We start from the raw sequence: 72089 nt of genomic DNA on the forward strand, positions 1-72089 counted from the left end.
AATCTCCCTTTACTGTCAGTGTGTCCATAAGCTGCTTGGCCTATTGTATATAGGATGAAAACTGAAATATAGTGAAATCCGATAAAGCTGAATTTCAAAAGTTTAAGGATGGCTTAATTTGCCAACCACAGGATTTACAGATTTACAAGCAAAATGACCACTGATTGTCCTTCCCCCTCTTTGGACTTTATTTAACCCACTTGTAATACGCTTTTGAAAAAAATGTAGATAAAACAAGACCAAGAAAAAGAAAAGGCCAAGTTTCAACTTCCATAGTTCAAAACTGAGTAAGTAGGGTTTCAGTCTGCCATAGAACTTTGCCTCTTACATTCAAGGCCTTGGGTTTGGTCCACTGCTCCTAAAACAAAAATGTATAAGGAAATAAATGTCTAGAATCAAGTGGGATTTCATTTTTACAGGATTTCCTCAGAATTAGCAGAGGGGCGAAGACAAGCAACCCATCCAACAAAAACAAGTAATCAGAAACAAAAAAATATCAACGGTCTTTAAGAATCTGGAAACCTGAAAGGTTGAAATTGTTTGAAAATATTTTATAAATGTAAACCAGGTACATGGCTTCAGAATTGTATTACAAACAATGAGTCGATTTGGGTTGAAACAACTAAGGTAGCCAATTCTGTGAAGCCCTTAAAGTCTGTGCTTTCTTAAGTTCCAATTCACTGCTCTGCTATGCGGCTGCCCAGCACTTGAGATATGAAAATAAATTCTATGGACAAAAGAGCAACCGTTCACCCATGAGCCAGCCTCTCAGCTTTCTCTGCACACCTGTCTGGAAAATATCCAACCGGAAGATCTCACTGACTCGAGATAAAGGCCTTGATCACCAAGGACTGTGATGCCATGCACTTAGCCTTTCTACCATGTATCTCAAGCCTCCAGTAAGGCTGAGGCATGCGAACCTTCCTGGGCTGTTTTATTTATTCCAATTCCCAGGGATGATGCTCCAAAGTCTGGGCAGAGGTACACCTTTTTTCTCAATCCAACACAACAAAAAGAAAAAAGAAAAAAAAAAAAGAAAAACAGCAAGCTCATGATAATTACTGTATGCAAATTTTTGTGCTCCCATTGCCTCTTGTGCTTTCCAGGTCATGCCTTATTTACAAGGAAGGATACACAGCTCAGAAGAGCTGGCACAATCAAAGAGGCCGGGTAGGAAAAGACAAAGGAAGCAGAATGGACATTCGGAACTTGTGGCTGGAAGCATGGTAAGGGAGAAAGGGCCACAGCGTCATTATCACAATCACTGCCATGTGACATCATTGCTCTCAGCTTTGGTTTGCTAATGTCATCTCTTTGGCATAAACATAATAGGGTGAAGAAGGCCTATTGAATGATTTCTATAGTCAGCCCTGAAAATATACATACACGTAACATTATACAGACTAAACAGTTATATTCATGAACAGGTTATATTTATGAATATATATTTACACATATGCAAATTTGCACACAGTAACAATTTTGAAATCAGCAGCAATGAATTTGGAGGAGAGGGGGAGGCATATATGGGAGGGTTTGGAGGAAATGAAAGAAAGGAGAAATGTTGTCATTATATTATAATCTCTAAAATAAAATGGAAATATTTGTTTTGGATTTATACATACTTTCACTCTACAATTTTATGAGGTACCTAGCACAATCACGAGAACAACCAGGATACTGAGTGGGAACAACAACAACAGCTACTATTTTTGTTCAGCTCCTCCCGTTCCCAGCCCTGAAGCCAGGGAATCACTCTCAGTGCATCCTCGCAGGTTTGCCTTTTCCAGAATAACAGCAAATGTAGGTCTCCTTTCATTCGCCACACAGAACACATTTTAGGTTCATTGGGATGGCACGTGTATCAGTCATCTGCTCTTTCTGATGAGACTTCTGCATTCTCCATGATGTAAACAAGCCGGGGCTTGTTTGTATGTTCTTCAGCTAAAGGGCATTTTAATGTTTCCAGGTTTGGGTGATTAGCAATGAAACAGCTCTGAATGTTTGGCTGCATGGGTTTCGTGACTTAGGTTTTCTCACCTAAATGAGATTGGTGAATCTCATGAAGTCAAGGTTTTGACATTATATGAAACTGCCTGAGTCTGTCTGAAACCTAAGGGATTGTTTTGCATTCTCCCCTGTATTGGAAAGGATTGGACGTTGGTCTACATCCTTGGTAATACTTAACACTGACTGATTTTACCCCATTAGCTGATTTTATTATCATTCTAATAAATGTTTCATCTCATCTAATTGTGGTTTTGATTTGCATTCTCCCACTAACATTTTGCATCATTTCATCTTTTAGCTGCTATCATTTATTATTGTTTTCAATTACTACTTCTCCAATTTTAAATGGGTTGCCCCCTTTGTGTTGAGTTCCATCAATGGCTTTATTTTATTTTATTTTTACTAACTAGGGAATGGCTGACAACCTCACACATATGGAAATTAGTAATAGAACAAATCTAGCATAAGAAATGAAAAGCCCTCCAGTTCTACAGCAGTGGTATACAATAAGTTACAGGAGGATCATTGTAAGATGTGGATTCTGACTGAACAGGACCAAGATGGGACCTGAGAGCCTTTATCGTCAACAAGTTCCCAGGGCCCTTTGGTTCCGTTCTCTGTGCATTACATTTTGAGTAGAAAGAGTCCAAGGACCTTTGCTCAAACTCTTCTTTTAGAACCCTAAAGCTAACGCACATTCATTATTTAATTAATTTCTCCTTTGCTGTTGGAAGAAAAAATGAACAAAATTAACAAACGCACTAAGGTATTTACACTTGTCACTCTCAAGACATATAATATATTGTCAGAAAATTCTTAGTATATGTCCAGTAAAACTATTCTGCCTTGTTCTATGTTGCTGATAAAGAGCACTGAGGAATATTTCATTACATGTATTCTATTAAGGCTTAGACGAGTCTTTCACTGAAACCCTAATTTTTCGTCTAAAATGTTTGGATGCGGTCTGTGGCTATAGTCAGATTTCTTTCAGCATTTGTCTCCATAAACAATAGCTTGGCGGTATAGCTTGTGAGCCAATACCTCAGGTTATTATTTACTGTGAATTTCAGAAGTTAGGGAGCCATGTGGGTACAATATACCCCATCACTCTTAGAGATATGGTCTAAGACTTCTAGAAAGTATTCAAAACTATGAGTGGTATTAAACTATAAATAGTATGCTTTTATCTCATACACAAACACACACACATATGTGTGTATGCATGTATATATATATATATATATGTGTGTGTGTGTGTGTGTGTGTGTGTGTGTGTGTGTGTGTGTGTATCTCCAGTAAAGCTTCTGCTTTATCCAGGTAGAAAAGTTCAAGCCACATTCAGAACTTAAGACTTCACCTTTCGAAAGATGGGAAACTAGTTTGTGAGTGAAAAGTCTTTAGCATAGGGTAAAAGAAGGGCATGGAGCATGAATGGGCTTAGTTGGGCAATCTGAGCAAAAATAATCCTGCTAAGAGTGGCTGTCACACTGTAGGGTCAGGCAGAGATTTAAGAAGTCAAGGAGCATAAGGAGGGACAGAAACGGTACTTGTCTAGTTTTAGAAGCAACGGCAAGAGGTACCAAGAAAGACGTGTTATGGAGCCCTGGAGTCCTGCAGAGCTCTGTCTACTGTACTTCATGGAGACAAAAAGAACATCTTTCAGATGATCATGATGACTACTTAGTGTTTACCTTCAACATGTTAGTTGGAATAAATCCACTCTAACATGAGGCCAACTCTTCCATTATCAAGTTCCTTAAACTTCATGATAAGACATTCTTAACTCTGTTGAGACTCATATTGTCCCAAGCCCCTGGAGATTCTAATTCAGAAGGTCAGCATAGGAGCCTGGGGAGTATTGAATTGAGCTACATTATGTGGTTCCTGTAATCATAAAAATTTGAATGCAGCTAAACCACACCTTACCTGAAGCATATATGTAAGAGATACTTAGTAGAGATTTCCTTAGACATTGCAGGGACCATTTTAGAAAAACAACTATGATGTAAACTCCAGACAATTTCTAATTTTGCTCATGTCAGCTGGTGCTGCATGGCTTTCAAAATGTAGATCAAAATGCAGATTGCTGGTTCCTGGTCCAGAATTTCTAATTATATATGTCTGACGGTCTGACAATTGCATTTCCAAGACGGTCACAGACGGAGGAGAGTATATAACATGTTGATGTGCGGACAGGTCATGCTTCAGGAACTACTGACAGAGGAGCAGAGTAGCCATGGAAGTTCAGCACATCACAAGTCAGGCCTTAGAAGTAATGGCCTCTCAGTTCTTTTTAAAGAAACAGCTACCCTCTGCCAATAGCCCACAAAGCTGGAAAAAGAATGTCCTACTAAAAACTGCATACCTTGCAACAGCAAGTCTGAGACTGAATGCTCATATGTTGGAATATGGAAAACATGGGGCCCTTGTTGGGAACTACCAAATTAAAGTAGCAGTTTCTTCTGAACCTTAACTTTTCTATACTGAATATTTGTATATTGAATAAAGAGAAAAAGAATGGAGGGGTCTCTACATAGAGGGGCTGTTTCTACAGTTTAGTCTTGATGGAGTCCTGAGAGAGTCACAGCAAGGAAACTAAGGCAAATCTGAGCTTGTGTGCTGGAAAGAGGGCAGATGAACTGTTTGGGAGACTGTACTGGAGGTGAACGGAATGAGTAAGGGTAGGAGAATATTGATTGGCAGAACAAGTTTGAGGAGTCATGTGCATGGGCGCTATCATTCAGTGGGTGCTCAGTACCCAAAATGGAATCCTTTTTCATAAATCATCTCCTGTAATACACCGAGCTAATAACTGCACATTAATAACATTATTCCTTAAAAAATTGGGGAAACGGGGGTACAAAAATGTCAAGGGTCATTTGTAGTAATCACTCAGTGAATCGCCCTGTGGGTCACATCTCAAAGTCAAGGTAGCATTGGTAACCTGTGGTGTCACTTGGATGTGTTGCCACTTCTCTCTTGTCAGGGTATCTAACTGGTAAACACTCAGTATTGCAAAAATGTGGACATGTGCTTGTTGGGAGTGATGCCCTTGAAACCCTCCATTATTGATGTTAATATTATGGTTAGAGTAAAGTATGACTGGGTTCATGGAAAATCCCCAGCCAGCTGCAGAAGACTAATACAAATCCGGTGGTCAAGATGAATAATGATATGATAAAGTTGTGACCTTGCTGAGAAATACATCTGACGTCAAGATGACCAATGTGATGACCTATAACCTTTCTGAAAAACCAACATCCTGCTGACTAACAGATATGACAAACCTATGACCTTTCTGACATCCGGTTGATATCAGCTGACCACAGGAATATGGTGTCCTTGGCCTGTGGAAATGTTTCACACTCCCCCCGCCCTGTTAACCCTGTTATGATATAAATTCAGCCTTGGGAAAAAATAAAATTGTCACCTTGATCAGATTCTTGTCTTGGCGTCCTTCTTCTTGTCTCTTGTCCCCCATTCTCTTCCAGGTAACCTCAGCGCCCTCGTTGACATGTGCTTAAAATAGAGACTTATAAAAAAGAATCACTTTTTTGCCTTTACTGTAATAGATCCCATTCTGAGGGGAGGGCAGCCTTTTCACAGATAACTCGAAGACCAGGAGAACTCCAAGAATTTTCGAGTCATGGGAAAAGGGTGCAGGAAGGAGCATTGATGGGATGCTGGCCATTCATTAAGTACGAAGGGTTCTCAGAGAAGCTGATGTGTTGAAGACTTGGTTCCCAATGTCATCTTTTGAGGTGGAATTTGGTAAAAAAAAATGAATTATGAGTGCTCTGATTTTATTAATAAATTGATATAGTGGTGGACTTATAATTTCATGACAAATATTACTTACTAGGAGAAAGTTGGGTCCTGAGAATGTGCCTTTGAAAGATCTAACTCCTCCTCACCCTACCTCCTTGCCATCATCTTTTCCTCTCTCCTTCCCATCTTCTCCCTTCTCCTCCTCCTCCTCTTCCTCCTCCTTCTCTGCTTTCTCAACTTCCTCCTTTTCTTTTTTTTTATGGTGTAGAAGAGACTTTATTCAGGGCATGGGAAAGGAGTTGAGAGGATAGTAGAGACAGAGAGAAAGAAAGAAAGAAGGAGAGAGAGAGAGAGAGAGAGAGAGAGAGAGAGAGAGAGAAGGTTGGCTGTGAGCACATGGAGGGGGGAGGGAATGGAGAGGGAGGAGGAAGGGAAGGGAATGGAGTGAAAACAGGAAGGCAGGAGAGCAAGAGAGCCCTCCTTTTCTTCTTTCTCTTTCTTCCTGGATTTTATGAGGTGAGGTTCCCTGACTCATCCTTCCACAGCCATTAGTCTTGGTCTTTAACAATAATAGATCCAGCTGGCGTGGAGTAAAACCCAGTAAAGTCCATCCTTCGTTTCAACAGTCTTGTTCTGTTTTGTTATTTGTTTGTTTGGTTGTTTGTTTTGTTAATTTCTCCCTTTCTTTCTGCTATTGTTAGTGAGATGAGCAGTGCACACAGTGGAAAGCCATAGAAACCTGACAAAAGGAGTTTTGCCTAGGGCCTTGAATGAAAAGTAAACAAAAATTAGTCAATGGGAAAAACACTAGATTCTGAACCCCTGGCCTACATTTTTAAATTCCAGTTTACTCTGTGTCCTTCCATTATAGCCGCCTGTCATCCTGCTGGTCTCAGAGCATAATAATACTCAACTTCTCCAGCCAGACAAAAAAGACTTTTCACTTAACTCCCCGCTGTACAGCTGAGGTGAGGCTGGGATTAAAATACTGAAAATCAATAAGCCTTTTACTAAATGCTGAAGAGCACAAACAGGGAAATAAACAGTCCTATAATATCAAAACTTCATCTAAGAGGTTTTTCCTTTCCCCAAGAGACGTTCATAAAAGGAGGCCATGCCTGACTTCTTGTCCTCTCGGCCCTTGTCTCCCTTAACTTAGCACTTGCTATTTTTATCCACGCCTATTATCTGGACGCCCCCAAGTCTAGACAAGCTGATGGGCAATGATTCTCTTTGGATCTTGGTGCCTGCCCTCCCAGGTACAGCCTCCTGTGTTAGAACTCACCCTTTCTCTGAGTAATTGGAAGTGACTGACATTCCCCTATGGGCTACAATTTCTTTATGATCTCTCAGAGAATGTCATGGCTACGTTCTCTGAAGTCAGATCTGGATGTTACCATTAATTAATGGTATAAATTTGGTTCAGGCACTAAACCTCTCTGAGTTTCCATTTTACTGTCAGCAAAATTAAGGGTTTGTATCAGCACTAACTCAGCCTGCTTCTGCCTTCCCAGGGGGTCTAGGCCATCTATTCACATGACTCAAGCTGTTCACAGCATATGCTTTGCCTCGGTGACATAATTCATTAAGGGAATTTCTGAACCTGAAAGTCTAGCATAGGACGACCAGTCACCTTCCTAAGCTCAAAAAGTCTCTGCTTTTAAAGAGGCCCAAGTGTGTGGGGTTTGTATTTTTTAGCCCGTGATGCATTGTGTCTTACTATATTAGGGATAAGGAGATGTATAAGCCCAGTTTGGGGCAATCTCAGCTGTATACTAAAGCATTGGTATAAAAACAAAGGCCAAGACCTAAAGTTCCCTCAGGCCCCAATATCCAGTCATTGAGGTATCAGAAATGATGAGCAGGACTCAAACTAGCTCACAACATCAAGCACTTTCCTAGAACCTTCAAACTATGACCTGAGTCATGTGCCTTAGGACTAACAGCTTAGGCATGGAAGTGACTCTCAGCCAATCCCTGTGTTTAGAGTCCCATCTTGTACCTACACAGAGGATTTGGAATTACAACATTGATAAGCCTAAGACTGAAAGGGGAAAGAATCACAGTGTATGTTACAAAATGCTTTAGGTAAATCGACCGATACCATTTGCAAGGGGGTCTTGTGATACACCCACCTAAGTATCCCCATGCCACATTTAGCCCTACCAGCTTTGTAGTTTTTCACTTTAAAGGATAATGTTTTTCTGCTACCTAAAGGCATTTTGCCCTAAAGGAAACACAGCTAAAAGTATATGTTAAACGAAAAGATATGATATTAATCAATTCAAAGGGCCCAATGTTCTGATATCAGGGTGAGCATATATTTACATTTGTCCCACACCAGTGTATCTGACCAGGACAACATCCTAGAGCCCACCAGACAGATGAAGTGTCTGCCAATAGATGGCACACAAATCAAGGGGAGACTTCAAGGCTTTAACTTGACAAGCCTAGGCTGGGGGGAGACAATGAGGACACAGTGCTACTAACCCCAAAATGATGATGTGTAACTTACTAACTATGTTACGTGTTAAGTCTCAGCTTGTGAATGCAGATGTCAAATGTCTTTTGTCATGGGGATAAAAGGCATAGCTGTGATAGGAGATGGTATATAGTGGTTACTTTGACATCCTAAGAATTGGCTTTTGGCTTTTACTGTTGCTTTGTTTTGTTTGCTTCTTTGCCTTTTGATTACCACTCCCAGGAATGATTACTGGGATACAAAGAAGGGTTTCAAAAACGTCCCATAAGATTAGTAAATCCACTAATATTATAGCAAAAATGTTAGGAGAAATTAGCTAGGAGATGGGCAAATTAGGAATAATTTTTTAAAAAAATAGAGATATCATAGGTTATTTGTTGTCCAAGTATAATCTTGGCTTATGTGTCAGATTTCTCTCATACTATCAATGGTCAAATTAGTGATCTTCATAAAGAGATCAACAAAATCTCTCAAGTGACCTTCGAATGGGCATCATGATGAAGATGCCTACCCTTTTCTTTGGTCCTCTGTTAGCTTTTATTTTAATTCTGTTATGCTTGCCTGTATTAGTTAGATTAGCCATTCAGCCAATAAATTCAAACTTGGCCTCCATTACAAGTACAACTTTATATTTAAGAAAGCAGAAAAATGGGAGACAGAGGAGGAATGGAGGTCTGTGTACTTACAGCCAAGCATTAGGGAACCTAGAATGCTAAATACGTGGGTTGTTCCTTTAAAATAAGGGAGGCATCATCTATTAGTCATCCAGAGGACTGGAGTCAGATGTGGTTAAAATAGCCTGGTGACCTCTGCACTATCCATATTGCCAGAGACCACACTGGAACTTCCCCCAGACCTGTATTATGAGCTTGTTTGATTCAGTCAATCTACATGATCTGTTTTTATGAAAGGTATCGCAAGTACTTTACAGAGAATTTCAAAATAAAACATATCCAATCCTTATTTAACTTACTTTGTAATTCATTTCACATGGGATTGCATTAGTTATCACTAGGAGAGTTTTTTTTTTTTTTACCAAATTTTGCTGTTCTTAATTATGCCTAAATAAACCCCTTGGGGTCTGGACTCCCAAAGTTTGAACCAACACCAGCTACTGAGTCATGTTGAGCTGAACTGCCTTCTTATCTGCTGTACGCCATTACTCTGTCAGCCACGGAGGCTGCAAAGATTCCCCCACTCCCACTGGCATCTGCTAAAGTTCACACTATTGACTGCAGGCTTTCACCATTTGAGGAGCTTAGAATGTGAAGTGTTTCTCCTTGGGCAGAAAGTCTGGTAGAATCAAACCGGAAATATATAGATTAGGAGCAAGATGGAAATATTTGCTTGTGAGTACCCAGGGGACATCCTACTGTGGAAACTTTCATCAACGGACAGTCAAAATTAAGAGGTCAGGAGGAAAGGGAAGCAGATACTTAGATCTGGGTGAGAATCGAAAAGATCCAAAAGATGGCTAAGGATGAGAGAGTTGGGAGCACTGAAGCAGATGGGTGCTCAGACAATCAGTCTGTGGAAGGTCCGTAGAGCCTCTAAATTGTTCCACTAGTTAATAATATCCAGTAGCATTTTAACAACGGAAGTGCAGGGTACAGAAATCATCACAGCTTCTCTGAGTCAATTCAACCCTCAGCAAAGATCCAATAATGTGTTCTCTTGGCCTCACAATGTCATGGGGTTTCCAATTAATTTGGTTTCTGCTATTTGGTTGCATGCACAGTAGCTACACATTGTGGAGAATAATAGTAGCTATTTAGAATATTGCAGTCTCTGTGGATCAGGAGCTGAGGACTGTCTGTGTTTCATCCTCTGCTTCCAAATCTTCTGAAAGTTTCAGTTCAGGGTGAGCCAGGACTGCAGCGTACCTTCAAGGTATGACTAGAGAACCATCCCCTTCAGTGGCCTATATTTGTTGTTGTTGTTTGTTTGTTTGTTTTGATTTATTTTTTTGCTGCATGCTGTTTCTTGCAAACTAGCAGGGTGAAGGCCTCAGTTTCTTGCTGTCTGCCAAACAGCTGCCCTCAGCTCTCAGTCACATGGTCTTATCCCAAAACATAGCAGCTCCTAACACCGGAAGTCACTTCTCCCTACCAAGAAAAGGGAGCTGCTTAACAATACAATGCTATCTAGTTGTGTGTGTGTGTGTGTGTGTGTGTGTGTGTGTGTGTGTAATCACATGCACACCAGAACCTTGTCTACCATATTCTTATTGTTTAGAACCAAATAACAGAACATGCATTTGCATGCCCAGACACTGAGGTAAGGGAACCATATTAGAGTCTGTCACAGAGAGAGTTCATGTTGATGCATGGTATCAGGAATCCTCTTCGAAAAATAAGTGAAAATTCTACAGCAGTGGCAAGGAACAACATCACAAAATTAACTACAGGCAGCAAGATGGGACCATGGGATGGTGCTCAAACCATATCGAGTTAATAGGACAGGTTTATTTCTCTTTTCTTTTACCCCTAGGTGAATTTCTTTCCCAGAAATCAAAGCCTTTCTTTTTCCAAATAGATAGAGACCACAAACAAGATGAAATGAGGTGAGTAATCTAGCAGGGAACAAGTGTAAGGATCAAGATTTTGGTCTCTAAATTGCCTTCACAAGTTGAGGCAAGGCTAGGTAATAACGGGTTGTGAATAAGGCTTAAGGGATTTGGCTGACTCAGTGAGTTAGCAGCATGAGGTCGTTGCCAAGAATAGCAAAGCAATTGTGGGCAGCGTTAGACAAGTATAACTCATTCATCCAGAGGGATGGAGATGTCCCTTCTTTGCTGTGCTACTGAGAGGGCATTATGGAGGATGGCTCACATAGTAGGTTCTCCATTCTAAGAGGAACAGGGGTCAATTAAATCACCTGCAAAGGACCAGGAAGCTGAACAGATTGGGATAACAGCATGGCTACAGACTGAGCATAGTCAATCTGCAAAGAAAAAAATCCCACAGTGGCTAGCCAAACTCTTATCCTACCCTGGATAAGGAAAGCAATTAGACGTCACGCTAGCAATTGATCTGCTTGCTGAGACCAGATACCTAAGAAGCAACTGAAGAAAGGAGAGGTTTATTTTGGCTCATGGTTTAAGGAGGAATAAAGGCTATCGTGGCACAAAAGACAGTAGCAGGAGTGGAGGTGTTTGCATTCATGCATTATGACCAGAGTCAGGAAGCAGAGAGAAATGAATGTTGGTACTCAGCTTGCTTTTTCCTTTTTATTCATTTAGGGTCACATCTCATAGGATGTGTGCCACATTTAGGGTAAGTCTTCCCTGCTGAGTTTTGTCTTTCTGTCAATAACCCCATAAGCAAACCAACGGGTATGTTTTTGTGGTGATTCCAGATCCTATGACGTTGGCAATGAGGACTAACCATCATAGATAATTTTATCTAGACAAAGAAACTCAAAGGCATAGGCCAAAATAAGTCCTACAGAATCAGCTTTTGCCCAGGTTGGAATCCCTTCCAGTAGACAGTGATGTCCTAACAAGAAATCTATGCTTCTCACTGGAGGCTTTCGGTGAACTATGGACACATGTTACTGATTGCCAAGCATAAAATGTGCCTGACAAAGAGGACACATTCCCTGTCACTGGGCATGTGTCTTGAACAAGACAAGCAAATAAATGCTTGGAATAAAAAAAATGAAAGTGTTAAGTGTTGAGAGTAACCAGCACACCTCAAACCTCATTTGCTTATTTCATGTCCATGTCAAATGCTGGGGGCTGAAGATAATCACCCGTGGCTTCCAGAACCTTCTTCTCATTCTTGGGACTGGGCTAAACAAACTGAAGACACAGGAAGAGCAAGGGAGCTGATGGGAGTTTATGCCTTTCGACATCTCCTTCGGGATGTTGTTTTTTTTTTTGTTTGTTTGTTTTTGTTTTTTTTTTTTATTATTAACTTGAGTATTTCTTATATACATTTCGAGTGTTATTCCCTTTCCCGCTTTCCGGGCAAACATCCCCCTCCCCCCTCCCCTTTCTTATCGGTGTTCCCCTCCCTACCCTCCCCCCATTGTCCCCCTCCCCCCAACAGTCTAGTTCACTGGGGGTTCAGTCGTAGCAGGACCCAGGGCTTCCCCTTCCACTGGTGCTCTTACTAGGATATTCATTGCTACCTATGAGGTCAGAGTCCAGGGTCAGTCCATGTATAGTCTTTAGGTAGTGGCTTAGTCCCTGGAAGCTCTGGTTGCTTGGCATTGTTGTACATATGGGGTCTCGAGCCCCTTCAAGCTCTTCCAGTTCTTTCTCTGATTCCTTCAACGGGGGTCCTATTCTCAGTTCAGTGGTTTGCTGCTGGTATTCGCCTCTGTATTTGCTGTATTCTGGCTGTGTCTCTCAGGAGCGATCTACATCCTGTTAATCAGATCATTCCACTGGCTGAAGAAAGGTCACGTGACCAAGGACAACACGAAGGACAGAGGAACATACTCTTGTCATAGGTGGAAAGGAGAGATCCCATAGATCACACAGCAGTGGGCAAATGATCCCCATTCTGTACAGAGAAGTGTCCTTGAGAGGACAAATTGCTTCTCTCCGTCGATAGTCAGATATTTTAATGGGAGCAATAGCTCTTTTAAATAATTATCTGAGAATATCATTTTTTCTAGTCTTGGGCTCACTGTCCAGTTTTGGAACCCTCCATTCATATACACAAAGAGTAACTGTGTGCTTCACTCTGAACATCTATAAATTGGTTAGCTCTGGTCTATGTGGAACAGTTTCCTTGCCTGGGAGAACGATGGAGGATATAAACTACTTGGGAAGGGAAATCTACAGAAATTCAAATCTTGTAAATGAAATCCAACAGCTGAGAAATCACTGCTCTGAAGAGCTAAATTAATCAGGGAGTGGGGGGGGGGAATGGATGAAAAGAAAAATAGAAAAAGCTGAATTTAATTTAGGGACCTTAAAAGAAAGTATTAGTAACTAGTCTCCATAAAGAATAATAAATGAAAACAGCCGAGTTGGGCAGCACAGGCATAAATTGTGGACCCTCTTATGTTTCTTTCCACCAAATTGAACTTATTTATCTGTGAAAAATTCCATAGATGAGAGAAGAAAAAAATCAGGCTGATTAAAGCTTATTTATCTGCTTTTAAGAAATTCTTATTGTCTGGCCACCAGAAGTAAAAGAATCCCCATTGGTATGGAAAAGAAAAACTGCTTTTTTTTTCCTTCCATGTGCCCACTGTGCCAGATAAAGCTGGGTGAGACAAAAGGAACACTTGGATCAAAATACTTCATGCTCTTCAGAACAGCCTCTAATTTTTAAAAGATATAATTTTGGTATTCAGAGTGTAATTTTTTAGATTGTTTTGTGGTTTAGTTTTGTTTACTTCTGTTGTCCATCTTCTTCCTCTCCTGTAAAAAAGGTCAAGGATATATAATTTGTTTGGTGGAGCATTTGCCTAATATACATTAAGCTCTGGGTTCAGTTTCCAGAACCATATATATAGCAAGGACTGTACTACGTGCTTGTAATCCCAACACACTTCAGGCCAGAAGGGTGAGGAGTTCAAAGCCATCCTCAGCTACACAGTGATTTCAAAAGCATTATAGACTACATGAGACCTTGTCTCAAGAGAAACAAACCAAAACTCTTGCAGTGAGCAAGTGAAAAGCTCCCCACTCTACACATTACAGACTACCAAGAAGCGGTGTTTCAAAATCAACTCGACGTCCTATGAAGAAAACATGTTTTAAAAATTGTATGTAGTGTGACAGCCAGCTCAGCAGCATTCTCCTCTAAAACTAGCATTAAGGCTCAGTTTAACAGGAAGGTGGTGAGTGAACCCCATTGCTAATGGTCAAGTCTTGATTAGGCCAATGGATATTGGAAGGCCTGGATGGGTGCCCTGGTTGAAGCCTTCTAATCACGGTCAATGCTTAGAAGCACAAAGTACTTATTTTATAGTAGTATGGCTCTCAGGTTTTGCCTATATTGCTTCATAACGGTATCACATGTATACACATATGATATGAAAACAGAGCCACAGTAGTAGCTCCCACATAAACATTTATAGAAATTAATTACTAAAAAAAGAACAATCAGCATGCTGGTAATGCATGGATGTTTAACCCTCGAAGCAGGGGACCTCTATGAAATCAAGGCCAATCTGGACAAGAAAACACAGTCAACAAAGTGTTCAAAGCTGAAGGGATTGCTCTTGCCAGTCGTGAATAAGGAACGGAGTAACACAATTTATTAGGCACTAGGTAGATCCTGCTTATTTGAAGACTGATCAGTCTCAACCACCAGGCTGCGGTTTATCCTGGGAGAGAGAAGCCTCACTTGAAGGTTTCACCATCGTAAATGTTTGCCTCTATGCAACAAAGATTACATAAAAGTGTTCCAAGAGGCAGAGTTTGTCAATGTGCTAACTAACCAGAAACCACAGAAATGCCATCCACAGAAGGGCAGCTAAGAATACCACTCACATTCAGCCCACAAGCATTCAGCATTCCAAAGGAACTATAGCCATGTGCGGGAACAGGTGAATTCTGTAAAAGTAGTGAACAGGACTGAGAGACAGAAAGTAAAAACATGGTGGCATTTAAAACAAGGAACTGTTTGCAAAACTCAGGCTAACTGGGGACTTTAGGAGAAAAGGGAAAGGATGTTGTGAGGATGAGGCCTTCAAGGCCTCTTGGCATGACATCAGTGATCCACACTTCACCTGAGTAAGAACAGAGATCTGTCTATACCTCTGGAATGTTTTTTCTTCGCTCTGCTTTATGAACAGGGGTGAGTTCTGGGGATTTAGCTCAATGGTAGAACATTAGCCAAGCATACATGAGGGCCTGGGTTCAATTGTGAAAACCAAAATAAGTGACAATAATATACGAGCAATAATGACTGGAAGTCGATCTACTGTTTGCACTTCATTAGATCTCCTTGTACTAGCATGTGGGGTTTTGAATTTATTGTCTTCTGTAGGAAGTGTTGAAGTAATTGCTTTTTAAATGAAAATTTCTACCCTAATTGTACCTGTGTCTTAGAAATCAGGAAATTAAATAAACCATCATCGTTATGTTTACTAAAGCTAAACATGAACACTTTAAGTATTAAAGACGTAACAATGCCAAGATATAACAGACCAAAGGTTGACTTTCCCTCTCAGCTGAATCTTGCTACTTCCCGAATCCTCCTCTGTGATTTGCCTTTGGGTAATGGAATTACTGCTGCTTTCTTCTTTATTGTATCTAATTTTGCCAATCATCTATAATGTCTTAACAGGAGTACACTATAATGAACCAAATACAGAAACAATCCAACCATTGTGCTTAATTAAGTCTTGAAAGCAAAGATTTTGGGTTAAAAGGTGCAGGGCTGGGTATTACTCAATGGCTCCTGCTTCTTTCCCCACGTTAGCTCGCAGTATCCTCAGTAGAGAATGGTGCCATTCATTCTCGATTTGAACATCCTCCCATAGTAAGGTCATACTGCACGGCTACTTTTCTCTTATCTCTGTTGTGAGGACTACATTCTCTGACCACACAGAGGGAAGCAGTACCCTCTAAACCTTACTGGTAAAGGTAAAAGGATCAGGAGTTCATGGGCATTGTTAGCTATATGGAGAAACTTCAGGCTGCCTAGCCTGCATACAACCCTGTTTCAAAAAATCATAATGTTAACACTAAAACCAGCATTTACAGTACTGATACACATTCTTAGGATACTCATATCTTGACTGATTAGCTGTTTTATTAGTACTCAATTTTAATACTTATTATTTTACATTACATTATAATATTATTATCTATCATGCGATGTGAAAGTCATGAGAAAAACGTCTAAAATATGACTGTAAAGATTTCAAGAAATAATATATTGTAATTTATTGACCTTGAGGGTTTTTCTTTTTAACATTGTAATACTGGAGAAATCCAAAATGCCTAATGAGTGATGGCAACTTACTCCTGATGCTGGCCAAGCGCTCACGTGGTGCTGGTACCAACATGGCTGCTATCTGTAACTACTCTCCTACAGAAGGATGCTCCCTCCAGTAGAAGAATGTTCCCATGTAGAATGATGCTCCCCTATAGAAATATGTTCCCCTGTGGAAGGGTACACCCTTGTGAGAGGATACTTTCTCCCCAGAAGGATTCACCCTCATAGATGGATGGTGCCCATGGAATGACACTCCCATGTGGATAGATGCTACCTTGTGAAAGGCAGCTTCTGCATTGCCTTTCAGTGATTCCCAGCTCTCAGTATTCGTGCTGCTAAGTAACAACCTCAGTGTGAGAACTGACTGGATCTGGTGAGTGGTTTCCAAAAACTAAAAATGGCAAATGCCACAGATGACACTAAACAGATTCAATTACAAGGACGCTATGGCATCTACCTTCCATGCCCTCTCTCGTGTTACCTGCTCAGTCATAAGACGCTGACTACCTCCTATCAACTGCCCTATAAAGAGAACACATAGCAAGAAACTGAAGGGAGACTCGCAACAGCCGTCAAAGAATTCAGCTCTCATACTAACAACCTGTCAGAGCTCAAGTCCTCTCAGCAGCCAAGTGAATGAACTTGGACATAAGTCTTCACCCACGGAGTCTCTGCAGCCACAGTCATATCTCATATTGAAAGACTTAGCTATGCCAGCCAAGACTGTGGACTCACAGAAGCTATGAGATAGTTTTAGGCTAAGAACATTGGAGGTAACTTGTCATGCAGGAATATCTAACCAGTATGGGTGTAATAACACCAACTCAGTTAAGATACTGGCATGATTTGAAGTATAATTGTGGAATATAATCACTAGGATATCTTTAAAAATACATTCTAAGATTTGACTTAAGAACAAAAAAGCCTATATGTAGAAATAAAAAGAAAAGCAGAGATTAAAAAAATGAAGTACTTTATGTCTCATGTCCTCAGATATGAGAGTGACCATGCATTCTGTGTTATTTTGCCCAGTCAAAACCAAATGCTTTGTGTGACTAGACTGCAAAGGTTGCCAGCCCTAACACAGGGCCATAGACAAGATGACCTACACCAGAGACATTTGTTTTCTTGCAATTCTAAACTATAGCAAGGGCTTCTAAGGTCAAGGTCTGAGCAGGTTGGCTGCTTCTGAGGACTGAGGAGAAGGCTCCATGCCTCTGCCTTTGGCTTGCAGACAGTTCAAATCTGCCTGTGTCATTAAAGTCTCTTCTATGTCTAACTCATATTTGCTCTTTGCAAGGTTACCATTTTATATGGCATAGGGGTCATGACAGCATGGTGCAGAAAAATGGAACCTGGCAGCTCTGGTGGGACTCATAACATCTTAAAATACATTTTGAGGAAGTTCATTCCCTACCCTTTTTCTAAATAAAAGCAGATACTGAAAGACATGGACTATGAACACACTGGAATTATAGTAACCTCAGCAAAGCCATGGGCAATGAAAACAATTAGAGAGCTGGGTAGTGGTTAAGGTGGTAGAGAATGACATCAGGACCCAGAGATGAATTGATTCAAGGAGTTGCATGACGGTTTTAGGAGAGCAGAGGAGGGTATAAAGAACCTCAGCCATGACACCACTGTCCTGTGTGGATGCAGTGAAGACTAAAACAGTTGAGAGCTAAGCACAATGCTTTCCATTGGTGGAGATTAAGTTGGAGAGGGTCACCACAGGAGAGCTAAGAAGCCTGCTATGTGATCCCACTGCCAGCCTTATTTATGCGGAAGAAAGGGTTAAGCTACACCAGGCAGACCTTCTTCCTACAGGAAAATGTCCCTGAGTAGCAGCCAGGAACCCTCGCCAGCTGGCCACTCCCTGAAGATAGTCTGCTCCCTAAAGGAGGAAGGATTGAAATGATGGGAGCTCTGCAAAGATTCATCCCACATCTGTCAATAAATGTATCCCTCCCTCCTCTCTGGCAGGCAGTATCCCTGCCAACTCCAAGTAGCTTCCAGGAAAAGGTGAACCCTGAGGCAGGCCTCATTCAGAGAATGAACAGGACCTGAAGAAGGGGATTAAATCCTGCAAAGAGTGAGCCAACACCTCTCTGCTCTGTATCTCCATGGGGACAGGGTACTGATGTTAGTTCACCTATGGTGTATACCTAGTGGTCTATCACTCTCCATTCCTAACTAAGAAAGAATGGCCTTGACACAGATGCTCATAGAGCATCCCATGAAATCAAGGGCCTCAAAGAGAGCTAGGGTATGACTGGGAACTTTAAGACTATAATAGCTTTTCTAGTTAAAGGCTGATTATATGTGGGAAGAGGAGCCCAATTACACAGAGAACTGAGCTCTTAAGCCTAGCATTTTCTTTTGTCAATTAGTTTATGCAATGCAATTACAACAATATCATGAATATTGCATTTAAATACTTTATGGATAGTTACATTCCTGGAATGTAAGTACATTTTGAAGGCATGAAGAACTCAAGGCTCTTCATTTGAGGAAATAAGGTAGAATATACTACGGTCTTCTCTGAGTCCATGATGGACTCCTACAAGGGAGATAGAAAGGTAGATTCAACTAGGACTGGCTTCTCTAGCCAGCATGTCTGTTTGCAGCTGGAACATTCAACATTCAACACTAACTTCTCAGTGTCTTTGTGTGAAATGGAGACATGTACAGAGTATATTCAAATCCTCAACATGAAGCTACATAAATAACTTTTATTTTGCTTACATGTTTTTCTTGCTTTGTTTTATATTGTCTAATTGTCTGTTTAAGTTTCATATGAGATATTTATTTTTAGTTACAAAGCTTACTTTATGATGTTATGACATATTGAAAGAAGTTCTTATTTTAAATGTAAATATATATACATAATATATTCATCTAGGAACTAACTGTCTAAACTTCAAAGGATGATGTGAAGTATTTATTACTATCATGAAAGGATAGAAGATAGACAGATAAACATACAGATAAATTATAGACAAGAAAATGGATTGATAGTGCAGAGAGATAAGTAAAGAGATATACAGATGTTAGATCAGTAGGTGGATGATAAAAAGATGGTAGATAGAAAATAGATAAGAGGTAGATAGATAGTAGGTAGATGGTTAGATAGATAGATGATAGAAAGGTGATAGGCAGATAAGTAGAGATACTGATGTTAGAGAGGTGGATATAAGATATGTAGATGATGGACAGGTAGATTGATGAAAGAAAGACGATAACTAGGTATAGATGAATGGGAAGTAGACAGGTATAGATAGATGATAGGTAAATGATAGACATTTATGGATTCTATCTATTCTATCTATTCTATGTATGGATTCTAGGGAGATGATAAACAGTGCTACTTTCAAGTATCACTACAAATTATTCCATAAGAAATTTATTTCCAAAGAAGGCAAAAAGAAGCTTTATCAGTTTGAGGCAACTGAGGACCACATAAAGAGAGAGAACTTTACAGGGAACCCCAGAGAAGAGAGAGTTGTTGAGCTTCCATATGCTACTTGGGGCTGGGAATTGAAGGTGAGATGGGAGGGCAGAGGGCTCAGTGTTCCTTCTACTCTCCTGGTACCCAAAGGAGCAGGAGCTTGGGATGCTCACCTGATTAAGCCATAGTTTTCTGGTCATACCATGTTCATACCATGCACATCTATGAGTTCCTTTAGGAATGGACTTGGACTTCATCTTCTCCCTGACTCTCTGCCCACACGCCCAGCATAGAGCTGCTGCCAAGGAGGGAGCCTGTAAACCTTGGTTGACCGAATGGATGGGTTTATAGGGAGAGAGAAAGCTTTGTATTTTATTCTTTTATTATTTTCTGAATACAGGGACGTTTCTGTTGCCTTTGAATAAAAGTTCAAAGGAGAAGCAGCATCAAGACCTCAGAAGGGCAGTTAACTTTGGTTTCAGAGAATTGAAAACCAAAAGAGGTGCCACGATTTTCCATTGTAATGAGAGGACTGCCGTCAAGGCAGAATCGAATAGTGTGAACAAGGAGACCACTCAGATCCTGCAGTGTGCCAATTTCTGTGGCACTAATATGTGTAATCTGAAGCAAAGTTTGACAGGCAATGACAAGTCAAAGCAGTACGTTGATTATAGCTGTTTATCCAACCCAGCAAAGGGACTCTCAGCCACTTGTGTGAAATCCCCTTCAGCAGTCTCTTTTCTCGTCAGGTAAGCACCCAGGCTCTGTGGTATCGCCTTCTTCAAGGAGCCAATCGGGTCCTTAGCTCTCATGTGCTCAGGATCTACAGTCCAGAGTGACATCAGAGTCTCTAAGAATTTTACAATTTAAAGTTGGAATAAAAACACATTTAAACTTAAAAGGATAATTAAATAAAAGTAATACAGTTATCCTAACACAATATCATCTTACAAGGAATTCTGCTACACCCTACCACCTGTGCTGGAGGGCAAAGCAAGAGTGGGTCGCTCTAGGTTAATTTAAGCTATAAAGGGATTGAAAGACTTTTTTGCTTTGGCTTTTCTTTCTTTGTCACTTTTCTTTGCTTTCCTTTGCTTCTCTGTGTGTGTGCAAGCGTGCATGCTCACGTGCATGCATGCATGTGTGTGTGTGTGTGTGTATGTGTGTGTGTGTGTGTGTGTGTGTGTGTGTGTGTGTACAGATCTGCTTGCCTGTACCTGTGTGTGCTCAACGGAAGTCAAGAAAAGACATAATTTCTATTCCACTGCTCTCCACGTTATGTTTTGAGACAAGGTTTCTCACTGAATCTGGAGCTTGCCATTTCTGCTAGCCTGGCTGATCACTGAATCTATCTCTGCCATTTTCCCTGAGTCCCTTGAGCTTGTGTGGGCTACTGCCTTTATAACCACTCTCAGGAGAATTACTAAGGTGTCTCTAGAGCACCACCTTAACCCTTGGGCTCATTCTCAGAGACTCAAAGACCTTCCCTAGGCCTCACTTATTAAAAGCAACTTCCCCTTCCTGCATGTGAAGCAACATTTGGGACCAAGCCTTTAACGATGGGCCATTTGCATGGGTCATGGTGGTGATGATGGTTGTTATTGTAGTGGTGGTGGTGGTGGTGGTAATTCCAACCATTTTTAAATCCTAGCAGATGAGCAGAAAGGAAATCATAAAAGCCCAAAGTCCAAATTAGCCCTGTGATCACACAGGTTATGTTTTCAGAGGAAAGAAAATCATCACATAATGTCCTAACCACAGAAGGGTGGGTTGTTTGCACATGAGTGTAGACGGTTTGGGACTTGGGATGGGCTGCAGGGTAGGGATGTGAAGGCCAGCTGAGTTGGAAGGACTCCCCAGGTCTCATGTTTGTGGACATGACCCTGGCTTCTTTTTACCCAAGCAGACAACTCTGGCTAATTAGCAAATCAAAAGAAACAGAAACAGCCTTAGACCCCAGCACAATCAAATTAGAGGAGAAATTTGAAAATGCGATTTCACACAGTGTAATCATGCTTCCTTTGTTTGTGGTCAAAAGGAAGGAAAATAATCTAACAACCTCAGAGTCTTCCTTGCAGCCAATGAGCTCAAAGGATGGCTGCAGTTCCTATCAGCTCTCTTTAATTTTAGATGATCGTTTTTGATGAAGACAGGAATGCACAATGCACAATTAAGTGATATCCATCAAGCCTCCCATACAAGGAGAGCCTTTTAAAAATACATTTGACTTTTAAGGTGATTCAGCACAGAGAGCCATTAGCACACCATCTAAATCAGGACCTGGAAAGTTTATTAAAATTGGATTTTTAACCTGATCCCAATTTCAACTGCTTGTAAAGAATCCCACTGGACTCCTTAAAATTCATGCTATTAACCTGAAAGACTCAAACATCCATTATGAGGAGAGAGGATATAGGGCAGCCCTTCAGGCAGGGATTGTAGGTCCGATTCCTCTGAGTCAGGTCAGGTACTGAGTGTGAATCCTCAGTCATTACAAGAAGTGGGCGCACTGGGCTCACTCTCTTCCTCTCTCCCTGCCTCCCCTCCTCCTGATCTACTCCTTACTGGTCACTCATCTGAAAGAAAGGACAAACAAACCAACAGCAAGAGCCATAAGCAAACCATTCGGTTATGGAGAGCACTGGACTAAGAGCTCAGGTTTAACTGGAAGGGGAGCTTTCTAGATGAACCACTTTACCTGGTGCACTAATGAAGTCTCTTCATTTCAAAATAGAGAAGGGTTAACAATCTCTGGAAATGGTTAAGAGAAACTTCTTATTAGTATGTCACCTTAAACAAGTCACTCTCTGTGAAGATTAAGTTGTCCTAGATGTACACTGGGGTGTTTGTGTGTTTGTTTGTTTGTTTGTTTGTTTCTAATAAGGTTGCTATGACGGCAGAAGATGTATGCTGGGAAAATGACTTAGGATGTAAAGTGCTTGCCTTCAAAGTATGGGGATCTAAGCTTGAATCCCCAGTGCATCTGTGACTCCAGTGCTAGGGTAGGTAAAGAAAAGCAGATCTTTTGTGTGTTGTGGGGTGGTAGACTCTGGCCAGTCAGTCTAGGGAAACAGTAATTTTCAGCTTTAGTGTAAGATCTTGTCTCAAAAAACAAGGTTGGCAAGATATAGAAGAAGACATCAGATCCAATTAACCTTTGACCTCCATATAAACTACAAGTACATATGCATAACACACACACACACAAATCATATGTACTTGTATATGAGACAGGTATCTTCCAGGACAGAAGAGGGTATTAGACGTAAAGGAGCTGAACTGACAGCTGATGCAAGCCTTCTCGTCTAGGACCGGAACTTTGGTCCTCTGTTGGAACAATACTGGCACTTCACTGGTAAACCTTCTCTGTAGCCCCTACAGATCGTTTTTATGCTTTTGTTTGTGTGTTTGTTGTGAGTTTGGTTGATGTTATCTGGGTTATGTGTTTGTTAATTTTGGGGGTTTTCTTTTTCTTTCTTAAGTTACAAAAGGTCAGTAAGTGATAATTATGCCATGGTTGTTCAGATCCAAGGATCTTCTCAGGTACTGGGGAAGACAGATGCAAAAACAGCTCTGTTTAATACAGTATTAAGGCTGATACAACAGAACAGATATCCAGTAGTGAGTAGAAGGCAGGCCCAGATGACATCTAGGAGAGAGGTCAATGTCTAAGCAGACACATACTGTCAAAAACCAGCCCAGAAGCCCATGGGTATTTTTATTTACCCAAATCTAAGAACATTGATTATTGATCAATAAATATTTTATGATATCGGGGTGGGTGAGCAACTGTAAAGTCAGTGCTCCAATTCCTTACCCTTACTGGACAGACCTGGAGTAGCTTCTGCCAAAGGTGACTAATATAGACTCTGAGCCAGGGCTGGGATTTTAGTTTCTTTTGAGGTTTTGTGGCAGGTAATTAAGAAAGCTGGTTAATTGGCCTCTGACTTCCAGGGTGTGAATAGGATTCTTGCTAATCTCCCTTTGTGTCTCAGGGATGGCATGTGGAATTCATGCCATGTGTTGGGTACTGAAACACATCGGACCCTTTATGAAGAAAAAGTAATCTCAACCAATGTAAGGAATAAACATCCTCCCTGTCTTGAAGGATTTCTTATGTGCACGTGCTTCTGGTAGAAGCTTAACTGATAGTGGGCAGCCCTTCAATCTTCACTCTCCATTGGACCACAACAGTTATTTGCAGAATTGTACCCAATTTTATAGACTGGGAGAAAATGTGTATATTTAAATCTAAGGTAAATTTTAAATTTACTTTTCAAGATGCACTTTTTTTTTCTTTTTTACTTGAAATGGGCATGCCAACTTTACATTTATTCAAAGATTAAGTAGCCAGGTTCATTAAATTTTCTAAGAACGCATCCTTGAAAAAGAAGATTTGTTCTGAGCTCTGTAAGATGTTGCCTGCTTTATAAGTCACAGTATACTGTACTGGGCATCTGTTTGCCTTCTTAGAGGACTGAGGCTAATCTTTGCACCAGCTAAGAGGTCAATTTCCCAAAGGAATTTCCTCCCTTAGAGGGAGAATATTGATTCAAAAAATGCAAATGATAAATATTTATATTCTGATTTTAAGATATAGAAGTTATTAAAATAGCTAAAGGAAGTTCTTTTTATTTGAATTTGGGTACTTCTTTCTACCCCACCCCCCGCCGCCCGCTCCTCTTTTCTTTTTGTAACCTGCTTTGGAAGGCGAATTGCTCTGGCTGAAGCAGTCCAGCTGTCTCCAAGGAGATTCCAGCTCCTCCGCCCTCCAAATCTTAAACTGAGTCACAATATGCACGTTGGCTCTCACACAAAACCTCTCAGCTTTGGAACGCAGGAAAAAACTTGATTAGTCTCAGGGCTGAAATTTGCCAACCTAGTTACTTTTGCTAAAGGAAAGCTGAATTCTTCAGGCTCGCCTTAAGTCGATCTTTTTGAGGTGAAACCGAAGGAGAGAGGGTATTTCAGGGCGACACTGCACACTCTGAAGCCAGCTCTCCAAGTGGCTCCTGTCCCTGCCGAAGCGCAAGATGGAGCTACCGGCTCCAGAGACCTCCAGGGCTGCGCACCCACCACAGGCACCTAAAGCGAGTCACCTGGTGGTAAGGAACGCTGGGTGCGAGCACACGTAAGTACTACGAAGGTCTTGGGGACCACCCGGAATTTACCAGAGGGATATCAGGAACAAATGGGTCCAAGGTTCGGACCCAGAGGGGTCAGGGAGCGGACTAGGAGTCCAGGATTTGCAAGGTGGATAAAGTCACCCAAGCCACACGCCCCACCCTCTAGACCTCGCCGGTCTCTCCCCTTAGACTAAAATCCGAGGAGCCAAGGTACTGCGTGAGCCGAGGCGGCTCCTTCGGGACCCAGAAGCGCAGAAATCCGGTGCTTAGCTTGCTTGCTGGAAGTCGGCGCTCGGGGACTCGCTGGGAGGCGGGACTCGGGCCAGCACCGGAGCTAACACGGCAGCAGTGGGCGCTCGAGATCCTCTTCTGCCCTCGGTGCTCTCCCCGAGCTCCGGCCTCCACTGTCCCCTCCTCCGGCTCTGCTCCTCCTCCTGCTCCTCCCACCGTCGGAACCGGCACCAAAACGCCTGTCTGCAAGGTCCTCAGCGCGCTGCAGCCTGGAGCTGCGGCCACCGCAGGCTCTCTCTCGGTGAGTGCCTGTGTCCCTTCACGGCTCGCCCGTCCCGGGGTGCCTGGGAATTTGCTCCAAGGGGCGCAGGTGCTTGGCGGCGGTGCTGCCCATGGCCGGGTCGGAGAGAGGATTGAGAGCGCCGGACCGGCTGGACGGGTACGCGACTCAGGTGAGCGCTGCGCGTGAGGGGTAAGGGCTGCCTAGGCACCTTCTTCTGGTGTTCTGACTTGGAGCAAGCGCAGAGCCCAAGGTGAGATGAGGCTGAAACAGGTAGAGTACACTCCACTGGAGGGAGGACTCGGGGGTTTTCTGATCCTCCTGTCTTCTGCCCTGGAACTTCACCTCTAGAATCCGCGAGATGGACTATAAGGTACCAGACTTTCTGACTCTTGAAAGATTGGACTTATGCTCCTAGCTGACTCTAGAGGGTCGTCGCTGCCTTTTGCTTGGCGCCACAGCCTCATTCTAGTACCTTGGGCAACTGCACCTAGAGTGGAGCGCTGACCGAGCCCAGGTACCACCTGGGGCGGACTACTGGGCTAGGGGACAGCTCACCCGAGTCACTCCGGAATGGAGCGTTTGAGGCGCGGAAGCCTCGGTTTAGTTTGCCTTTGCATTGGGTAACAGTAATGGGGAGACAGAGCATCTCCTGGGGTACTCGAAAAAGAAGGTGTCAGGCAGGACCGTAAGTATTAAGAAAGCCAGTTACATACGGCTGTTATTTTTTCATGTTACTTTTTTTACTTTTTTCGCTTCGGCTTCTATTTCGAGTACCACCGATAGAGGAGGAGGATGGGGGAGGGTGGTGGATAAGGGATGTCCGTACACGAACCTGGGAAGCTTGTATTTAGAATGAACACAGCTCCCTCGGAGCGCGACCTCTTCAGGTACGCCATACGCACCCGCCTTTGTAACAGCGGACTCCGCTGCTTTCCCCTCTGGACCCTGCCTTTCCTGGAACTGGAGAGCCAGCTCTCCGAACCTGGGGCTCAAGCCAGTAGTAGGATGGAGAAACCAGTGCCGGAGCCAGATATCTACCAGGGATTGGTGGCTTGTGCCAGACTTAGCAATTCTTTGTGGGTGCCCTCAATTCTTTATGGCACAATCTAAGCTAAGGAGATACCTTATTTTATTTGCACACACGGGGTTCTCTGGACCAGGAGTAACACCCTTCCTCGCCAACCCCCACGACGCAGAAGCTGTGGTATTCTTGCTTTGCCTTGCGCGAGACTTACTCCTCCTCTTCCCTCAGCGTTATCCCTGGTTATTTTTATCCCTAACTATGCTAAGATGCTTTTGGGGGGATCCCAAGGAGGCAACTCTGGATCCACAGCCTTGAAGCTGCTCTCCCAGAAGAGATCTCTTGTTAGCCAGCAGCTGGGGCGAGTAAAGGAGAACCTGGATAAGGGAGAGGAGAGAGTTCACCCTTGCTTCAGTCTGAGCTCAGCATTCTGAGGAAAGTGTCACCAGCACCCAGGCTGCACCACCTCCCAACCATTCCTCCAACCCTGGTGGGGGCAGGTCTCCAGCACAGTCCCCAAATGCCCCCAGCCCTGAGTGTTTGACCAGCTGCTGGAGGGAAAACGAGGTCCTGTGGTCTCAGCATTGCCTCCAAATCTCACTGTATTTGTTGAAATTCAATTACCAGCTTCCACCCAGGAGTTTATTCCAGGAATTCTATATTTAACTTTAGTTTTTAATAAAAGGAGATAGAGGTAGCTCAACTTCTGCAGCCCCAAACTCCTGTTTTCTGAAGTACTAATTCCTTTTGACATCAGGAATTAGTCTTGTTTTCTACTTTGCCAGCAATGATGAGTACGGTTAAAATTAGCCTGACCTTCTAAAAATTCCAAATGAATGCTTAAGCTACAATACATCGTGTTGCCCTTCCTTGTGTTTAACATGCTTAGATTTCTACATTCATTAGGTTGGAAAATAACATTGATATAGAGTGCTCTATTATGTAAGGTAACCCGAAACACACACACACACACACACACACACACACACACACACACACACCACCACCACCACCACCACCACCACCACCACAGCCATGTATGAGAAGGTGAACTTTTAAAAGAGCCTCTTTGGCGTCAGTTACCCATCTAAGTCTTGTTCGACAGGGATGGACAACTTCCTGACTAAGCACTCTTAAGTCTCTGCAGCTAATTAGCCAGCAGCCAGGGAAGATGTCTTAGTGAGCAAGACTGAGCTATGCTTCTGGGCTTCATATCGTCCGCCAAGCTGCTGTGCGTGCAATATACCACATCTTTCACATAGAAAGTTTTGGACAGGGGATCTGGTGACAGAGTGGTGCCTTGCTCTTACTAAGGGAAATCTGGACATGTGGAGGGACCTTGGTGCTAGTGGAGGAGCCTGAGTTCTATCCCTCCGGCAGATTATCGCCTTCCTACACCTTGTTAAGCAGAATGAGCTTTGCCTTACTCAAACTCCTTTATATAGCCAGGACTTGTGTTTTCATCCTCAAAAGAAGAAATTCTCAGCCTTGAAAAATCCCAGGGATTCTCTGAAGGGAAAAGATTCATGGGAGCTTTTCTTGTCTTATGTTAAAATTCTGTGGCAATCCCAAAGCAGCTGGGGGTGGGCTGGCTGGTGTGCTGCTCAACTTTGTGCTCGGCCTCTCTGAGACCCAACATGCACTCTGGGAGGCATACAGCAGGACTGAGCCATGTTCTCTCCCGGGTGGTTAGATTTGGAGGCAAAGACAGTCAAATATGTGGATGCTTTAGTGTGTCGTAACCTGTGACTGTCACAAGGATCTAGACACCAGTTCCAGAGGCTGAGCTGGAAATTGTAGCACTTTCCTGGCAACCCTGTGGCAAGTCTTCCTAGGTGTTACAGAAGGACAAATGAGATGTTACAGTGGAAGTTAGAAAATACCAACACTGCAGTTCCCCAGTCCCCAACCTAGCTATGGGACTTCTGCTTTCTATCCAGGCTTCCTTTCTGGAATAAGAAAGCCAGAGACTTCAGGCTGGGATGAAGCCAACCTCTGTCCCCATGACCTTAGGCCCACTGTTTTCTCTCTCGACGTCTCATAGTCTTTCCTGTAGATTAGTGACTGGAGAATGATTAAGAGGAAATGATAAAATACACACAAAAGACCTTTTGCTGACTTCAAAACACTTGTGAAATTTCATTTAATTTGCCTTTCTGGCATTTATACTTTATATCTACTTAATGTTCATATTCATAGTACTTGGGGTGTGCCTACATCTGAGTTCATCGCAGGCACTGAACATGAAATGAGGGCAGATTTAAGTAAGTTTCATCTTATGTGCACTCTACATGACATTACATCAGCACTGAGCCCCCACTGTTTCTAAAATTATAATTTTCAGGATCACTGTTAAGTTTTACAGTTGCTTTTCTTTGTCTGTTTTCAGACAGGGTCATATATCCTGGGCTGACCTCCAACTGCTATGTAGCTAAAGATGACCTTGAACATCATCTGGCCCTCTTGCTCCTAATTTCAAGTGCTGGGGTTACAGACATGAACCCAGCTATTTTTGTGCTGTGGTTCAAACCAGTGTGCTGGGCAAGTCCTCTACCAATTGACCTACATCCTTGCCGTTTAAAAGTTTTTCCTGTAGTTTTACATTTAAATTCAGTATACGCATATGCCTTAACAAGATATATTTGGAGGGAGAGACTTAATATTGCTTAATCAGAAACAGAGAAATGTTAAAGGACAATGACTCAGCTGGGGGAGAGTGAAGCATGACCAGTTTGGTGGGTCTCTCTTGTCTAACTTGGTCATCTGCACAAAGTGCTTGCCTTTCTGTCTTCCTCTTTCTCTTTTTTCAGACTCTGTCCCCAGAGCCTAGTTCAGTATCAAACACTTAATGTGTTTTCCTAAACGGGTTTGGAAAAGTGAATGAATGATTGAACGGAATCTTCACAGCTATTCAAGAGAGCAGATGGCATTCCTTCTATTTTAACAATTGAGAATCTGCAGATTAGGAAACGTTGTCAGTTTTCTGAAGGTACAGAGGATTCCAGATTGAAATTCAGATCTGTGTGTTCTCATTCCAGACATCAGTACTGCTTTGGGTGCCTCTTCTTTCATTACTGCTCGAAGTCCCACTAAGTGTCTGGAAGGCAGCCAGCCACCAAATATCATTCTTCTAGAGAGAAGCTCACTATCTCTTGGTCAGAGAGACTCTCCTAGTTAGAGGTAGTTTCTTTTCCTAGTTTATATCTTGCAGCCCTGAACTCAGTTAAATGATCCCACCAGGGGATTGGAATCTGGAGGGAGCAGCTTAAGGACACAGAAGCTGTAGCGTGTTTATCACCAACTTGGGTCATGGATCAAGTGGCTGGCGTCAGCAGCAGCATCCAATCCTCAAGATGGGCTCCCAGTGGAGCCATTCCTTGGGTACCATCTTGCCATGATTCCCTGGAGTCTGCTCCCTTCATTCCTTCTCATTTTCCAAGCCTGGATTTTCGACATCCCACTCGTTCCTAGAGGCAACGCACAGTCTTCAGACAGATTCCTTCCTGTGTCTGAGTTAAGCAGCATCTTAAGCAGCTGATGCACAGCTCCACAATCCATCTTCAGGACTGCCTCTGGCACGAAGCCTTCTCAGCTCCCTCCACCCACCGGGAATTAAGTCCATAGCTTTTGCAGGCCGTTAGAATAATATTTACTGGGCCATAGTTTGTCAATAGTTATGTGCTACCAGGAGAGGACTAGAAAAATGAATACATTATTCTTCTAAGGAAAGGCTTCAACATAACAGAAATGCATCCCAAAGGACATCTTTCCTAATTTTTTTTTTTTCTCCCACAGACTGCCTGCTTTTTTGGTCACTTTCCAGCAGGGGTCGCAAATGGCAATGCCTTCGGCTGCCAGGCAAGAAATAGCCTGCACAGGACAGAAACATAGACCTAGAGCTCAGATCCAACATTTTGTTGCCAGTGAAACCTATGGCCTAACCTTGCCAGGATTTATTTACTGTTTAATACAAATTACAGGTTAGCAGTTTTGTGTAAAATTTAAAGGCATCGGTTTCTAGCAGCCAGTTCAACATGTCTAAATAATACACGTGCGTGTCCAGAGCATTTTTCTATAAAAGGGCCTCGGAGCTCTCCACAGGCCTGCAGAGTATGTGGCTTCTGCATGCTTCGGATAGAAGGAGGCTCCGGTTGGAATGTGACCCTCACGGAAGAGCTTACCTGTAAAATCACAACAGGAATGTAGGGGAAGGGGTATAGACTGTTATAGTCCCTTCCTTCCACATGATCTGCGTCAGTCAGCTTGGGATGCCACTGGTCCTTATCTCTGTAAGCAGGTTTGGAATCCCATTTACAACTTTGACTCATTCCCTGAGTCCCAACCCTGCTCTGCTGACCGTTCTTCCTGCCAGCAGCACAGTGGGGACTAAAACAGATGGAAACCCTCGGCACTGTGCACATCTTCTAGTGGAGGATGCAAACTGGGAGAACAAATGAAAATCCCTCCTTACACTGGTATACGCTAAGGATGGAAACAAAAATCAGGAAAGCGTGCCACGAAAAGTCAGGGTAGTGGGTAAGTTGTGAGGCCTTAGGCGGTTAGCCTAGGTTGGCTCTAGTTCATTGCGACCAATGTAAAGGTTCACGATCTGACACAAAACAGTTTTCAGTGTGAGAATATGGCACCTTGAGTGGATCCTGCCATTTCAAATTAATCTCTAATCTGTCCCTGTATACCTAATGTGTTTTAAGTGAGGAGTGGCCATGTTGAACGCAAGCCTTGCACCACTGTGTTAAGGATAGTGATGGACCACCAAACCAACATGGAAAGCATCAGTACAGTATCACAAGCGATTGGATCATCAGAGCTCTGGACGGTTGTAGGGAAGATCCCTTTGTAGAGCACCCCTCCTCAGAACACTGGTGTTCAGTACCTTTTTCACTGAAAGTGAATGTGCATAGATATCTGCGAGAAATAGCTTACCTGTGTACTTCCAACTTGTTTTCCATGCCCGGATTCCCTCTCTGGTGACAATTTCTTTAACCGATGCTGACTTGTTATAAAAATTACTATTACTTTGTCTTTTGAGAGCAAAGTATTTAGTTTTTTTTTTTCAAACTATGAAGAATGATTGTACCCTTAGAGGCCGTCTTCCAAATCTGCCCAGCTTTTCTTGGTAGACAGTTGTCCAGGAGACAAGGAAATATTTTGGATTCCTGATGAACTTACAGTCTATCAGATAAACTAGCAAGGTTGTTTGTCAAAGGTGGGAAGCGTAAGGCCATTTTCCATGGGTTTATCTCAGAGATGAGCCTCATTCGCCACTGCTCCCTTTGTTCAAATCTTTCCTTCTTTCTTAAGACAATTGTGTGGCCCCTGAGTACGCTTAGCTGTCCTCATCCTGCTACTTGACTGACTCACTTGCTTACTATGCTGAGCTCCCCCACAAGGAGATAAGCTCTGTTAGAGTGGAGACCTGGAGGTGTGTGTTTACTTTCAGTTTTGAGAACACCGTGTCTGCTCCCAAGTACTAGATCAAAAGAGAAAACCTGAGAGGCTTCATCTGAGGAAGTGATGGGGTGCTTCATGGGGGAAGAAATATTGAAAGGGTGGGTATTAGAAAAAGCAAGAGTAAAGCATAGTCAGAACTGACTGACGTGGATCCGGTTACTGAGAGCTCAATAAATTATTTTGGTATCTACTAAGTAAAGAGTCAGCTGATCCTTTGGCAGGAGCCCATTGTTGAGGCTACCTTAGCCACATAAACTCTCTGACTCAGAAAGAATGTAGGAATGATAAGGTCTTGCACTGGCAGCTGGTGATAACACCAGCTATCTTCCCCTACCCACCCACTCACCCATTTCTGTCCTACAAAGGTGGGAGAGCTTGGCTTCTTGGCTTTATGTTAAAGGAAACTGAGGCCTGGAGATAAATCACCTTTTCCCATGCCCTGTGTGGAGCTGGTTAATCCTGATCCTGCAGGAAGAATCCTCTACCTGAGCCAAGCAGATAGCTGGAGATTATTCAATCCACCCAGAGGACTGAAGGAGTAACCCACACTCTGCGCGCGTTAGAATGAAAACTGTTCACGTCTTCTTTTATCCATCAAGAACTTCCACTTCAGCATTTTCTGTCTTGTCGCCTTCCCCCTAGAATTCCTGCAGATTCAGTGCTTGTAAGTCCTGCGGTAGGTTGTTTTATGTAAATGTCTTCATTCTTTCATTTAGGAGAGTCAATCAAAGTCCTATATCAGCAGTTAGAATACAGTGAGAGAAAGGTGATTGCAGATGAAGCTGAAATGAAAAGGCAATGCTTGCCTTGCTGTGCTTAGAAAAATAACTGCTCCAGAAACAGGGTTCAGTGTAGGCTGAAAGTCCGCTAGAGAAAACTAGTTTGCCCTTGCTTCCCACCCCTTCTCCAAACAGACCCTTTTCCAGCATAGGGAGGAAGGGGGGACTCCGTGTCAGGGACAGATATCTGAGATACTATTTTCCAATTATTTTTCCTTTGCTGGTATTCTGTCTGTGCTGGCTTTCAATAATGGGTGACTTTTCTGGGGTTGAATTTTCTCAACATTATTTAGAAGCTATAAAGACATAAAAGTGCCCAGTGCCATGCTCGGAAAGTTGCCTTGTGTAAAGTTGATAGGTTTCACAGGTGCAAATATAAGACTGCCAATTAAATTTGAATTTCAGAAAAATGATAAGCAGCAGTCTAGGTGTATCACACATACTTAAAAAATCATTTACTTTGGACTGAGAATATAGGTCAGTGGGCTGAGAATATAGGTCAGAGGGAGGATGTATCCTTAATATCCGTGAGTGCCAGGGTCCATCTGTGTCATGTTCATCATCCTGTGCTTACAAAATGCCACTAGTTTCCTACATCTACTGAGCAGTTACTGTTCCCGAAAACTGCAAACCATGTGAAGGTTAAGGAAAGGGTTACGCTGTAATCCCAAAGGTGAAATGATTTAGCCTGTGGGAATGGTCCAAGACGAAACAGAAATGTTTTCCCCGGTGAGCTAAGCAAGGAGCAGCCGAGTCTAAGAGATCTTATTTACCCACTAAAACGAGGGTAACAGGAACTGATATGTGTTTAGTAACAGAGACTCACATTATCTCTTTAAGACTATGATATCATGAGCCAAGTCTTTCTCAGCCATCTGTGGGAAGAAGGAATTTCGAGGCTACCAAGTCAGGGCCTTATTAAATGCAAATATCGCTCCAAGCTCATCTCTGTAGACCTAGTATTAGAATCTCTAATTCTGTGTGTTTAACTTGCAGTTCCTAGAGAAGCCAGGAAACTAAGAAGAGGCCATTGGGAGGATTACAGCATAAAGGAGAGAAGGATCGTAGAACACAGGCAATGTGAAATTAGACGGGGAATATAGGGCAGATAAGCAAAAAAAAAGGGTTGGGGGATAGGAGAGAAAAGGCAGTAGGGAGGAGAGTTAACCAAATGTAGGGATATTAAAAAACATAATGGAAACATACTATCTTCTAACCAAATTAAAATATATCATTTGTTTTTTTAATAAACTGTTTATTAAGAGAGATGTAACCTAATGGCTGGAGAAAGCCGCCTCTAAGTGCCATGGGTTATTAAAACAGTAGCCCATGCCAGCAGTGGGATATGACCTTATGAGTTGTTGGTCAGGGATATCCAAAACAGTATAAATTTGTATCATTTTTTTCGTTTCCAGTCAGATGGTAAGACAATGTTGCTAAAGATATCATACCCCTTGGATGCATAACAGAATTCAGGCTGGTATGGAAACGGAAGTTTCCCCTCTATAGGCTAGCTTTCACAGTCCTAGAAGGCACTGTACAGGCTTCTGAGGAAGCATGAAGAAAAAGTGTCAATCCATGGTCTCATGCAGCTATGGAACCAGCCTACCGGGCAAGATGTATTTGCTCCTGTGACATGTCAGTGACACTATTGTAATATAATCAACTGTTCTCTGGTTTGATTTGATACTCGCCCCCCAGAGAGAATCTATCCCTAGTATGGCAAACCTGCTCAAAAACCCATGGCACAGAAGATAATAGGCCCTAGTGGGAACAGAATACTGCCACTTCGTTAAATTGACACTGTCAAGCTTCCTTCTAAATATTGATGTTTATAAGCACAGATGTTAACCAGTAGATCCTGTCTAGTGAACGCAGGGGCTCATAGATGCACCAGGTGCTGAGAATAAACGTTAAATGTGCTCAGCTCTCACATAATTTATATCAACCCCTCAGAGGCAAAGGGAACATCATGGAAGAATGGGAGGACAGAATCTAAAAGCCACACCAGAAGGAAGAGAGCTGTGAAATGTTTTCAACCAAGACACAGCCACTGCAGTTATGCCCTAAATGTGGCTGAAGATAGAAATGCTGGGTCTGGGGGTTGGGGATTTGGCTCAGTGGTAGAGCGCTTGCCTAGCAAGCTCAAGGCCCTGGGTTCGGTCCCCAGCTCCAAAAAAAAGAAAAGAAAAGAAAAAAAAAGAAATGCTGGGTCTGCCCAAGTCAAGCATGGCTGGAGGAGAAACTCAGAGAGTTCCTCACCAGTTAGATATTTGATACTGATAGATTTAGGGGGTGAAGGGAATCATTGTCTGTAGTTGCACTCCCACTGGTGACCCCACCAGGCTCCACTGCATGGTTCCAATCCAGTGGCCACAGCGATGGCTCTGGTGAAACTACGTAAGTCACAACATCAACTCAATAGTCATGAACCTGGGAAAGGGTCTGGTAGGGATGGTGCTCTATAGAGGCGGGAAGGAAATAAAGGGCAGTGAGCAATTTTAGTACTTTATGTACATTTATGAAATTACTAAGGAAAGAAAGGTTGGATATTCATAAGGCGCCACTGGGACCAGATGTCAAGGGCTTTGCAATCTCACTCCTATAACTGTTCTTCTAGCAGATGACTGTCAGCTCAGTAAAGGGCCTTTCACATGCACTCTGCCTGGCTAGCTGGGCTGGGTCTAGGAATGTGAGTGTCTATCTTCTAAAGATTGTTAGAATATGCCGTGAGGATGGATAAGAGATGACTGATCAGGCAGCCACTAGATAGGCATCAAATTAGCAAGGAGATAGTTACATGTATAGTTTCCTAGGCAGTTTTTAATAGTTTCCTCAATGATAACATATTGCTTAAAATAAATAATCCACTTATGTTGCTATAATATTAATTCCTTGTGTAACATGAGCCGCATACTAGTCGTGTGTCAGTCTTCATATCTGGGAAATGGGCATGCTTAAATTTGTAACACATGGTTGTTTAATGCTTAGTTAACCAAATAAACTATGTCAAGAGATAAATGATACCTGACAGATAGTGTCACATGAAACTGACAACAGAAGGTGACAATTGCCATGAATAGAAAATTGAATAATGTATCTAGGAGGCCAAGAACAAAAGCTCATGTACTATATTAATAGGGGAATGTGTCAGTTATTTGTTTTACCAACTTTAATTTATCACACCCATGTGAAACAGAAATGAAGAAATCCTATAGGATGAGGACAGAAGACCAAGAGTGGGAGACAAGAATTCAGACAGGAAGGAGCAGAGGGCATAGAGGAAAAGAGAGATGATGACACAACAGGAAACCAACTGGAGCAGATAAATGGAGACCAAGGGCAGGAAGTCTAGTAAGTGTCAGGATCGTCCTCACCAAGCCCTGCTTACATCCTCACCCAGGCACTTAGGATAGATAATGACACTTGCATCCTGTGTCCCACCACTCAGGATTCCAAAGTAAGGTTCTTGGTATGGAAGAAAGGTACAAAATCTGTAATTTTTAAACCAAAGAGAAGCTGGGGGATCCTGGTACAGTTGTAGATGAATGACAAGGGCACCTGATGCCACCTTGTGGAGAGACCAACCACTGTGCCACTGCTGGTCCTCTGGCGAAGTGGGGATCCTATTGAGTTGGCTAAAGATGTTCATTGTTTAACCCCACTCTTGTCGAACCCTTTCTGAGTGGCACCCTGCTTGCTCTGTCCTCCCTGGGAAGAGGGATTCAGGGAGAATTCTCTCTCCCCCTTCCACTCTGAGCTCCATCTGAACACCTTGTGTAAAGGATCCCTGTAAGGAGATACAAGATTCATCCTCTATCAACCTTCCTGGGAGGAAACATCACACATAAGGCTAGAGCACTGTTCTGGGAGTACTTTGCAAGTCACTGTGATGATGAACAAAAGAAAATATCCCTGACCAAGAAAGAATTGTTTTTCTATTGTATTTCCCATTTGGAGAGTGATTTGTTTTTACAAAACCTTCATTGTTTTATCTGTAAAATGCGTTTTACTAATTGATGGGCAATCTTATTTGTAATTTATGTAGAACATCCCTTAGGAAGCCAGGCACATAGATAGTATCAACATGGTGGCACCTAGTACTCATTGCTAGTGTCTCTTGTTGGAAAAGCAGATTTTCATTGAAAACCAGATCAAGAATACCATCTTGAGTACCGCTCATTGCCCCCTTTATGTGCTGGTGCCCCACACTACTGTAGCAAAACCTCCCAGCATCCCTCAAACAAGTGATTTCATTACTTTGCTCTAAAGTAGGTGGGGGCCCCTCTTATCCTTTAAGCAGGAGGAAAAATCTCAAAACCCTTTAGATTTCCCCAATAGTTCCTAGCAATCAAAAATTAGCCCAAAGGTAAATAGGGGTGTGTGTGCAAATTCAGTAGTAAACTGAGGCACAGAGGCACTCGAAGTAATGAAAGCAGAAAATTAATTGACAAACGAAAGCTCAAATCGATCTGTCTTACTTTGAGCAACTATTATAGCTGTGTTTGTACAGGGCAGGCAGTGATTGATCAGGCTGAACTTCATAACTTCATTTTTATTGCTATCTTCAGCTAAAATACAGATCTGTTATCTGTCTGCTTTCATCACTTTCCCTCCTCTGGCTCTATAACATTTGCAACCGTTTGCAGCCTGCAATATGTCTCTTTGTTAGTCTTTCCTGATGTCCTGGACAATCTTTACAAAACTCAGAGATAAATGGAAACTCCCCTTCCCCCCAGTGCAATGGGGAATCCCAGGGATGGTGGTGTTGAACTCTTAGACGTAGAGGTGATCTCATCCCACAACATAAGGCTTCAGCGCAGATGTTACCTTGGGCAAGTAAATCATTTCTCTCTTCCTTGAGTATTCACTCATAATTTCAATTATGCAATTCTCTTTGCTTATTTATTTAATATTAAACCTATTTCAGGAGCAGAAGTTTCAGAGTGTGGGGAATTTGCCGAAAGACACCCCCAAAGCTCAGCAGACTCTTTACTGTTGGTACATAATAACTGTTGAATGAAAACACCAGAGACCCTGCCACCCTCTTTTTCAGTCTTCAAGATTAAGTGCAATGATGCATTTAATGGTGATTTTAATGACAGTCCATTTAATTAGCTGGAGCATTTAATGCATATAGTAGGTGTGTAAATGCTCTCTCTTCTTGTTCTGATTTGCCTTTAAAAAATGAAAGTATTAATGGGCTTCCAAGTTGGGCAGCTGGTGTGCCCACTGAAATCCCTCCCCGACTTATTCTCTGTAATCTAATGAGGGGAGCCCTGGGATTTTATGCACACAGATCAGTGGCATGGGTATCCCCACATCTGGAGCACACTAGCTCCTGTTGGAGAGCCTCTGTGCCTTTCTGTCTTCAGCTTCACACCAGGTCCTTCTTACGTTCTTGCTGATGCAACCTTATCCCATGGCAAATCATGTCCTGTGTGAAGGCCAGCACAGATCTCTTATCCAGGCACATGATGCTCCTACGCTTTATTTCTCAGGCAGTGAGGGCCTGTGAGTTCAGGAACCATCTCCGGTTTGCTACCCTGGGGTGTGTTTGCTTTCCCTTCAGGCTGGTGGCCTGCTCTGCATGCAACAGTGGCTGCTGCTCTTTCAAGATCCCTGAGAGACTTGAGTGTGAAGAGGCCTGTCATCAGCCTCTCTGAAGCAAGCAACTCAAGGAGATGTTGAAAAATAGGACTTCACCTCAGGTTTAGGCAGTTGAATAAGCAAGACACCTCTTCTGTACTGGGAGAGCACTGCTCTTTCAGGGGATGTGGTTTATGACCATTGTTGACTTGACTATGTCCCTGAGGACTCGGGTCTCAGACAACAGGACAACTAATTCTGCACGATGCTCGATGCCTTGCCCTACATTCAGGTGCAACTGTGCAATAGAGAACGAAATGTATATAGATGGGTTTGCTGAGCAAGGTTCAAGGGAAGTGGGAGTACTATTATTACGAATTTAAAGTACATTTATTATAAATAGAAACATCAGCTCTGAAGGAAAGCTCATGTGTGAGTTCACACTTCTTGAGCTCAGATGCACAGCTGCCCTTTGTCACCTAAGGAAGTTCACGAAACCTGTGCAGATGTTCCTTCTGCAGTCAAGGTCATTGCTCTCAGTTCTCTGTCTTGGTCTGGGCTCCCTCACCAGAACCTTTCTGTGAAAGAGCTCCCTCAGGGCTCGAGGCTCGTGCTTCCAGGACACCATTACTTTTGAGTCTTGCAGGCTGAGCTTGTTCACACTAATGCTCATCCTCCTCCTCAGTCTCCACTTTATCACACACATCCCAAGTGAATCTGTGGACGAACTCTGGGTTGACGTCAGGCCGCATGGTAGGAATCTGGTTGGCCCCACTAGGGTTGGACGGAGCTGGTTTAGGCAGACCAGTGTATGAGAGTATTGTCACATGCTCTCTTTCCTTACCTGGGTAGTTTTTAAGGTCCTTCGGGTTAGAAAACTTTGTGTACTGTAGTCCGCCTTTTTTTTTTTCTTTCTGTTATTGTTTTCTCTGTAAGGAACAATATGTAACATTTTTGTATTGGGGAAGGGGAACCTTTTTCCTCAAAAGTGTCAGTGTTTGGGATGTTGCAGTTTCCTCTCATTCTTAGGACAGCTATTTAAGAAGACAGTGATCGTTCTTTTAAAGTCCAAATTATCATTATCATTTTTGTCCAGGTTATGACAGACTATATACCATCAAGTTCCTGTTTACTGAAAGTCTTCCTTGTATCAGGAAAGATAGGAGGAATTTTATAATAGTGCATTTAATTTGATTATTCACTCAAGGAGGACAGTGGGTTGCCCTTTCTCCCTTTCTAAATGGAAAGCTGAGACCCAGAAGGAAGAGTGTAGCCTCCCAGGAGACAGTCCTGAAGCAAGCAACTCAAGGTACCTCAAGCACAATATTTTCTTTACCCCTCTCCCTATCCCTGCACTGTAGCCTGGACTTCACTCAAACCTGCTCTGAGGAGCACACTGCAAACTTCTTTCAGTTGCTCAATTCCTATAAACTCCAGGCTACTGCCTCTCATTGTGGAATTGACTGTTTCTCTGTCCACAGTGTTCTTGTGTAGTCATCCCTTGGGGAGAGACACTGAAGTGCATGCAACATGTCCATGACAGCACACTTCAGTCTTACCTTACTTCATTCTCGTAATGACTAAACATCTTTTTATAGACCGTCCTTTAACCTATTTTATCTACTCCATACCAGATCTTTAGCTCAATTAATATTCATTGAGTATTAACTGAGATCTGAAGACATTAGATTCCCTATGAACTGGGATTTTCCTATTAAAACAGCTCTATTCCTCCACCTCTCTTCATCGAGAACACCTTAGCAGCTTGGATATTTGCTATGTGTTACTGCATTGAACTTAACCTGTGTGTTAGGCCGATGGTGAGTGATAAGGGTTTATGGCTAACTCAACAGGAACCATCCTGTTTGGAATCTGAGGTAATTACTGTGACACAAGAGGATGTGCCTTAATTTTCTGAATGTTTCTCTTTTAAGACATGTGTTAAGTAGTTAGAATCTCTGTCCTAATTACTTCCCTGTTCAAATGAGGTCTAGAATATTCCCAAGTCTTGAACAAGGTCACAAAGAACTCAGAGCACAAAGTTGAACTGGGCCCCAGCTTCTTACAGTAGCTTGACATGGATCCATTTCTGTGCGCCAGCCCTTTCAAGCAAAGGAGACTTTGTAGGGACCTGTTGTATGCGACAGAGATTATCTAGGTTAGTTACTTAGACCACCTGAATAGAGCCTTTATCTGCTACAATGGAAGGCAGAAGTCAGAGAGTGACAATGGTTGACATTTCGTGAGGGTTTCTCTATGCCAGTCCCCCTCTTTAGCCCTTTCTATACTAACACTTCCTTTCGTTTTCAGACAATCCTACAAAGTCTGTACCGTTGCAATCTTCACATCTCAGATAAGACCACGAGACACACAGATCACAGGATTTGATCTGGGCTACACAGGAGAAGGTCTGTGGAGCTGGAGTTCAAAGCCAAACTCTTAACTCCCCAAACCTTCCCATTGTGAGTGTAGGGATTCATCTAGCTGAGACAAGAACGTTTCCTGTTGATGCCAAGAGGTTCAAATGCTTTGTCTAAGTAAAAATAAATAATACTTTAAAGCTGCAAAGTACAAGTCAATCATTTTTGTATTCACATTCCAAAAGAAGGCAAGAAGAGAATCCTAATGATCTTTCTTGACAGGTGCCATCAGATTTGATGTGCAGATAGTGAAAATATAGTAAGAAATAATAAAAGACCTCCAACAGAGTTATGTCAAGGGCAGCATATATGGACAGATGACACACGCTTTTAGATGAGCAAGATAACAAGACAGGTGTCCCTTGTTTATAGTACAATCATTATGGATAAATTGAAGTTCAAGTCAGAGAAAATTGAAGCACTAATTAATTTTGGAGCACCCAGGCTGATGATCATAACAAAGGCATGTTGGAAACCTAAATAGCATTCAAATGCTCTTTTGGTTTGTTTATGTTTTGTTTTGTTTTTTAAAGTATAATTCCTCATGGTTTGTATATATTTATGGGTATGTGTGTATGTATCAGGGAGGGCAAAGAATGTTGTTCCATTAAGTGTCACATATTTATTCAGTAAAAGATGTGGTCACTATGAAATCAGTGCCTGCTGTGGTGCCAGGCCTTGCTCATTTTCATTCCAGCTTCGCTCCTGAGTTCCTCATGGGCATGGATATACATTAAAATTTCTCTGTCTCTCTGTCTGTCTGTCTCTGTCTGTCTCTGTCTCTGTCTCTCTCTCTCTCTGTCTCTCTCTGTCTCTCTCTCTCCCTGTGTGTGTGTGTGTGTGTGTGTGTGTGTGGTGTTTGTGTGTGTGTGTGTGTGTGTGTGTGTCTATGTCTCTCTCTTTATGGGTGTGCATCTATGTCTATGGTAAATATGTATATGATATCTTTCTATGTGTGAATCTATGTCTATACTGTGTGATGTGTCCCTGTGTGTGCTTCTATGTCTGAGTTATGTATTTGTCTGTGTGTATGTATATATGTGTGTGTGTGTGTGTGTAGGTGTGTGTGTGTGTTTAGGCGTGTGTGTGTGTAGGTGTGTGTGTGTGTAGGTGTGTGTGTGTGTAGGTGTGTGTGTAGGTGTGTGTGTGTAGGTGTGTGTGTGTAGGTGTGTGTGTGTAGGTGTGTGTGTGTAGGTGTGTGTGTGTAGGTGTGTGTGTGTAGGTGTGTGTGTGTAGGTGTGTGTGTGTAGGTGTGTGTGTGTGTAGGTGTGTGTGTGTAGGTGTGTGTGTGTGTAGGTGTGTGTGTGTATGTGTGTGTGTGTAGGTGTGTGTGTGTGTAGGTGTGTGTGTGTGTATGTGTATGTGTGTGTGTGTGTGTGTGAAGCTTACACATGCCACCACATGCATATTGAAGTCAGAGCGCTACCTGAAGATGTAGAACCTCCCGTTTCACTTTGTTCCACACAGGGTATCTCTGTTATTTTGCTGCTCCTGTTGTTATTGTTCTTGGCTGTGCATGCCTGGTCAGCTGGCCTCTGAGCTTCCTGGAAGTCTCCTGTTTCTCCCTCCTGTCTCACTGTTGAAGTACTAGTACGCATGTTACCACACTAAACATTACATGCATTCTAGGGATTCAAAGTCAGGTCCACTTGCATGCCAAGTGCTTCAGGCACAGAGCAGTGTCTCCAACCTGCAGTTGGGTTGCATCTTTGGCATTGTTCTTCCTCTGGTTTACTCACGGTGCTTGGCAGTTCAGATAAGTTGTGCTGTTACCATAGGACTTTTCCACTTACTATCGTGAGAAAGCAGTGTGCATTCGGCAGAAATTATATTTTAATCTTAAATTTGGAGTAGTTCCTGATCGAATAATTTCTTGGCATCCTTTCCTCTTGGGATGATGGCCTTGCTGCAACTCCAAGTCAGATGAGGCCACTAGAGAAACCAGCAACCCGCTGGTGCACCTAGCTGTTCATCAGGGATGTTCCACAGGCTGCACTTTTTAAATGCATTTTCGATGTGCAAGGATATGTTGGGACAGCTGCACTGTCAGTGATGAAGCATGTATACAGAGAGCTGCTTTCAGTTTATTTCATGGTTTGGAGACAGGATCTCACTATGCTGCCCAGTCCTGCTGCCTTTGCTTCCTAAGCATTAGGATTTGGGATGTATCGCCATGCCCGGACAAAATACTTGTTTTTATATGTCTGTGATATATCAAGAACCCATGGATACCAGATCTCTGAGTAGAAATCTCCAAGAATTTTCAGTAGTTTGCCCCCAGTGGGGATCTATTTGGTGAAGTGGCCTTGCAGGAAATCAAACTCAGAACACTGCTGTGTTTGTTCTCCTACGGAAGACACCATGGAATAATACTCAAGCTCCTGAAAGACCATCTCTGTCGACTCTCATCAACAGCGAGCCCCACAGCAAATTCTATGTTAGAGGTCACACATACCTACCCCTGTTTTCTGCTACAAACAACCTAAAATGAATGCCTTGTTGAGGGTTCTGTAGAACAAGCCCTATGTCTCCCTCATGACTGTGACCAGGCATCACCTATCCTGTGGTCTCCTTCTAGGCTTGCCCTGCTTCTTTCAAATTCTCTCTGAGAGGAGCCTTGTATTAGCATGGTCTCTTCTTTTTGAAAAAAGATTTATTTCTTTTTTTATAATATAAGTACCCCGTAGCTGTCTTCTGACACACCAGAAGAGGACATCAGATTTCATTACAGATGGTTGTAAGCCACCATGTGGTTGCTGGGACTTGAACTCAGGACCTCTGGAAGAGCAGTCAGTGCTCTTAACCACTAAGCCATCTCTCCAGCCCTCTGCATGGCTCTCTTCATGTTCACTGTTATTAGCTCCTTCATGGATGCCTTCTACTTTAGAGGGAACTCTTTAAAGACAATGAGCAGATTGTTTATGTATCTCTAGAATTCTGTGCAAGTTCAGAGGCCCTACAGAAGCCACTGTATAATGGCGATTGCTCACCTATAGGCAAAGTGCATATCTGAGGCATCAGAACTTACAGGCGTGATGTACTCTCCATCTGATATTTTCTTACCTTCTCCTTATTTGACCTCACATATTCACACATTGATTAATAAAACCCAATATTTCTCACACAAATATTCATAGTCGGACCTGTAAAACCCTGAATTTTACAGCATTCCCGTCCCTGGCCTTAAAGGACATCTGCCAGAGTTGACAACAGCGACCTCTTGGTTCATGTGCACAACTTGCTTGCCACAGCCCCTAACAGTCAATGGACTTCCTGTGTGATGTCATCTGCCTCGATCCAGCAGGCATTTCTCTGCTCTGCAGCGGAAGGGCTTCCAGCAAAAAGCTGCGTTCTGCTGCTGTGCCCCTGAGGACTGTGTGCTAGTGAGGCTCACTGAGCCGATGCTAGAGATCGGTGCTTATTCATTGCTCACCGTCCTGGAGGATGAGATCTCAAGCTTAAGTGTTGAGGACCCAGTCCTTTATATGGTTTGGTTCCTGGTCTTTGCACAGCTTCCTTTTTACTTGTCTTCACACATGTTGGACACTTAAAAAAGTCTCTTCATTTCCTTTCCTTCAGAAGCACACCTGTCCTTTCAGATTAGGACCTCGATGGCATGACCTCTCCTAAACCAACTTGCTTCTCAAAGATGCCGACCTTCAAGTATAATCACGTTGGACATCGGGGCTTCAAACCATAAATGCTGACAAGACATTCCTTTAAAGTTGACCTAAGAAATAAGTCAAATCCTCTCCTGAGCTGTGTCGAAGTGGAGAAAGAATTTGCTTTGCGTCGCACATATTTCTTACAACTGTGAACGTGCTCTACTCTTCCTTGCCTAACACAGATCCAAAAGGATTTGTGTTCACAGGCATTTGTTTGTGTTTGTAGGGGTTTGTGTTCATAAGCATTGGTTCAGGACGCCATGCTACCCTACTCTGTGTATAGCATCTTTGTGCATGATGTTGGGATCCTTCCTCTTTGTGTATCTCCATTTCTCTTTCTGTGAATAGATAGCATAAGATGATAGGTAAAGATGTTAGTACACAGACTTTGCTCCTACCATACCACTTGTATCTTGGCATCTCTGGGAAAATATACAGAGCCCGTGAGTGTTTGCCACATGTGGCATGAGGGATGACCCTCGGCCCTATGCACGCAAGTTCCTGCAGCTAAGAAAATACCTGTCAGCAGGCGCACTCCTGCTGCAGCGCCCAGCTCCAGCCTGCACTCTGCTAGCAGTGCTCTCTTTCCACTCAGCTACATGGTAATACGAGAGGCCCTGTCTGCTCTCCTGTCACACGGCTCTGCCGTGTGCTGCCTCTGCCGCTGTGTTTCTGTGTCTAATGAAGGATTTATTTAGGTCATTGCTGCCTTCTGTGCCCAACGTGAAGCACATTGAGAAGGAACCCTGTCTCCCTCCCTTCTCCGAAGCTGCAGCAACTACCATCTGCTGTTCCACTTTGGTTGGGGGTGGGGGGTGTCATAGAAAGACCCTGTTCCGAGTGCTGTCCTCAAACAGAGAGCCTAATCCTGTCTGTGTGTCACTGTCCTTTCTTCCTTGAGCTTCTGTCTGGTTGAATCACTGCAGCAGTTTAGCTTATGAACAAATGCATTTGACTAATTATCATCCCCTAGATCCTATTTATACCATGAAGCATTTTTAGGGATAAAATTAGATACCATGATTTGAAGGCTTGCCATGTGAACAGTGTCCTAAATGCCCCATGCATACTATTTTATTTAAATCCTTACAATAAAAAAAAAAATAGAGAGACAATGCTCTAGAGAGTTTCAGAGCTTTCCTGCAGGTTTTAAATTACAGAGCTGAGGGAGGGACCTAAGCTTTGGCAAGAAATCCTCCTGTTAGTTCCAACTTCTCGTTATCTATCACCTTCCTGGAATAACTCCACCTCCATGGCCAGACTGATCTCTCTTTGTGGTATACCAGGATTATGGTTAATCTTGGCTTTAAAAACAAACTATGTCCACCCCAGAGAAAAACAAACAGGGAGACAAAGGACAGCCCCTCCACAGGTCACAGCACTGAGACTTGTAGTGGACATCAAGATTTCTGGCCTGTTCCGTGGACTCCTCAGTGTACCCGAGAACTTACAGACACAAAAATTTACACCTCTCCCTGAACTTTAGAGTGCCACTTTTCTCTTTAACTAGACCCCCATAAGATTAGTGTGTCCTCTCCCACTTGGACAGCTGCAGTACGACAGATAGTATGTGATGGGCAGCCTGGATTGCTGAGGAAAAGCTGGAGTCACTTCCTTCTGACACCACCTCAGGGCCCTTGGGTGCTAATCTTGTACCTGGAGGGGAGGATGCTGGTGAGTTGCTTGCCTCCAGCTACCCTGTGACAGGAAATGGTATTCTCTGATTCCTCAAGGGCAGCATGATTGATGCCTTCCAGTCCTTGCCAAGATATGCCCCCCCACCCCACCCTCACTTTGATTCTATCTGGCAGAGTTCATTATCCTGGTAACCTCTTGTGGATTTGGAACCTTCCAACATTATGGAGGACTCCAGGAAACTCAGAGAACTTGGAGGATCCGCATTCCAAGAGTATGAATCACTTCGAAGGGAACTTGGGCCCACTTTTACCTGTTTAGCTCAGACAGCAAACGTGCTCCAAGAACACTTACTCCTTCGTTCCTTCTTACCCTGAACCCTTCCCACTTTTATCCTACCTCCCAGCAATTATCATAACTGCAAACAAAATTGAATGTCAGCGTTGGCTGAGGAGTGTCATGTAGAGGCAGTTTCAAGAGAATAAATATTTATGGAGGTCTTGAAATACCCATGTCCTTTCACAGACTGACAGGCACAGACTGAATCTGTTTCCTATTCCTTTCCTTCCACGATGCCCTGCCAAGGATGGAAATTTGACACCGTGGCAACAGACTCTTAAATCATTGTGCAGAGATGAAAGTGAAGACATTTTTGACTTTTCAGGATGAACAAATAGCCTGATGCTTTCAATTGCCCAGTTTAGTTGCATAAAAAAAATGGCAGTCATGTTGTTCAAACTGTCTCTACTCAGCTTTCAGTACACTTCAGAAAATTAAATCACTCATCACCATGGGAGACTTGAAAGAAACGGTTTTTCCACAGCAGTTTATTAAAGCCGGTGCCTTCGGCCACCTTCTCTGGCTTTTTCTGCCCAGACTATACTTGAATGATCCATAGAGAAGCTTCCCTTCCAAGGTAGGAGAAGGCAAAGCAAGAGCCTTGGAGAAGGACCATACAGTTTCCTGGTACTGTGACATTGTGATGGCTATTTAACCTTAATCACTTACTTCCATGACTGCTGTGGGCAAAACCGGCAAGACACTGATGATGTTTGTTGAGGACATACTGTGTGATAGACACTCATTGTGTTGCATACTTACCAAAGGTAATGACCTAATTCTGATTGCCCACATATGTGATAGGCTTACACCCATTTTGTAGAATTTGTATAGGATTGGCTCTGAGGCTTAGGCCACTCCCTGACGCTTTCCAGGTCCTATGTTTAAGAATAAAGAATTAAACATGGGCCATGAGGATCGTGGCCTCCTATCAGTTCTTCTAACTTTACCTGCCTCTGCTGTGTGTGTGTGTGTGTGTGTGTGTGTGTGTGTGTGTGTGTGTGTGTGTCTTCTCTTAGATGTGTTCTGTTAATTGCATCTGCCACGGGTCAGGAAGTGTTTCCAGCTGTCCTTTGCCAACTGGTTCTTTCACGTGTTAATCTTAATGCTGCTGTCTCCAGGTCCCAGTCTCCTGACATAACATCTACCCCCTGACATCTGTGGTCTCATATATCTTCTTAGAGAGCAGGGGGTGATAACACTGAATACCTAAGAGGAAATATACTTACCTGGGATTACTTCCCACAAGAGTTCCCATTTGGATCTGTCTAATTACCAGAGTTTTTAGTCTTCACTATCCTTTAACACCCTTTCCGTGCTTCAAAATACGAAATAAAATCAAATAAAGTAAAGTGAAAACAGCTATTCTCACTGCTGGTGATGTTGGAGGTTCTAGAGAAGACCTTTGCGCTTGTGGTACTGCCTTCTGCACACAGTGACCGGTCAGCAAATAACCTCTTCCTTTCCATCTCTTCGGTTAAATCACAAAGCCTTTTACCCTATAGGACATGCATGCTTGAACTAGCTGTATGCTCATGTGGCAGGGCTGTGAAGGTACCTTGAAGACAGATTAACATGGACATCACTATCTCATGAAATATTCTGCTTATGTGCTCTGATACTGACTATGTTCTACTGGTGAGACTGCAAGGGTATATTAGAGTAATTACAGTTGAGCCTGAGTCATAATGTGAATTATGTAATAAAAAGACTTAAGGAGAAAATTAAAATAGTTTTGAAGGGTTATTTCGTAGCTACCCCTCCTTTTTAATTAAGATGTTTTCTAGACTCCTGGGTGAGCTTGTCCAATCACTGAACAATATGAAGCCTCCACACACACACACTTCAACATCTGGCTTCTTCTTGACTCTCTAGGAATAGGAGAGACATTGCAATTTGGCAGTCTTTCCGATGAATAGGCGGCTACATTTTGCTTCTTGCTAGATTAAAAACTATTCTCTGTAACTTATAGCGATTGGCCTTACTGGCCCCTGCATTTGACAAGTTCGTAGAGGAAATACATCTCTACCCACTAGAGCGAGCCAGGAATAATGCCATTCTCTGTTGAGAGCATCTGAGGAAGACTAGTCACTGCCAAGAGACTCAGTGGTGTGCAAGACTGGGTGGAGAGGTGGAGGGCAGATGTGATTTGGTCCAATGGATGGGGCCTTTAAAATTGGATAATGTGAAAACCATTAGGGACAGCTCATATTTGAAATAAAATCTGAATAGCAAGCAAGAGACAGCTTCACAAAGCCTGGCACATAGCAGTCTGGAAATAAGGATCTATAAATGCCGAGTCCAAAGCTGGATTGAACTTGGTAAAGTGTAAGGGATAGAGAAGCTTATGTGGCTAGAGCTTCACAAAGAAGGAAACTGAAACCCAGGAGGCATGCAGGTCCCACACTAAGGGTATCCCTAGCCTAAGCTATTTGGACTGAATTCAAAGGACAATGAAGACCACCCTCTAGGAGAGCCAGTGAGCTCTTGGTTTTCCATAGTTCCATAAGTATTCAGTATTGTTGGGGGGTGGTTGCAGGAAGTGGGGAGGGGTGGGGCAGAATACCTGCAGGCTTTCAATTCTTAGTTCGTCACCTCAGCACAAAGCAAATCATCTCTGATTAAAGGAGCAGAGAGGAGGATGACTTCCCTCTTGGACTTAATAATCCTTCTACAAAATATGAGGTTTAATTTTGTCAGCCTAACCAGTCTGAGTCTTCATAGTCCTCCATTTATAGCTACCCAACAGGACTTTAACCCAAAGGGCCTATTAGATACATACATTTTGGTTAAGAATCCAATGATATGGCTCGGTGATTAAGAGCACTGTTTTCCTGATCTTCCTGAGGACCCAGGTTTGATTCCCAGAAGCCACACTAATCCCGGCACTGGGAAGAAGTGAGAGGCATAATCAGGCTCTGGGTCCACCTCCTCAGACTCCACTTGGGTGCTAGCTTTGCTCACTCTTTCTCGATAAGCCTCTGAACCTTTTGAGCCCTGCCTCCCTATAGCAATGCTAGTGGTCCTGGGGGTTCCTTGTCAAGACGGCGGGCATGCTACGTGTGAAGCTGCCAGCCCAGAGCCTGGTGCCAACAGAAGCTGGGGCTGCTGTCTATGTTTTTGCCAGGGTGCCTGGCCTCAGTTCCAGGTGCATAGAATAATCTGTGTCTATGCCCTTGACAGCTCCAAGCTTTCAGATAGCCCTCTGTGTTCAAGGTCACCTGGTTTATTTCCTGTGGGAGAATAATGAAGTTATCAACAGAAAGAATATGAATGTATTTATGTCACCTGCAAGTTCAGACTTGCCTTCCTTGTCCTTTTCCTGCACAGGGACTTTTCTGTGAGTTGGGAGGGGACCTCTCCATGAAGGTGTCAAGTGAAGAATTACAGTTTCCTCAGCCCTCTGTCCTTACCCACCTCAGTTGCCCCAGGCTACACAGGGCCAGGGAGTGGACTGCTATTGTCCCAAAGACACACACAGGCTAATCAAGACTTACTGTAAAATATAGAAAAAAATGCTCATTAACTTTTATTATGATTTTGTTCTAGAATAATGACATTTTGTATACATTGAGTCATATAAAATTGGATTTCTCTCCTATGGCTTCTAAGAAAACTTAAGTACAAATGTGACTCATTTCTCTTAGGTAAATCTCTCTGGCACACACTTCTTCATTCATGTTCCAAAGGAATCATCTGAGGTAGACTTTTATTTCACAGACGATCAGATTGAGGCAAAGAGCCAAAGTCAGTTCCTCTAAACTCAAAACCAGAGGCAGGATGCCTCGCCTGGCGTCACAGGCCACATTCTTGCCCATCTATTGGCTAAAAGCAATAAATGGGTTTAATACCATGCCCAATGTACTCTGTGTATTTCTGACTTCTAGAATGGGGAGCTATGGAGTTGTAGCTGAGTGTATTACATTAGGTCTTTCTTTACATTACATTAGGTCCCCACCCCCTCACTATCATTGCTATATATCAAGATCACCTGCTTGGAAGAGTTATAATAGCACTCAGATCACTACACTGGAACTGACTGGCCAAAAGTTTCAGGCCTAGAGTTTCAATGTGGCTATTGCCAAGTCATCCAAGGGTCTCCTCCTGTGTGAAATAAAAGGCAAAGACAAAAGGACTATCTTTCCTTGTTGTTTGAAAACCCATTGTCAAGGTCAGGAAACCCAGAGACTGTTTTCAGGTTCATATGAGCTTACAGATATTTTTCTTTCCTGTGAGTAAAAGACCAAATAATTCTGATTGTGTCAATGCACAATTCTTGAGTGGTCGAAGCACAAGAAACATAAGATTATTGTGTACATATATATTCTATACATAAATGAGTTACTATGTTATCACATATATTCTATACACTTACATATATAATATACACATATATATGTATATATTTTAGACATATTACATGTATAGTCTCTTTTTTCATTAATTGTTGTCGCATGCATATATGTATATGTATGTATACACACATATAACTATATCATATATATACTTATTCATATTTATATATCCATAAATATAGCCTGTTCAGTCCGTATGTTGCTTATATGTTTTCAGGGATGACCATTTGGTACTGAATAAACAATTGGACTATTTTTCTCTCTTAGCATTCCAGACAAACAGTATTTAGTTCTTCTCTGCTGTTTGCTGGTAATTCCCTGTCAGAAGTCTCAGGTGTATTCTGTGGTGACCAATTTGCTTCAGAATAAAGCAGAGAAAGCACAAGCAGACAGATAATGTAGATTTCAGTTGTATCTGTATGCTGATCATATGAGTGCTGAATCCTGTGAATTGCTGATTGTTCCTGGGTCCTGAGTCCAAAGGCAGAACTCTAAAAAAATGACAGCTGTGGCCAGCACACACAGTGAGAGTTAGTGCTACCCGTGACTCACTTGTGGCTCATTCTTTCCCCTCGACTTTCTGGAAACATCACCCTCAAACATGTCACAAGCAGGTACAAATGGCTTCCTGAATCCTTTCCTTGAGGAAAGCAATGTTATCACACTGAGTTCACCCCCTCAAAATCAACCCAACCCACACTGCTTAGCCACACCCTCCATGAACACTTCCCCCCAAGGATGTCCTCTCTGAGCTCAAGTCTCTTTTGCAGTGTTCCATAGCTCGTGTGTCCATTTTTCTTTGTGTTTGCCACTCTCTAAAGGTTTCTGTCTGGTTCAGTGCTCAAGATTTTTGCTTGGGCTTTATTTTACTTTATTTCATTTTATCTGAGTTGTTAATTTTTTATGTATATGAGTATTTTGTCTTCATGTATGTATGGAGACCACATGCACGTCTGGTGACTGCTGAGGTCAAAAGACTGCTCCTAAAAGTGGAGTTAAAGTGAATTGTAAGCCACCATGTTGGTACTAGAAGTGCCAAGAGGTTCTCTGGAAGAGCAGCATGTATGTTTAACAGCTGAGCCACCCAGTGCTCAAGTTTTTAGCATACACTCTTTAAATGACATAACCTTGTGTCTGAGGACCAGAAATTTGAGAGACCCGAATTTGCTCTTTGTCTGTGCATTCTGGGCAAGCAAATGAAAAGCTTGATATGAAAACGAGACAACCCTACAATCCCCTTGCTGGGACTGTCCCAACCCTTAGGGGAAGACCAAAGCAAGCCAGTGCCTCTACTTCCTTGTGCAAGAATGATAAACCTGGTTCCTATGTATCCATGCTTCGGAGCAGCGACCACAGCTTGGTATCTGTGTGAGTCCCTAGATCTAAGCTGACAGTTGATGTCCTGCAAGGACTTTACACAACAGGTGATGCAGTTCCCTAAAGTGGAGGATTGAAGGGAGAAAGTTTGTAAGCATAAAAAAGGTCTCCATTTGGAGCTTTTAATGTGAGCCCTGACTTTTAAAATGAATTATGATGTTTACTTTTGTGTCCTGACATTTTAGGACCATCAGCTATAAGTTGGTGATGATTGTAACCTTGATTTCCTATGCCACACTATGTGGCAGTGATGAGAGTGAACTCTGCCGGTTGTGAGCCCCTTTATAAATAGTAAAGCTGTGTCCTCAAGGAAGCTTTGAGCGCTTCTGATAATGTTGCCTTTTCAGTCCCATTAGGTGCAATTCAATGTCTTCCTCTGTTATGAAGACTTTTCAGTGGTTTTAGGTAAATGAGTAAACATCTCTCCATATATCGTCAACCTAACATACAACTCCAGCCTGTGCCTGAAGTCAGTATACACACGTTTCCCTCTGCAAAATTCAACAAGCCATCCCCAAGACCAGTCATCGATACGTAGTCATTGGCTCTTGATCATGAACCAGGGTCACTGTCCTTCCTCCTCCCAGACCTGTGACTGACCAGACCAGTTCTTACTGCAGAAGTATAGCTGCAGGTAATGCATTTGATACTGAAATGGGCTCAGCATACTGTCACATCTGTCTGTATACATTAGCCAGACCCCAAACTGAGAAACGCAGTCCCCACGACAAGGCAGCCACCAAAGTCTGATGCTGGGGGAAGCAATGGACTTTCATTCATTCCTCCACATTGACTTATCTACCCCCATTGGAATAGGAACCCCTGGTAGGAGACATGGGGTGCAGAAACCAGCCTACTTCCATATCACCTTAGCCTCTGCCAGAAGCTGACAGGAGGGAGATATTTCTTAGATGTTGAAAGGCTGTTTCTAGTCCTTTTCTTTGTACCAGGGATTGGCAAACTATGGTTAATTGGGAAAGCCCCCTTTTATACAACTGCATAGCTAAACACATAGATTATTTTAAAAATAGCAATTAATACAGAAGAGGCTTAGAAAGACGGCCCAGCAATTAAGAGCACATAATGCTCTTGCAGAGGACCAGCGTTCACTTCTAAGCACCTACCACAAATGCCTATAACTTCAACTTAGAGGGAATCTTAGGCTTCTTGCCTCTGATGCCACCTGCACTCATGAGCAAAATTTGCAAACACACACAGGTGCACATACACGTATACACACACAATGGAACTGAATCTTAAAATCGAGTGTAATATTTAATACCACGTGAGAATTATTTGACATTCAAATTTTGAGTCCACAAAGTTTTATTGAAACACAGCCACACCCTTGCCTCCGTCTATTGTCTGTGGCAGCTTCAGATCCAGAAAAGCACAGTTGGAATTGGAGTTGCCATGGAAACTATATGTCCCAAAAGCCAAAAATATTTACTCTCTACTCCTTTACAGAAAATGTCTGTTATCCCCCCTTTATAGAATAGAGAGTTTGAGGGAGGTGAGGACAACACTCACGACTACAGATGTTTGTTGGACTACTTCAGTGTCTGCTTGGGATTAAAAGTGTTTTCTTTTCCTCCCTAGTAATTGGAAATTGGAGACACTCATGTTCCAGTAATCAAGAGGGATCCTTGCTGCCGCTTCATGATCCAGGGGCGTGTGGCCCAGTGAAGTTCCTGAGCTGTACAGCATGACCTTGCTGCTGCTCCTGGGCACGGTGCTGCTGGTGGCCCAGCCCCAGCTCGTGCCTTCCCACCCGGCTGCTCCTGGCCCGGGACTCAAACAGCAGGAGCTTCTGAGGAAGGTGATTATTCTCCCGGAGGACACTGGAGAAGGTGCAGCCACCAATGGTTCCACTCAGCAGCTGCCACAGACTATCATCATTGGAGTACGCAAGGGTGGTACCCGAGCCCTGCTGGAGATGCTCAGCCTGCATCCTGATGTTGCGGCAGCTGAAAACGAGGTCCATTTCTTTGACTGGGAGGAACATTATAGCCAAGGCCTGGGCTGGTACCTCACCCAGATGCCCTTCTCCTCCCCACACCAGCTCACGGTAGAGAAGACACCTGCCTACTTCACTTCGCCCAAAGTGCCTGAGAGAATCCACAGCATGAACCCTACTATCCGCCTGCTGCTCATCCTGAGGGACCCATCCGAACGTGTGCTATCCGACTACACCCAGGTGTTGTACAACCACCTTCAGAAGCACAAACCTTACCCACCCATTGAGGACCTCCTAATGCGGGACGGACGGCTCAACGTGGACTACAAGGCTCTCAACCGCAGCCTGTACCATGCACACATGCTGAACTGGCTGCGTTTTTTCCCACTGGGCCACATCCACATCGTGGATGGCGACCGTCTCATCAGAGACCCTTTCCCTGAGATCCAGAAAGTCGAAAGGTTCCTCAAGCTGTCTCCACAGATCAACGCCTCGAACTTCTACTTTAACAAAACCAAGGGCTTCTACTGCCTGCGGGACAGTGGCAAGGACCGCTGCTTACATGAGTCCAAAGGCCGGGCGCACCCTCAAGTAGATCCCAAACTACTTGATAAACTGCACGAATATTTTCATGAGCCAAATAAGAAATTTTTCAAGCTCGTGGGCAGAACATTCGACTGGCACTAATTTGCCGTCTGTTAGGCACGGGACTTTTCCTGTTGTAACTTCTGGTGTACATCTGAAGTGGGGGGAGGAACAAATTTTAAAAAAGCATTTAAGCTATAATTTATTTGTAAAACCCACAAATGACTTCTGTACAGTATTAGATTCACAGTTGCCATATATAGTAGTTATATTTTTCTACTTGTTAAATGGAGGGCGTTTTGTATTGTTTTTCATGGTTGTTAACATTGTGTATGTCTCTATAATATGAAGGAACTTAACTATTGCACTGAAAAAAATAAGAGATTTTTTTTTCTGGAGACGTCTTTTTTTTTTTTAATATAATTAACCTGCCTCCAATTCAAAATAGCTCTTTGTTTGCAACCCTCCTTGTCAAATCTATAATCTTTTTCTGCTTAAAAAAATTTATTGGTATTATGGACCTCTCTCCTCTCTTTTCTGAATTTGTTCTTTTAAATTTTAATGTCTCACTGTGGTCATCAGACTTAGTTTTTACTTGCACCTTGCATTTCCTCCTCACTGAGAGAGTATTATTTTTGGAAGTGGCGGTTTTATCTATGTTCAAGTAAGCCCACATGTGGGTTTAGCCCTTGGAACCTGCATATGGGTTTAACCACTGCCAGCTTGCATGTGGACTTAACCCCTGCCAGCCTTTATGTGGGATTAACCTCGGCCACTTGCATGTAGGTTTAACTCGTGTGACAGTTAAGTGAAGAAAACGGTACTGAGAATGAAAAACAGATGATAACTGGCAAGAGGTTCTTTAAGATCCAAATTAGTCTCAGAGGATATGTGCAAAACCCATACTAAACAAGCTATCACCTTGGATTTCAGGATGCTATTGGGGCTGCAACCTTTGCCTTTCGTGGCAACTGGCCTCTGCAAAGCTTTTTAGGAGAGAGCAAGAATCAGGCAAGTTCGCTTTGTGTGTGTCTGTCCATCCTGAATCTCACATGAGGAGCACAGTAAGGAGTAGCCATTGCTCACTCTAGAATTTGTCTCCTGAAGAGCAACATATATTTAGGATCTTCTATTTCATACTCAGACAGATAGGACTTCAAAATCGGCTCCAACTTTACAGTCTCGAATAGCAAAGAAAATTAAAACTCCCAAGGACTGAAGTTAAGATGTGAAAAAAAAACCACAACGTAACCCGTGCACCTGCACACTGAAATGGGAGTTTCACTTCTCCCTAGAACAGCCACAAAGCAGAGGCTGGTCATAAAAGCCAGTTACAAGTCTCTGGATGTCACACATACCTGACAATCAACCTTTTATGATTAAATGGTCTAGACTTTTTTCATAATGATAAATATGGATAAGATAATAAAGATAATAAGATAATAAAGTGTGATCATTACAGCGGGAGAGAATGCCAGGCATCAGAATTTCCTGACAGTTTGTTCTGAAGCAGTGACACACAAGCAGGCATCCTTGGTTGTTCCCCCCATCTTAGAACTCTCAGAAACTGCCCCCAAGCCAACTTAAGATGAAGGCGTTACTCTGACAAGTTCCAAGAATAGAGAATAGGCCCTGAAACACGAGGCACTTGTTGAAGCTCTCACTGACTATCAGGCTTACAGCCCAATTGCATCCAAAGCACAAGTAATCTTGTTTATTTATTCATTTACTTATTCATTCATTTCTTCTTATCTCTATACGAACTCTAAAGAAAAGCTCAAACTCAGAGGTAGTGTTTTTACTTATTTATTCTTAGCTCTATCTGAACTCTAAGGAAAAGCTCAAAGAGTACTTCTTGACCTGACATGTCTTTCCTGGTGCCAAAAGACTTCCACCCTACGAGCTGCACTTGAGCCAGAGGAAGGGCAAAGGGAAACCAGCATTTTTCTCAGCAGTCTTCTTAGGGAAATGAGTCACCTTGGTTGTATTTTCACAGTCCCAGCCTGATCTGACCTTAACCTCCCCACACCCCATTCCTGGCTAGGACTAAGTGTAGAGGATGCACTCCTCTTCAGAACTCATTAAGGTTTTCCATCGACTACCGCCTCCTCAGAAAGAGAAGCAGACATATTTATAGGAGATTTCCGTAGACTTTGTGATAGGCAGAATGCTCCCTTCTGCAGCCTATCCTGGGATCATTTATGAGAATTTACCTGAAGAACGAGGGGCTCCAAAAAGATTAAACCACTTTTCCAAAGCAGCTCATGGATAATGGGATGGAAAGAAAGCTCCACTGAGGAAATCTGTTGCCCAAGAAGGTGCATATCTGGAGATGATAGGGTTGGAGCCTAGTGTGCTGCACCAACAGGTGCTGGTTAGGAATGAGGAAAGTCAGAATTGGCACCAGTAAGCCTGAGCTTCTAGAAATGGCATAGCTAATGGGATGGGTAACACAGAGTAGGTGACTAGGATGCAAATCTAATTCATTGCTCTATTGGGGGAACAGAGTACTGACTCAGGGAGTCATGGTCCTGCACATACCACCAGAGAAGATGCCAGGAGTTCCAGGGATAGCATTCATTCATTCATTAATTCATTATCCTTCTTTCTTTCTTTCTTTCTTTTTTTTTTTTGATAAAACTCCAGTGAGTCATCACTACATATTAAGAAACAAAACCCCATCACTTCCTACTTCACTCCAGGCATTCAGACCTCATCCTAATCCCATTCAGAGGATCACGAAATAGACCCAGGGTCATTCCTATTAGAACAAAATGCAGTGAGTCAGGAGTCAAATGGTATTTGGTCTCTATGATCATGTTGAATGCCATTCCTATTAACAAAGACAGTTTCCTGACGGGAGTGTAAGAACCTACCCAAGCTCAGGCCACAGCCACCTGAGAGCTCTAGAGAAACGGCTAAGATTTGCTGAGCAAAGCAGTACATACAGGGTTGGACTCAGGCCTCATTTGCTGTGCCAAAGGAGAAATAGCATCACTTTTTCTTCCTCTAGGAATGGATGGCATTGAAACCCAGTTGTTACTATATAAATGTCACCTAGCAGCCTGGGAATTGGTTAGTTTATGAACTCAGGCTGCCTTTCTCTTCCTATCCTCCACAGAGATGACATGGAGCACTGAATAAGCCAGTGCCCATCATGTCTGCTGCTTACAGATGTGGAGACAAAGTCCACAATATGCATTAAAATGATCTTTTTTCTTGAGATCCTGTGGTGTAGAAAGTGCAGTATTAATTCTTCAAGTATACAAAAAGTCACAGGAGTTAAGTATTTTAAGAAGCAAAGAAGTTCTAATAAAGCAAGAGAAATGGCCTTGAGTTGGGTACGGAGTAGAGAGGACAATACGTTCCATAGTTTAGCATCAATTCAGCCACATCCCTGGAAGGAGACGACCAGCTGGTATAAAGAGGATGAATGAAGAATAAGGAATGAGATTTTCCTGATTGCCAATCATTCTTTTTATAAGAAAGAAAAGAATATTGCCTGACAGTTGCAACAGAGCTATGACCAAAGTCACTTAATTCAAGGGTCACAGAGACCCTGTCCTTTAGCAGCACGGCATTGTGGAGGAATTGCCCTGGAGCCAGAAAATGAAAGTCATTGATGCTACCAAAGGAAGACGTGCTGCATGAAGGCCTGTCTTGAAAAGGGGGAGGGAATGGATACAGGAGAGTACAGGGAAAAGTCATGTCTAGCTAGTATGTAGCTTGGATTAAACACACTAAGCAGCCAAGATATATCATTCATTGTAGTCTTGGCTAGAGGTTTCCAAGTGGAGGTACTAAAAGCCTCATAATCCTCCATGTGTCTTTGAATTCTGTGCAGGTTTGTCGATTGCACAAGAATAACGATCGTTATTACACACCTTTTATGTGCTTTGTATCTTATATTCATTGCTTCTAACATAACTTAAAAAAAAAACTTCTCGACCTTTTGGCTAAGATCAAGTGTAAAAAAAAAAAAAAAAAAACTCTGAGAGGTAAGAAATAGTGCCCTAGTTTCACAGTCAAGAAGAAACTTAAGAACAGAGATTAAAACCTTGACCTCTGAAAACAGAGAAAATTATTGATTTTGTTTACAAACTTTTCTAGTGTCCTGAATCTGTGCAATTTCCTTCCAACCCATGGTGAGTCAAGGGAAGAAGAAACACATAGGTGTCTGTCAAGACGGCAGCATCTCCCAAGAAAGTTATAGGGTGTGAGGTTGGACAAAAGAGGACTGGAAAGTCGGTGTCCATAGGACCACACCTGAAGGATGTCCTAAAGGATGTCCTAAAGGATGTCACAACAGGCAGCAGTTAAAAGAAAAATACATCACCAAGCATGCAATGAATGCCAGAGCAAGGATACTCCAGTAGCATAGAGTAAGCAGGGGATCCATATCCCATCAGCTCCCCCACTTGCTTGACTGAATTATTCTCATGTAAGGAGTAGCCCTGGACCTTCAGCTCAAACTGATGCTAAGTTACTCCATCTTTTCAAATTCCACAGCTAGGTTAAAAAAAAGAAAAGAAAAGAAAACACAATTATAATCCAGAAATTTAACCAGTGTGGCCATGCAGCCTTTAGTATAAATTCCCAGACCCTTAATTTGCTCTTTGGTACAAATGGGCTGATATTCAACTCAGTTTAAAAGGAAAGTCAATGAGATGAATGGTAAAGGCCATCGAGCTGGTGCACCCATAGTGCTTAGCTGTGAGCAGATTTAGAGTTTAAGACACAGACAGGAACTGATTGTGCAGTGATCAGCAAACACTCACTGTCTATGTTCTGTCCCCCACTCTCCAGCTATAAGACTGTAGTCATTGCTGTTACTGGTCCAGACAGATCCTCTTTCCCAGGACTTCTGTCTTCCATCTTCCCCAAAGGCAGAGGACTAACATCTCCATAGAAATGTGTTCTTGAAGTTTTATCTTAGCAAAGCCACATGACCCAGAGATACCTGCAAAGCTGTGCCCCCTTTCTTGGGGAGAACAAATGACTAATGCTTGACTGCTCAACTACCTTGCTTTTTCACAGGCTACTTCTCGGTATAATTTCTGCTCATAGGTCCTCTTGATCAGCCCGTGTTCAAACGTCTAAAAATTATGCCTGTTTGTTTCCTCCTTCTTTTTTTCTCCACTCATTTTGCGTGTTTGTTTGTTTTGTTTTGAAACCCCATTCTCAGTAAATGAAGCAGTTCAGCTTTTGGTTCTAGGACATCTAATGTCTGATAATAAACCTGCATTCATGTCTTGTTCTATGGAAATAATATAGATAGTATGGCCGAACTATAGACATCACTTTTTAATAAAACAATAAGTAGAAAACAAGTCTATGTTATTGGCTAGTACATAGAAGGCTTAAATGTGACAGTAGATGAAATTGTTTCCAAGCTAACTCTTTTCTGTGGATTATTAGACTATCATGAAAACCCCATAGATGAAGCTAGGCTTGTTGGCACACACCTATAATCCCAGAACTTGTGAATTGAGACAAGAGGAGGACTAGTTCAAAGTCATCATGAGGTACATAGGGAGACCCCAACTCAGTTAAAAAAATTATATCAAGACATTAATGTAATACTTGAGATTCTGGTTCATAAATTACTTCTGGGTCCCACAGATAAAATTGCATTGCTCTAATTCATTTCTGCTCCACAGTACAGTATTTCCATTCATTTGCAATGTTCTTTTCAGGGTCAGTACAAGGGGGGATCTTCCTCTTAACTGAAACCTTGTGGTACGTTGCATTGTGCCTGCCTAGGTAGGAGGTAGACAGAAATACTCGTTTATGGATTCAGATGATAAATCTTGTCCAGTTGTCAATCTAATGTGAAAATTCTCTCCATCACATTCCAGCCTCACAGTGTGGCCTCCCCCTGGGAGTCCTTTCTTTGGTCCATGAACTGCTAGGCACTTAACAATATGGTGTTTTATTCAATCCTCAAAAGCCCCTAGGGAAATAACCAAACCAAGTTTCATGTGTTTGCTTATTAGCGCAGAGCCAGCAAATAGTACAATACTTGACGTTGGAATCACAAATGTTTATTAACTAAACAAATCTTCCTGCTGCTCAGCTTCCTTCCACTCTGCTAAACTCTAAAGCAGCTTCTGGAATAATCAAACACCCCAGTACTTTCCTAGGCACCCCATTATGTCTTCAAACTTACATTTGATATTCATAGTTCTTGGACCTCTGTTCTTTAGGTTCTGTCCATGAAACCAAGAAGGAGTGTTTCTTGTGCAGCCGGGTTCATAGCTATGTGGACTTAGACAAATACCTTAATTTCCCTGACTTTCTAGTAAGGAATATAATGCCTTTTCCACAGTTGTTACGAGCAATGCATAAATAATGGACAATTGAACAATTTTAAAATCATAATCCACAAGCAGTAGGTGAGTTATACTTTAATCTTTGTAGTAACTGCTGGGCCTTTGTTACCATTAACCTTGGTTATGCATGAGGAAACTCGAGAACACTGATAGTATTTGCCTAGAGTCCTGTCTCTCCTGGGTGGTCACTAGCTTTCTTGGCCTCCATAATTATTCCCTGTTTTCTACCACACTAGGCCATCAAACTTCTCCTGAGGGTAGTCTCTAACACACTTAGCTGCCAGAACTCTCTCCTGAGTGGTCTCTAACACACTTGGCCTCCAGGCTACTCTCCATTTCAAAGAGGAAAAGAGATCTTTCCCAATGGCAAGGGTGAGTGCAAAGTAGTCAAAGACAAATCATGCAAGAGCAACAGCCCCTAAATGTCTCTGGCAGAAAGAGTTCTAAAATGGCCCCCAAATACCCACCCTTTGGTGTAGATATCTTGTTGACTGACCTCCCCTCACATCTGAGTAGCATTTGAAAATAATATGGGCCATTTATTATCTTAATTAGGCTAATCTGTGTGGCAAAGAAAATAGTTTGTAATTTAGTAGATCAGTTCAGAATGAAATGGAAATGAAGATGAAGAAGGGGGAGACATATCTTCCTGGTGACACATAATAGGACTCTGATAAGATGACATACCAAAGAACTATTGAGACGAGTAGAAGCTAAGGGTATTTCTAGGAACATTCAACAGGGATGTTTGCAAATATCTCATTTTTTTCCCCAACACTTGTGAGCAAGGAAGAAAATGCTGATTAGAAAATGTTCTGTCTGAAACCTTGTTTGTATCTGAGGAAACTATCCCATGGCAGGCTTGGTCTCCTGAGTCACCTACACTGAGTAAATGGACGTGTATTGACTTAACTTGCTGTGATCTAGTAATGTGCTCACCTTTATGCTAACACAGAGACTTGTGTCAATTTTTCTAGTCCATTCAAATGACTTGTGCTTACTTTTCTATGTCTGCTTTCAAAACAAACAAAATCTGTGGAGGTTTTCTTGTTGTTGTTACCAAATAAATACAAGTACATTATATAATCACCAGAGCCTGCATTTTGAGCACTGAGAAACAATTATAATTGCCAATGTTTGTATTCATATCCTTCTACTTTTTTTTCAACCTGGAAGCCATATGATCATGCTATGTTATCTATAGATTTTTGATTTTATCATTCACTATCTAGTAAAGGCCTTTGGTTCCCTATACTGCCTAAGAAAGCCAGTACCACATCCATCTGTACATAAAGGAGGTCAGCTAGCAGTTCTCAGTTAAAGCTATGCTCTTTGATTAGTAGTGTTTTGGAAGTGAAGGGAAAACAGTTAGTTCTGGATCACTAGTTACATACATTCTGGTAACAAAATATACTAGCGTTGCTGGTTCCATGCCAAATCTGTAATCTTATACACCCTGGAGGCTGGATGAGCATAGTCAGGCAAGTCTAACTTGGCAGAGCCTCATGTATAATCATATGTTGGCTATAGAAGAAAACTCTTGGAGGGCTCAACTGGATGAATATGCAATAGGATGCCTCGAATCACATGTTTGAATCCTAAGTTGAAAGGAACACACACCATTCTCTTCCCCCAACTCTTTTCCCTACCTTCTCCATTTCTCCCTATTGCCAACTTGGCTTTTCATAGCCCAACAGAGCTAGGATAGTAGATAGACATTTTATACAATTGGCTTGCTCTGAGACTTCCAAAAGAGAAATCAAATGTTATCAGGTAATAAAGAGAAAGAGTGGCCTCGTTCTATTGTTCCAAAAATACCAGCTGGGATTCCTTATGGGAAAGGACCTCATAAGGGGCTAAATAATAGTAGGTGTGATTCACAGGGGCCATTTGAAGAGACCAGCTATTTATCAGCTTACTATATATTCCTTTACAATAAAATGGACAGCACACCTGTGTAATGGATCATTGGCTATACTTTAAGGGGAAGATTAATATAGGTTTAAGCTTTCATGATATCAAAGTCCATTACACTAATGCATGTTATTATAAGCCCGTGTGCTCCTATGGAATTTCAGCTACTTTTGCCTCAGTTGTTTGACTCTTTTCAAACTGATTCTTTGATGATATTGATGGTGATTAAGTGATTTTTTTTATATAAGTCCATTCAGGCCACAAGTAGAATGCAGGCTTGTTTGCTGTGATGTCTCTTCTGAACGTCGTTGTGCAATTCCATCAAACCACATGAAGAAGTGCTTTAAAACACACTTAAAGCAAATTACAGATTGAGATCCACTTGGGAAAGCGTGCTATATGGAAGCACACTGCGTGCCAGACCTACCACACCTCTTAGACAATTTGTCAAACACTAAAGACTGTTGTTGAGACTTTTAACACTGGGGATTAAAAGCTGTCTATGGCATTCAACAGAGAATGCAAGGCAGGTTCTATTTCCAGCTTCCCAATTTGGAAGTTCTATTTTAGTAGCAATTTACATTTCTACACAATTAAAGACTACCTAATTCTGATTTGCACTTCAAGTATCCAATTTACCTGTAATTTACATCTTTTCTTTTTTTCTTTTCTTTTCTTTTCTTTTTGCTAATCTCTTCAGAAACAAACAACCACAAAAAATCCTAGGTTTTACATGTTGGCCTAATGACGAGATCTGTGTGATACTAGAAAAGTTGGACTAAGCATTTCAGAGGGTCGGTCTGCTGGTCTGTTGAGGGGGAATTCGGAATGGCTAAAGCCTTTAGGCCTGTAAACATGTTCAGCCACAGAGTGATATCCAATAATTATACGTTTATTTTTACATTAATATATTTTTCATGATAACATTCATAGTTTTTAAATAGGATATTACCACTAACAAGATAGCATTCTTTCAGCCATCATTGAAACACCCTAAATAGCAACACCAGCTGACTTAAATTCTTATTTTTAAAATGCTCTGTGCCTCTAAATATGAATATTCACAGAGAAGGAATCAAGGTCCTGATATAGTCAGAAAATAATACTGTATTTTGGTCTCATGTCATTCTTGACCAATAGCTTCTAAACTCTGGGATTCCCTAAATATTAAGAAAAATAAAGAAGTCTTTGGTGGTTCATAACAAGTCAAACTTTAGTCTATGTTAATAAAACAATGACTGGATAGAAGACAATTGCCAGAGGGGCCATATTTGCTGTTTTGAATTTTGTTCCTACTACCACTCTATCTTCTAGGGTACAGACAGCAAGGAATGAAGGCTGAATTATAAACCATGTTCTGCTATTTAGTTAACTGAACATCCTGAGCAGAAATTCTATAACCCAAATGATCCAAACAGACAGGTAATGGTGTGGAGGCCCTGGGAAAGACTGGCTGGAGGTACCTGGACATTTCCTGGCCTATATACCATTTCTTTCTTTGTCTATTCCCTAATTGTATCCTTTTTAAAAATGAGCTGTTGATCCAGTAAGCTAACTATTTTTTTTTCAAATTACATTAGCTGTTTCGGAGAATTATGGAACCCAAAAAGAACACTTAAGAATATTTAACTTGCAATCGATGAGTCAGAAATGCAATAGGCAACATGGATGTTCATGTTCAGCTGAAATGGGGGATGGATTTATGGAATGCAGTTCTTTACCTCAGAGATCAGTGGGTATCTCAGGAGATTGTCAGAATGGAAAGCAATAGGAGGACACCCTCATGGTAAGTTCCAACAACTGGAGAACTGCTCATTCTGAGAGAAAAGAAGCATATATTTAATGAATAGCAAAAAAAGAAACAGTGAGAGAGCTCAGTCGGTGTATAGACAAATATATTTTGTTTTTAACATACCATCAACAAATGCAGTTTTTTGAGCCAACTCTCTGAAAAGTAAAGGTCATTTTGTTTCCATGTAATATTCAAATAGTGAAAAACTCAAGGTAAGATGTGTTCTGTTTCTTCTCTAACTGATACACATAAGAGATCATTTTAAAGAAAAGTACTTCACCTAAGCCATTTGGAAATTTATTTTTACCCCTTTGGGAAGGAGAGGTTGTTAACTATATTCTACAAACATAAAATGGCATTTTTTTCTTTTAGCACTTTATAGTTTTTTTTACTCTTGCCACAGCTATTCCTTGAAAATTAAGCTATTCTCCTCTACAAATGTACAGTGACCTACTTAATATCTTTTTCCTTCCCTTGGGAGAGAGGATGACAACGTGAAAAGTACCCTTAAAGAATTTTAAAGTGTAGCAGATATCTTAACCTAATCGCCTCCGTATATAGTCAAGTGTCATTTCATTTACAGGCAAGAGGAAGAAACAGCCACTTGGAGTAGTTCCTTTGCTATTGCAGTATTAAAACACCATGACAGAGGCAACTTCTAGAAGGAAGGGTTTATTTGGGGTGTACTGTTCCATAGGGTTAGGGTTCATTATGGTGGCATAGAGGGAGCAGGTGGAGGGTGCTGGCGCAGTAGCTGAGGACACACATCTTTAAATTTTTTTTTCTTTTTCTTTTTCTTTTTTTTTTTTTTTTTTTTTTTTTTCAGAGCTGGGGACCGAACCCAGGGCCTTGCGCTTGCTAGGCAAGCGATCTACCACTGAGCTAAATCCCCAACCCCAAGGACACACATCTTAAACAAGTGGGAAGCAGAGAGAATGCATTCAACATATTGAGAGTCTTTTGAAACTTTTAAAGTCCACGCCTAGTGACATACATCTTCCTGTAAGGTCAGATCTAAACCTCCACAAACAGCCATCAACTGAGGACGTGTTCAAATGCTGGATATTTATGGAAGACATCTTTTTCAAACAACAAAACCAAGTGTCCTCAGTAGATATCTAGATAAATAAAATGTGATGTATCCATGAGATACTATATTGATCAAATACTAAAATTAATGATGTTTTGATACATGCATGGATGAACCATGAACCACTTCCAAAAGACAAATGTGGTTACCCATACAAAATATCTTGAGTAGGCAAATCCACAGAAATATAAAATAGGCTAATATTAACAGAAAGTAGGAGGAAGGGCCAATAAGATATATGGTTTTAGAGGTATGGAGTTTGTCTTGGGGATATAAAATGTATTAGAAACAATGACAATGCACAGTGTTTTGACTGACCAATGTATGATTCATATGTAGAAAATGAGCAAAAGGACAAATTCTCTATAATATAGTACCCTGCAATTATAATGCATGCATACACTACACACACACATATATCCTTACGTCTTATATATTATATTGCTTATATATCCTTACGTCTTTCAATAGAGGATGATGTCTAATCTTAGTCTATACATGAATTTTGTTCATATATACCATTCAAAGTTCATTTGGAGTATATATGAAAAGATTTCCATAAAGTGCTTAATTCACATCTTAAAACAAACCTATACCTGCTTCTATTTTGCATATCTCATGACTTCACTTAAAAAGAAACAAAATCATTTGCATTCATAATTTAAGCTATTGCTTGAGTTTTCTGCTCCACCATATCAGGAATTGCAACATTGCCTTCATAAAGTATGCTCCTTGCTGGCTTCCTATGAAATGCTCAATATAACAACTTCAATGCGTATCATCAGTCATCTCTTTCAAAAGTGCAAGTTAACTTTCTGCCCTGGTAATGGAGTTTGATAAGGGTTCCTAAATTTAGAATGAACACCACTAACTTAAATGTTTAAAATGATCACCAAATGATGAATTGGCAAAAACAGATGGATATCGAGTCCTTTTACAAAATTAACAAAAGAATAAATTAACAAAGGAGGTGATGATCAACTCAATAGTCTAGAATCACCTACAAGATTCAGGCTCTGGGCATTTCTGTGACTTTCTAGATTGGTTCATTAACATGGAAAGACCCACTCTAAATACGGGTGGTTCTGCTGTGTGCATTGGAAGCCCAGACTCAATGAAAAAAAAGAAAAGTGAGCTGAGAAAAGTATGCATCTCTCGTTGTTTCCCAACTGTGGTTGCAATATGATCAGCAGTCTCACCTGAAGCCTCTATGACAAAACACTGCCCAAAAAGACTAAAATGTTAAGGCACGAATCAAGCCTTACTGGCTGGAACAAGTCTTCATGGCGTTACACCACCTTGGAATGAAGGGCTTAGATCAAGGGGACCATCCAAAAAGGTAGATGACCTCCAAAGGAAGGGGAGGAAAGCAGGACTGGTGTTTCCAGATATACCACTCACCAGCAGGACAGGAGTGCTCCCAGCTGAAATTTTTGCCTTGTAATCATGAGGTCCTGCTCTGCTTTAAAGTTGTTGGATCCAATTTTCTGAGAAGTATAAAGCGGACAAGCTTGAAGTGGTTTCCTCGAGATAAGTTTTAACACTTAAGTAGTTAAAATATTGAGTTTGGACATGGTGGGTTTCTTTTTTTTCTTTAATTCATTCTTTCTTTTTTAATGTCAAGTCTTTGTCATATACAAATTTAACATATAATATAATATATCGAATATAAAATTTAAAGGATGGGAGATTAATCTCAGCTTTAATAACTGTTATTTAAATGAACCATAAATACTAAATGTTAATGTATGATGACTACTTTCTTCAAAACTCAACCAAGAATTATAATTTCATCAATATAATTCTAAAAAGACAAGAAGTGAGGGAGGCTTGAGAGGCTGACACATGAGGACACATGCAGGGTCAGCATGTAGAGACTATACAACTCAGTAGTAAAGATCATGGCTGCCTCATATGGCATCACCCCTCCCTCTTCTAGACAGGTGTCATATATGGAAGTCACAGCAGGGCTTGATTAGTTTGTTTTAACAACTGTACCAGGTGATGGATCTCACTATCCTGGAATTTAATCAACTTTCTATGAGCTAGAAACACATTGTTGTCAGGCATCTGTTTTTCCTGGTGTCTCCTGGGAACATCTTTTTCTTGGAATCCCAAGTCAGTATATCACAGAATATTTGCACCTTTTTGTTTATTGTGAACAACTTAAGTGTGTAAGAACAGAGGAGTGAGCAAAGAAGATGTAGTGCATGTGTGTGTGTGTGTGTGTGTGTGTGCATATACAACTACATGCAAATAGCCACAATAACCCAGTTTTATAAAGAAAACTATTCACCTGTCAGAACTCCTTTATTTAGAGTCTGCCTTGATCTGCTTCCATGCGGCCCTTCAGGCAACTCAGAACATTCTCTGATTTCAAGATTCTTAATCCCATATGCAGATTCCTCTCCATATAAAGTAACTTAGTCACAGAATGACGCAGACTAGGATGTGGACATCTCCTACGTCTTCATCGTGACTCTCGGCAATCTCTAGGTCAGAGTTCTGATGTGCCTCAAGATATAGCCTCAGGTTGAAGACACAAAGAGAGAAAAATCAGCAGGCTTGCTTCAAGGAAGAGCCTTCTGCTCACTTAAGGAGCTAAGTCTTTCAAGGGAGCTCAGCTATTTCGAAAACGGAGGGAGATTTGGTTTATAGGTTTGACAACTCACTCTCATAGTTGCTTTCTGAATCTAGGCCTGGTTCAGATTGAGACGTGAGGCCAATAAGGTCTGTCTTGTCTTGTTTCTGGTTCTGCTGACCTTAGACCATATTTAGTGTCTTTCTGTCTGCATTCCAAAATCCAAGTTAAGGGCAAGTGTCTCAAATACTTCCTCTAACCTGGAGGTGTCTATGACCCAGTGACAGGGTTAGAAATGTGTGTGTGTGTGTGTGTGTGTGTGTGTGTGTGTGTGTGATTTCAATGATGGAAAATTAAGTTCAGTTTTAAGACGTGTTAGGGACATTACCAAGAGAGATTGTGTTTCCCAGAGCTCTGATAAGTAGGTATCATCTGAATCAGGTCTTTCCTGATGACTACCACCCACCACGCATATCTTGCTAATATGTTGGTTATAACTATAATCTAGCCAGCACCCATCAAAGTGGAAATTGGGATAACTACCCCTAGGTTCTTCTCTTTGCGATAGTTGCCCACTTTGACTGTATTCCAGGAATGATCTAGAAGGCGGTTGCATAAACATACAGCCTCATACTCTACACAACTGTCTGTTAATGAGGCCCAAGGTTTTCATTATACCAGATAGTCAGAAAGTAATCCTCTTGAGGCCACAGGTATAACTGAGAGAATGAGGGAAGTGGAAGATCTTTGTAAGTAACTTACTAATGTTTTTAGGATCTGTCCGTCCTGATGATTCTGATAATTGCAATATACACTGGGTTATGACAAACTAAGTAGTCTTAATATATTCAATACTTCAATTCAAGAAAGTGCTTCTGTGATCAGTGACAATTCCCTGAAATTGATGCTGCATGTATACCTGCTCTTCAGATGGCATCTACATATCAAAGGTCTGGGAAATACAATCTTTTTTGGTAATTTTCCTAACAATTTTTAAAGCTGAACTTAATTTTCAATCATTGAAATCACACACACACACACACACACATATGTATATATACATGATATATTAATTATATTATTTGTTATGTTATATGCTGAATGTTATATGCTATATACCATATTCTGTATATTGCATATTGTATTACACATTACATATTACATGTTATATATTATATACTATATTTGAATCGAATATAATTCTATTTATTCTGCCCTGTTTTAATTGCTGTTACAAAAAGTACTCAATTCTCAATGTATTAACTGAGTGCTTATTAAACATTGAATAGGATTTCCTGAGAGGAGGTTGTCTTTGTATTTACATTTCCTGGTTATCAGTGCCCTCTCAGAACCTTGAAAAGCTAGTAGGCCATGAACTTGTAAAGTTGTAAATTAATGAATGAATAGTTGCCTTACATGGCATAGTAGTCTACAGGAGGGAAAAAGGACAAGTATTGAAATCTGTAGATGGAGAACTTTGTTATGGGCTCTCCTAGGTCTATGTAGTTTGTGAGCTTTCTCTCCTCAGTAAGAAAAGTGAGATGTAAACATCACAAACACAGGCAGAGACAGAGCCAGAGCCAGAATTCTAAGCCAGGTCTATTTGACCACTTCCCTCTGCTACTCACCATCTCTGACTTAGTCATGGTTTGTGTTCCTGCACAAAACCTGAACAACAAGCTTACACTTCCACATTGCTGTTCATCACCAAAGGAAGTCAGGACAGGAACTCACACAGAGCAAGAACTTGGAACCAAGAGCTAATGCAGAGGCCATGGAGGGGTGCTGCTTACTGGATTTCTCAGTTTGCTTTCTTACAGAACCCAGGACTACCAGCCCAGGGATAGTATCACCCACAATGGACTAGGCCCTCCAGCCTTGATCACTAATTGAGAAAATGTCTTATAGCTGGATCTCATGGAGGCATTTTCCCAAGGGAGGCTCCTTTCTCTGTGATAACTCCAGCTTGTGTCAAGTTGATATATAAAATCAGCCAGTAGAACTGACCCCTTGTCAACTTAACACACAAATGCATCACTATTAAGCCTTAACCCTTACTTTCTTATTCCTCCCCAAGATCTAAATAACTTTAAGTCCCACAGTCTTAACAGATTCTTACATACTAAAATTTTAATCACTTCAAAATATCCAATCTCTTTTGAAATTCAGTCTTTTTACAAGTCAAAGTCTCTTAACAGTAGGCTCCACTAAAATACCTTTTTACTTCAAGAGGGAGAAATATCAGGGCACAGTCACAATCAAAAGCAAAATCAAACTCTAACCATCTAATGTCTGGGATCCACCCATGATCTTCTGGGCTACTCCAATGGCTTGGATTACTTCTCCAGCTCTGCCCTTTGTAGCACACACCTTGTCTTCTATGCTCTAGATACCTGTCCTCCACTGCTGCTGTTTTTCTTGATGGTCATCTCCTGGTACTGGCATCTCCAAAATACTGCTGTCTTCTGCTTCAACTAGGCTTCACCAATAGCCTCTCATAGGCTCTTTTCATAGTGCTAAGCCTCACCTTGTCTGCATGACCTCTTCAGTCTTGGGCCTTCAACTGCCACTGAAACTGCACCTTCACTAATGACTTCTCCTGGCCCTTTACACTATCGAGCATCAGTTGCTGCCCCTTTATATTTCAATACCAGTACCACCTGGGTGACTCTTATACATTACCAAGTCTGGCTGCCAACATGAGGTACAGCCGTGGCTGCCTCTGGAACACAGCTTCTCTGTGCTCTCAGGAAACATTTGCAAGAAAATTTCACCTTAGTGATGCTGGTTTCTTCCTAATCACCACTAATTTCTTAGCTCCAGCTGACCAGCATCAATAGTCCCAGGAAGGCAAAGGCTTTAGTAGTTCTGGTGTCTTGTTGATCACAGCTGATTCTTCAGCCCCAGCTAACCCAAACCACAGAATATTCACAATCAAAACAGCATCAGCCCTGATAAGTCTTTAATCTTCTAAAATTTCACTAGCCAGGCCTCTATTGTTAGCACTGTTCTCAACATTATCTTCCAAGTTCCTACAGAACATCCCACAGAGCTCTTAACATCCCTGTGGCTCTTCTAGCTCAAAGTTCCAAAGTCCTTCCACAACCCTTCCAAAAACATGGTCACAGAAATACCCGCACTCCTAGTACCAGTTTATCTTAGTCAGGGTTCGTATTTCTGCACAAAATACCATGACCGAGAAGCAAGTTGGAGAGAAAAGGGTTTAATCAGGTTACACTTCCACATTGCCATTCATCACCAAAGGAAGTCAGGACAGGAAGTCACACAGGGCAGGAATTTGGAGGCAGGAGCTGATTCAGAGGCCATGGATGGGTGCTGCTTACTGGATTGGTTCACCTGGCCAGCTTGCTTTCTTGTAAAATACAGGACTACCAGCCTAGGGATGGCACCAAAGAACTGGGGTCTTTTCCTTTGATCACTAATTTAGAAAATACCTGACAGCTGGATCTCACGGAAGCATTTCCCCAAGGAAGGCTCCTTTTTCTGTGTTAACTCAGGTCATGTCAAGTTGACTCACAAAACCAGCCAGTACAACATCTGGGCAGCCCAGACTAATGTTAGTGATGTGGATCTGTAAAGGATCCACAAAGGCCTCAGTAACATGAGGCCCTCCTTACATGTTAGGTGGATGTTTCTTTTTTTTTTTTTTTTTTCGGAGCTGGGGACCGAACCCAGGGCCTTGGGCTCGCTAGGCAAGCGCTCTTCCGCTGAGCTAAATCCCCAGCCCCCTATTAGGTGGATGTTTAAAGGATTCACAGTGACCTCAGTTTCAGGAGACCTTTTATTCACATTGGATAGTGCCATAAAGGGTCAGATGCCAGTAACATGCAACCATCCATATATATTATACATAACCACAGGCTATGGGTATTTTGAACATACAAACATATCTGAACATTGAACATTT

The 72089-nt window shown here is 42.1% G+C and overlaps 1 protein-coding gene across 3 annotated transcripts; it reads left to right on the top strand.

The window, feature by feature from the left end:
* Positions 1-24371: 24371 nt before the first annotated feature.
* Hs3st1 (heparan sulfate-glucosamine 3-sulfotransferase 1) lies at positions 24372-55899 on the top strand. 3 transcript variants are annotated; one of them, XM_063273682.1, is made up of 3 exons: positions 24424-24749; positions 24934-25427; positions 53510-55899. In XM_063273682.1, exon 3 carries the CDS (start codon positions 53616-53618, stop codon positions 54552-54554), a length of 939 nt encoding a protein of 312 aa, XP_063129752.1. In that variant the 5' UTR covers positions 24424-24749; positions 24934-25427; positions 53510-53615; the 3' UTR covers positions 54555-55899. The 3 variants fall into 3 exon arrangements, with proteins under 3 accessions (XP_038948434.1, XP_063129752.1, NP_445843.2); XM_039092506.2 differs by lacking the exon at positions 24934-25427 and having other exon boundaries at positions 24372-24749; NM_053391.2 differs by lacking the exon at positions 24424-24749 and having other exon boundaries at positions 25244-25427; positions 53510-54972.
* Positions 55900-72089: the final 16190 nt, after the last annotated feature.

The sequence above is a fragment of the Rattus norvegicus genome, chromosome 14 (genome assembly GCF_036323735.1).
Source record: "Rattus norvegicus strain BN/NHsdMcwi chromosome 14, GRCr8, whole genome shotgun sequence".
Classification (NCBI taxonomy): Eukaryota; Metazoa; Chordata; class Mammalia; order Rodentia; family Muridae; genus Rattus; species Rattus norvegicus.

What these genes read in the sequence shown, in the direction of transcription:
- Hs3st1 (XM_039092506.2), top strand. Translation starts at nt 53,616, where the DNA reads ATGACCTTGCTGCTGCTCCTGGGCACGGTGCTGCTGGTGGCCCAGCCC.